This window comes from Budorcas taxicolor, chromosome 8, assembly GCF_023091745.1.
Source record: "Budorcas taxicolor isolate Tak-1 chromosome 8, Takin1.1, whole genome shotgun sequence".
Taxonomy (NCBI): Eukaryota; Metazoa; Chordata; class Mammalia; order Artiodactyla; family Bovidae; genus Budorcas; species Budorcas taxicolor.
The window spans coordinates 66603349-66675246 of NC_068917.1; the positions used below are offsets into that span (position 1 = coordinate 66603349).

At 45.5% G+C, this 71898-nt stretch overlaps 1 protein-coding gene across 1 annotated transcript; it reads left to right on the plus strand.

The window, feature by feature from the left end:
• The first annotated feature begins 6521 nt into the window (after positions 1 to 6521).
• Positions 6522 to 38671, plus strand: GALNT12 (polypeptide N-acetylgalactosaminyltransferase 12). Its single transcript, XM_052644773.1, has 10 exons — positions 6522 to 6886; positions 17156 to 17325; positions 22627 to 22816; positions 25771 to 25956; positions 27133 to 27250; positions 28969 to 29145; positions 31195 to 31326; positions 34264 to 34377; positions 36139 to 36285; positions 38329 to 38671. Exons 1-10 carry the CDS (start codon positions 6522 to 6524, stop codon positions 38467 to 38469), a joined length of 1740 nt encoding a protein of 579 aa, XP_052500733.1. The 3' UTR covers positions 38470 to 38671.
• Positions 38672 to 71898: the final 33227 nt, after the last annotated feature.

Here is a 71898-nt window from a genome sequence, read left to right on the forward strand (position 1 = left end):
TGACTTTGATGACTGCCAGCCAACAGACATGTCTGGGCTAATCATTTACACTGACCAATCCTTTGTAATTTTTTACTTCTTCGACTTTACTTGAAACTCCCAGCCTCTTGATGAAAGTGAAAGAGGAGAGCGAAAAAGTTGGCTTAAAGCTCAACATTCATAAAACGAAGATCATGGCATCTGGTCCCATCACTTCATGGGAAATAGATGGATAAACAGTTGAAACAGTGTCAGACTTTATTTTTGGGGGCTCCAAAATCACTGCAGATGGTGACTGCAGCCATGAAATTAAAAGACGCTTACTCCTTGGAAGAAAAGTTATGACCAACCTAGATAATATATTCAAAAGCAGAGACATTACTTTGCCGACTAAGGTCCGTCTAGTCAAGGCTATGGTTTTTCCAGTGGTCATGCATGGATGTGAGAGTTGGACTGTGAAGAAGGCTGAGCGCCGAAGAATTGATGCTTTTGAACTGTGGTGTTGGAGAAGACTCTTGAGAGTCCCTTGGACTGCAAGGAGATCCAACCAGTCCATTCTGAAGGAGATCAGCCCTGGGATTTCTTTGGAAGGAATGATGCTAAAGCTGAAGCTCCAGTACTTTGGCCACCTCATGTGAAGAGTTGACTCATTGGAAAAGACTGTTGCTGGGAGGGATTGAGGGCAGGAGGAGAAGGGGACGACCGAGGGTGAGATGGCTTGTTGGCATCACGGACTCGATGGATGTGAGTCTGAGTGAATTCCGGGAGTTGGTGATGGACAGGGAAGCCTGGCGTGCTGCAATTCATGGGGTCGCGAAGAGTCAGACACGACTGAGCGACTGAACCGAACTGAACTGAACCTCTGTGCAAATCAAAGTTGAATGAGTTCATACTGGACCCTCTTTCCTAGTGCAATAGTGTGTTACTGATTCAAATCTGTTCTTCCCACTTTAACTAGTGTCCAGCTTTGTTTATCATTGACATGTGCTCATTATAGGGTGCCTATACCCTGGCATGGTACCTGGCATATCACAGATGCTCAATAATATTTCCTGTTGAAATACGTTGATTAAAATCACCCATTTGTTCCAGTTATCTATCGTTGTATTACAAGCCATCCCAAAACTTCATGGTGTAAGACAATATTATGTTCATGGATTCTGTGGGTCAGGGGTTTGAAGACAGCACTTCTCTGGTCTGATGTCTGGGGACACAGCTGAGATGATGTGAAATGACTGAGGAGGATCCACTTCCAAGATGGCTTCTTCACTCACCTGTCTGATGCCTGGGCTGGCTGGGGTGGCTGAAGGTTGGGTTCAGCTGACACTGTTGAATGGGTGTCTGCCTATGGCCTCTCTAGCATGATGGCATCAGGATAGTCATACTTCTTTCCTGGCACCTCAAGACTCCAAGAACAGTGGGCCCATGAAGTTTCCCAAGGTGGAAACTTCATGGCCTTTTATCCCTAACCTAAGAAGTTAAACCTAACTTCTTTGCTAACTTCTTTTCTAGTATAAACCTAACCTCTTGCTCCCATATTCTATTGGTTGAAGCACTTATAAGTCTGCCTTGATTCAAGGGGAGGGAGTTTCAAAGAATTTGCAGCCTTGGTTTGTTTATTTTTATTTATTTATTGGCTGTACTGGGTCTTGTTTCTGCGTGTGGACGTTCTCTAGGTGTGGTGACCGGGGGCTAGTCTTGTGGTGCACGGTCTTCTTATTGTGGTGGCTTCTCTTGTTGTAGAGCGTGGGACTTGGCCCAGAGCATGCTCTGGGCTCTAGAGCATGTGGACTTCTTTTGCTATGGCTTGAGGCCTCGAGAGTGCAGGTTCAGTGGTTTGTGGCGCATAGGCTCAGTTGCCCTGCGGCATGCGGAATCCTCCCAGACTAGGTATCAAACCCATGTCTCCTGCATTGACAGGCAGATTCTCTACCACTGGAGCACCAGGGAAGTTCTGCAACCTGGTTTTAAAATCATCATAGTATCAGAGTCAGATTTGGGAAGAATTCTCTTGCAACTAATCCTCTGTATCAGTGAGGATTAGACTTGACTGCCTAGGACAGAAAATCCATAGAAACAGTGGCTTCAGTACTATAGAAGTTTCTTTCTCTCTCACATAAACAAAGCCTGGAAGGAGGCCATCTCGACTGGTTCAGTGTCCACAATGTTAAGGAACTGGACTCCTGCCATGGTGTTTCACCATTTTCACTGGATGACCCAAGGAGGTTGGTTGAGCTCCAGTCTTCATAGGCACAATCCAACCAGCAAGAAGAAAAGGTAAGGAAGTTTCCTTTGAGGACATGACTCAGAAGCCCCATCTGACACCACCATTTATGGCCCATCAGTGGCACACTTAAGTCACTTGGCCATGCCTAGCTGCAAGGAAGGCTGGGAAATCTAGTCTTTATTTTGGAAGATCATAGGTCCAGAAAAATAAGCAATTAAAAAAAAAAAGGATTCTACTGTTAAGGAAAATGAGAAGATTGGATGTTGGCAGATATTTAGCAGTCTCTGCCACACCTTTTTATCCTGTTCTATTTCCTGTTCTGCTACTGATCAGCAGTGGGCCTGAACAAGATGCTTCCTCTGGCCTGGTTACCAAGTTCTCCGGTAATTAAGAAGGAGGATGCTGCAATCTAATAAAGAAGTTGAAAAGATTAAACAAATAAAGTGTCAAGGCTCTCATCTCAGGGAGAAGAACTGGAGCACCACCCAATCAGCCTCCTTTCTACTTTTCTGTGTGGTTTTCCCCTGGGATTTCTGGGAGCAGATTTTGAAAACTCCCAAACAGATTTGCTAAGTTCTTTCCAGCAAGAAGACCTAAAGAATTCATGTCTGTTACATTTTGGGAGTAACTTCTCTCTACACTTAACCAGGCTGAGCCCTCCATCAAGTATTAATACTTTCCCACTAAATTCAAATAGGTGCCTGCAGAAGTGAGTGTGAGACACAAAGTCAGCCATGAATTGAGCACTTCTTATGTGTCTGACACTGAACCAAGTTCTGGGATCATAAAGTTACCTCAGCCTTAATGAAAGGTGAAAGTGAAGTCGCTCAGTCGTATCTGACTCTTTGGGACCCCATGGACTATAGCCTACCATGCTCCTCCCTCCATGGGATTTTCCAGGCAAGAGTACTGGAGTGGTTGCCATTCCCTTCTCCAGAGGATCTTCCTGACCCAGTGATCGAACCTGGGTCTCCTGCATTGTAGGCAGACACTTTACCATCTGAGCCACCAGGGAAGTCTCAGCCTTAGTCCTTTACATTCTTTTTGTTACAAGGTCAGGTTGTGAATTAAGTACAGTCCATTCCCAGGTGGCACTAGTGGTAAAGAGCGTACCTGCCAAGGCAGGAGACATAAGAAATGTGAGTTCCATCCCCTGGAGAAGGGCATGGCAACCCATTCCAGTATTCAGGCTACAGTCTGTAGGGTCGTAAAGATCCATAGGGTCGTAAAAAGTCAGACACAACTGAAGTGACTTAGCGCACAGTGTAGCAAGAGCATTGAATTGTGTCCCTCCCCACTAAAGATCTTTACAGATGTAATCAAGTTAAGATCACGCTACAATCAAGATAGAGGATCAGGGCTGGGATTAGGGTGAGATGAATGAGGTGAACTGTGTAAGCACAAGGTCAGATTCTGCCTTTATTACAGTGGCCCACATCCAATGACCAGTGCCCTTAGAAGATAAGTAGAAGGGACAAAGAGGCAAGACCAGAAGAGTGCCATATGAGTATGGAGGCAGAGACTGGAGCAAGGCAGTCAAGGAATGCCAAGGATGGCTGACAAGGGTGGGAGAGGTTCTCCCCTGGAGTCTTCAGGGAGACTGTGGCCCTGCTAATAAGACTGATAACAGACCTCTAGCCTCCAGAACTGAGGGAATTAACCTGCGTTGTTTTTAACCACCTAGTTTGTGGTACTTTGATATGGCAGTTCTTGGAAACTAATAGACATGGCCGGTTTGACATGTCACCTTGGCTAGGCTTTAATCCTCAGTTATTCAATCAAACAATAATCTAGATGTTGTCTTGAAGGCATTTTGTAGATACGATTAACATTTATGATCAGTTGACTTTAAGGAAGGAGGTTGTTTAGGTGAGCATGGTTTCATCAGTTAAAGCCCTGATGAGCAGAACTGAGATTGCCCTGGAAAATAAATTCTGCTTATGGACTGTCACAGAGTTTCAACCTGTCCTTCCTGATGGCCTGCCCTACAGATTTTGAACTTGCTTGACCAGTCTCCACAACTGCATAAGCCAGTTTCTTGCAATAAATGTCAATATATCTCTTACTGCTTTGTTTCTTGTGTGGAACTCTGACTTATATACAAAAGGATGATGTGAACTTCAAATACGTTTACTTAAAAAGCTATGGAATTGCTGAAGGTTTAATGGAGGAGGTGGCTTTTGGCAGGGCCTTGAAGGATGGGTAGGAGTTTGTTAGGTGGGAAAAAGCTTTTCCAACAGAGAAAACAGCCTGTGCAAAGGCCTGGAAACCATGCCTCCTCTACCCTCAGTGATAGGCTTACAGAATTTGGAGTCACATTCTGGTGGCCTCTCCTGTCAAGCTGAGGACTTCAGCACTTGTCCTGGAGGCTAGGGAGTCTCCTTTATTTTTTGTTCATGTATCTCTTTATTTTTTCTTTTTAAACACCAAGATATAATTTTCATAGGTCTAGTGCACAGGTTTTAAAGAAGAACTTGGTGAATTTTTACATATGTATATATCCATGTAATCCCCACAATAATCAAGATATAGAATCTGGGCTGGGATTAGGATGAGGTGAGTGAGGTGAGCCGTGTAAGCACAGGGTCAGATTTTGCTTCTAAGATTTTGATATTTTGTTCATCATGGACTTTTGGCATTCATTTTGATTTTGAAAACTATTGTTTATTTTGATTACTTAGGTTTATTTGGCCCACACTTGAATTTTCCACCTTGGAGAGAGCCTCATGCCTCACTATAGTTTCAGTTCAGTCGCTCAGTCGGGTCTGACTCTTTGAGCCCCCTGAATCGCAGCACACCAGGCTGTCCATCACCAACTCCCGGAGTTCCCTCAGACTCACGTCCATCGAGTCAGTGATGCCATCCAGCCATCTCATCCTCTGTCGTCCCCTTCTCCTCCTGCCCCCAATCCCTCCCAGCATCAGAGTCTTTTCCAATGAGTCAACTCTTTGCATGAGGTGGCCAAGACCCTATTAAATATTTCCAGCAAGCCTCCCTAGGGAAAACCTGGAGCCAAGGCCCAGGGTACTTAACATGAAGGCCTGGGGATATGTGCAATCATGTTATGGGTGCCTATGCATGTTTTTCTAAGGGATAGTTCATTCCTTTGATCAATTTCTTGGAGGCATCTGTAAAGTGAGGAATAAGAAACAGAGTAGGCATTGAGTAACAGGGAGCCAGTGGAGGGTTTGTTATGCAAGGTATGGAAGCAATATGTCCTAGGTCGGTATACCTGCAGGCCTCAATGAAATAGCCTGGAGTCAATTAGCCTCACTGTGCCTGGGTCTCCTCATCTGTAAAACGGAGTAGTCCAATCCTCTCTTATTGGACCTATGTTCAATCTCGGTTGGGAAGATCCCCTGGAGGAGGGCGTGGCAACCCATTCCAGTATTGTTACCTGGAGAATCCCCATGGATGGAGGAGCCTGGTGGGCTACAGTCCATGGGCTCGCAAAGAGTCGGACACGATGGGCGACTAAGCACAGAACAGCACAAAGGTCAGAGGAGATAATGGCAGTGAAATTTGTAGCGCCCTGCACAGCGCATCGGAGAAGGCAATGACAACCCACTCCAGTACTCTGGCCTGGAATATCGCATGGACGGAGGAGCCTGGTAGGCTGCAGTCCATGGGGTCGCTAAGAGTTGGACACGACTGAGCAGCTTCACTTTCACTTTTCACTTTAATGCATTGAAGGAAATGGCAACCCATTCCAGTATTCTTGCCTGGAAAATCCCAGGGACAGAGGAGCCTAGTGGGCTGCCATCTATGGGGTCGCACAGAGAGGACACTACTGAAGCGACTTAGCAGCAGCAGCAGCACTGCGCATTCGGCCAACACTTACGGAGTACTTGCGACGTGCCAGGAGCTGAACTGAGTCTATACCTTTTTAATAAAGCCCACAGTTCGGTGAGGAAGGTCCGTGTCTCAGCTAGCCGGCGTGCTGCGGCTGCTGCTAAGTCGCGTCAGTCTTGTCCAACTCTGTGCGACCCCACCAGGCTCCTCCGTGCCTGGGATTCTCCAGGCAAGAATACTGGCGTGGGTTGCCATTTCCTTCTCCAATGCATGAAAGTGAAAAGTGCAAGTGAAGTCACTCAGTCGTGTCCGACTCTTCGCGACCCCGTGGACTGTAGCCCACCAGGCTCCTCGGTCCGTACCCTGCAAATATTCGCCCCCTCTGCAGGCGGGCAGGGCGGGAAGGGGGCGGGGCGCAGGTGGGGCGGGGAGGGGGCGGGGCGGCGCGGCGGTTCCGGAATCCGGGTCTCGGGCTGCGCCGCCGCCGGGGGCGCGCCAGGCGCTGGCAGGAGCTGGGGGGCGTATGTTGGGGCGTGCAGCGCGGAGACGCTGCCCGCGAGGGCTGCGGCGCGGCCGGGAGGCGCTGCTGGCACTGTTGGTGTTGCTAGCACTCGCCGGGCTGGGCTCGGTGCTGCGGGCGCGGCGCGGGGCCCGGGCGGCCGAGCCTGGACTCCGACGCACCCAGCGCTCCGGGCGGCGCGACCCGGTCCTGGCGCGGCCGCCGGTGCCCGAGGACGCTCTGGGCGCCCACGGCGAGGCAGTGCGGCTGCAGTTGCAGGGCGAGGAACTGCGGCTGCAGGAGGAGAGCGTGCGGCTACACCAGATCAACATCTACCTCAGCGACCGCATCTCGTTGCACCGCCGCCTGCCTGAGCGCTGGAACCCTCTGTGAGTCCGCAGGTGGCGGGAGGAGCATCGCCCTCTGAGTCTCCGCGTCTCAGTTTCCGCGGCGGGGAAGTGGCGGGGTGGGACCCGGCTCTCCAAAGACCTGGGGAGCTCGTGTCTTGTTGAGTCACTCGCAAGTGGGCAGTGAAAGTTCATAGGGGTGTGGGAGAGAAGAAAGTTTTGAAAGTATTAGTCGTTCAGCGTACCCGACTCTTCGACCCCATGGACCGCAGCCCACCAGGCTCCTCTGTCTATGGGATTTTCCAGGCAAGGATACTGGAGTGGTTTGCCATTTCCTTTTCCAGGGGATCTTCCCGACCCAGGGATCGAACCCGGGTCTTCTGCACTGCAGACAGATTCTATACCGAGTGAGTACCAGGAAAGTTTTAAAAAGTGACCCCTCCCCCCCCCCCCCCCAAAAATCTCGGAAACCGACAAATCTGCAGACAGGTTTAATATGAGACCCTTAGGGCGCCCTTCTTGGGTTGTAAGGGACCCCCAACCCCCAGTCTAATTCCCCCTGAAACCTTCTGCTCTGGCTAAGCTAAGGACCCGTGGGCTTCAGACAGGCTTCACTCACTTACCTGTGTGCACCTGTGTGCGCCGGGGCCCATAAATGAACCAGGAGTGAAGGGAACCACGGGCAGGTGAGGTGAAAGGTCAGGGCAGCAAGAAGGGCAGGTCAGAAGCAGCAAGCCTCCTTCCCCCTCTCTGGGAGCTGGATTCCTCAGCTTTACCATAGGAAGACAGGGAGGAGCAGCTGGTGGGAAGGGCTCCTTCTGGCACTGGTTCAGCCTAGCTTGCTCCTGTGGGTGACACAGCTGTGGGACCTATGTGGTCAGAGGCCTCATTCCTGTTGGAGCTGTTGGCTGGAGGGGTTGTGCCCAGTGCAAAGGGAACAGGCTGGCAGGTGGAGCCTGGCCTATCGCCTTTCCTCTTTTGGCAGGGGTCTTTCAGGTCCCTGCTGGAGTCCCCTCCTGAAAGACTTGGTGGAAAAGAGGGGTCAGAGAGGAGATTCTGGGAGTGGGACAGCTTCCAGTGTGCACCAGGCACCACCCTTCCCTGCTCCTTGTCCTTCCTGCTTACAGGTGTGGAAATAGGCTTAGGTCAGATGACTCACTCAAGGGCCCAGAGCTGGAAAGTGACTAACTGGGCTTGAGGGACGTGGCCCTCCTGGCCCCTTGGGCTCTGTGCTGATTTCAGGATTTTTAGGGAACTGCCATGTGGATTCTTGGCCAGAGAGAGCATGGATGTCTGCAGGGAGAGACCCAGCTCTGCAGCCATCGGCAAAGTGTGGATGGTTGGCACCTCACTCTCTCTGCTGCTTTTCACGATCTACTTGTGTCTGCTGCTGCTGCTAAGTCGCTTCAGTTGTGTCCGACTCTGTGCGACCCCATAGACGGCAGCCCATCAGGCTCCCCTGTCCCTGGGATTCTCCAGGCGAGAACCCTGGAATGGGCTGCCATTTCCTTTTCCAATGCATGAAAGTGAAAAGTGAAAGTGAAGTCACTCAGTCGTGTCCGACTCTTAGCGACCCATGGACTGCAGCCCACCATGCTCCTCTGTCCATGGGATTTTCCAGGCAAGAGTACTGGAGTGGGGTGCCATAGCCTATGCTTTTACCTTAGGCATCTTCAGTGTTTATGTTTTTGAGTAGAGCTTTGTTTGTTAGGGTTGGTAGCAGTTCCTCCCCTTCAACCAAATGGTTAAACACATGTTTATCTCCTTGAAACTCCAAGGGTGCTCACTGAGGCAAGGTCTAGGGGAAGCTTTCAGGTCAGACTCAGGGTTCAGACCCAGTTCCTATGAGATAAAACCGTGGCTCTTTCGCTCATCAGCTCTGTGATGTTGAGCAAGTTATCTGGCCTCTCTTGAGCCTCAGCTTCCCAGTCTACAAAATAAGGGATGAGTAGGAATAACACAAGCTAGGAGTTGATGAAACACCTGATACCTGGATCACACTATGTACTCAGTTCTTGTTTTTACTGCCAACAGTACCCTCAGGAGGTTGCTTTTAAGAGTCATCCAGGGATTGGTCATAAAGTTTTTCTTTTCCAGGTTCTGACTTCCTTTATCATTCGAGGTTGTGAAATCCCTTTGAAACATTGTGGGGTTTATGGTATCCCGTCTCCATGGTGACACAGCTGCCCTGTGTCCTGTCAGGATTTGCTTATAGATCCTGCTGTTGCTTTGACCCTGGGAAGTTAATCCAAACCCAGCGTGATAAGGTATGTGAAGGCCTCTGGCCTTTTAATTCCTGCAACAAGGCCTGTTGGGTCATTCTTGCCTAGCTGGAGAGAAAGGTGAGCTCCGTCTGTGTTAGTCTCAGCCCAGCCAGGCCTTCTGATATAACTGAGGTGTAGCCAGTAGTGTCAGGGCCTTTCATGAAGATTCACTTGTTTATTCCATACAGGCGTGGAGGACCTGATAAGGTCTTGAGATTTTAGCCTGAGAAACTGGAGTAGCAGCTTAGAAGTTCAGTCAGGGTCATGGTAGGGAGAGGGTTGGAACTATAATTAGTAACAAGCAGAGGTGTGGTTAGGATCCTTGAATGTCATAGCAGAAATGGCCCTGAGGGAGCATCCAGTCTTACTAGAGAGGATAATCTGTGCCCCCAAAGTAACACAGATCTGGAGCAGAGTCAGAATCTTTTATTCCTTCCTCCCTTTCAAGATGGAGGCAGTTATTTATCTATTAATTTTAATTACCCAAACAGTACATGTTCACTCTAGAAAATTTTTCATATACAGGGAAGCAAAAATAAAAAATCATCCATTAACGTACCACCCTGAGGAGAACCACTGTTAACATTTTGCTGTGTATCCTTGTAGACTTTCAGGTATACAAAATAGATTTTGAAAAAGACATATATGGGTGTGTGAGTGAGAACATACTCAGACATGAGTATATACAAGGCCCACACACATTTTTAACCAACAGGGGATAAACCTCTTATCATAGGCAAAGAGTTAGGAGCTACTATAGGACTGTTTGGCTTGGTTCTTCTGGTGTCTGCAAGCCTTGATAGCTGCTAGAGAAACTTTGAAGTATTAACTCTAAGTCCTCGAGATTTGACGTAGACCCCCGCCCTTCTGCAAGGCTCATTATTCGCACGCCAGTGGATTAGCTCACACTTTTATTTATTTATTTATTTTTAGTTATGGCACTGAATCAAGGAGGAGGAGGAGGAGGACAGGACGTCCTTGCATGGTAGTTTAGAAAGTATAGGGTTTAAAAAACTCTTTCACAAATACTGTTTTATTTGAGCCTGGCAAAGAGAGGGAATTTTCACTCTGAGATGGTGACAGGCCAAAGTGGGGAATCAGGTAGCTAGGTCTGTGGGCTTGGGAAACTTTGAACAGTTATGTAAGGGACCGTCCCCAGAAAAATTAGGAAGAGTTTTGAGTTGGGCCGAGGCTGGGGCTGATGTGTAACTAGGGTTGAAAGCTTAGAGCCTGTGAATTTCTCGTTCTGAAGAGGAAGGATGGGTGTTTTTGACGGTGTGGGAGAATACCAGAATTAGATAAAATGGGGACTGATAACAAGTTAAATGCAGTTGAAACTAGTGGTGAAATCACATCCAGTTTACAAAGTAGATGGTGGCCAATAATGTACCAATACTTGGAGAAAGTTTTCGTTTTCATTGATCAGTTCTTGAGATAATCATCTTCTGTCATTCTCATTTGCATTCTGACCTGTTATCTTAGCAGGATAGAAAGTTGGAGTGACTGCACCCTTGGGGCTGTGCATTTCCACCACACATGTATGGAGATGCCACGCATGTGAATATCAGCTGTTTTCTGCCATCGCTAATGAGTTGTGAACCACTGGTTAGAAAAGTGTGTAAATAATACACACAGGTTTTTGCATTTCTCAAATGTTTTGCCCTGGTTTTAGCCTCATTAATGCTATAGTTGCAGGTGTGTGTCTGAGTTTAAGGACTAGGACTTGGGTGCTAGGATGGTGAAGAGTTTCAGCATAGCTCCAAGCAGATAATTCAGCAAAAGTAAAGTTTGTGTCTTGCAGGGAGTCAGTTGGGATTTCTCTTTTTGCGAGAGATAGCCTGCTTGTCTGTTCTCTTAACAACAATACCTTTGGAAAAACACATCACACATGGGGTGGAGCTTATTAGACTTTGTTTCTCTGCTTCCCCAGTAAAGTTATAAACTGAGGCTGTTTTACTGGGTCTTATTAGACCCATCTTGTGGTTGTCAGTATGGTTCCATTCTTTGAATCAGTACTTTAAGCCTATAGAACAGGTTCTTTTTAGTTAGAAGTTTCATGATGCCTTCTCCTATCCTTTCACTTCTGTGACCTTAGATTTTAGGCATGTCTCTAATCAACATGTTGCTGGATTTTGTGTTGTCACTGAAAAAAAAAATCCAGACTGACAATCTTTAACTAAATATTTATGTCCATTTATACTTACTGTGCTTACTGAAACTTTAGTGTTTGATTATGCCATCTTATTTATGCTTTCTGCTTATTATGCTTTTTCTATGTTTTTTTCCTTTTTTATACTGCTTTTTTTAATTGATAGAGGTTTTCCTCCCCTTCTGCTTCCATTTTTCTCACTCTACTGATTTGAAAATTATCTATTTCCAATCTTTAGTGGTAAATTTGAAAGTTCAACATCCATTAATAATAAAAACCCTCCAGAAAGCAGGTGTAGAAGGAACATACCTCAACATAATAAAAGCCATATATGATAAACCCGCAGCAAACATTATCCTCAATGGTGAAAAATTGAAAGCATTTCCCCTAAAGTCAGGACCAAGACAAGGATGCCCACTCTCACCACTACTATTCAACATAGTTTTGAAAGTTTTGGCCATAGCAATCAGAGCAGAAAAAGAAAAAAGGAATCCAGATTGGAAAAGAAGTAGTAAAACTCTCACTGTTTGCATATAACATGATTCTCTACATAGAAAACCCTAAATATGCCACCAGAAAATTACTAGAGCTAATTAATGAATACAATAAAGTTTCAGGATATAAAATTAACACACAGAAATCTCTTGCATTCCTATACACTAACAATGAGAAGACAGAGAAATTAAGGAAACAATTCCATTCACCACTGCAACGAAAAGAATAAAATACTTAGGAATAAATCTACCTAAAGAAACAAAAGACCTATATATATAAAACTATAAAACACTGATGAAGGAAATCAAAGATGACACAAATAGATGGAAAAATATACCATGTTTATGGATTGGAAAAATCAGTATAGTGAAAATGAGTATACTACCCAAAACAATCTATAAATTCAATGCAATCCCTATGAAGCTACCAACAGTATTTTTCAGAGAATTAGAACAAATAATTTCACAATTTGTATGGAATTACAAAAAACCTCAAATAGTCTAAGCAACCTTGAGAAAGAATAATGGAACTGGAGGAATCAAGCTGCCTGACTTCAGGCTCTACTACAAAGCCACAGTCATCAAGACAGTATGGTACTGGCACAAAGACAGAAACATAGATCAATGGAACAAAATAGAAAGCCCAGAGATAAATCCACACACCTATGGACACCTTATCTTTGACAAAGGAGGCAAGAATATACAATGGGGAAAAGACAATCTCTTTAAACAAGTGGTGCTGGGAAAACTGGTCAACCACTTGTAAAAGAAGGAAACTAGAACACTTTCTAATACCATACACAAAAATAAACTCAAAATGGATTAAAGGTCTAAACGTAAGACCAGAAACTATACAACTCCTAGAGGAGAACATAAGCAAAACACTCTTCAGCATACATCACAGCAGGATCCTCTATGACCCACCTCCCAGAATATTGGAAATAAAAGCAAAAATAAACAAATGGGACCTAATTAAACTTAAAAGCTTTTGCACAATGAAGGAAACTATAAGCAAGGTGAAAAGAGAGCCGTCAGAATGGGAGAAAATAATAGCAAATGAAACAACTGACAATTAATCTCAAAAATATACAAGTAACTCCTGCAGCTCAATTCCAGAAAAATAAGCGACCCAATCAAAAAATGGGCCAAAGAACTAAACAGACATTTCTCCAAAGAAGACATACAGATGGCTAACAAACACATAAAAAGATGCTCAACATCACTTATTATCAGAGAAATGCAAATCAAAACCACGTGAGGTACCATCTCATGCCATCAGAATGGCTGCTATCAAAAAGTCTACAAACAATAAATGCTGGAGAGAGTGCAGAGAAAAAGGAACCCTTTTACACTGTTGGTGGGAATGCAAACTAGTACAGCCACTATGGAGAACAGGGTGGAGATTCCTTAAAAAGCTGGAAATAGAACTGCCGTATGACCCAGCAGTCCCACTGCTGGGCATACACATCAAGGAAACCAGAATTGAAAGAGACGTGTGTACCCGAGTGTTCATCGCAGCACTGTTTACAAAAGCCAGGACACAGAAGCAACCTAGATGTCCATCGGCAGACAAATGGATAAGAAAGCTGTGGTACATATACACGATGGAGTATTACTCAGCTATTAAAAAGAATGCATTTGAATCAGTTCTCATGAGGTGGATGAAACTGGAGCCTATTATACAGAGTGAAGTAAGTCAGAAAGAAAAACACCAATACAATATATTAATGCATATATATGGAATTGGGAAAGATGGTAACGATGACTATATGCAAGACAGTAAAAGAGATACAGATATAAAGAACAGACTGTTGGACTCTGTGGGAGAAGGTGAGGGTGGGGTGATTTGAGAGAATAGTATTGAAACATGTATATTACCATATGTGAAATAGATCACCATTCCAGGTTCGATGCATGAGGCAGGGTGTTCAGGGCTGGTGCACTGGGATGACCCTGAGAGATGGGATGGAGAAGGAGGTGGGAGGGAGGGTCAGGATGGGGAATACATGTACAACCATGGCTGATTCATGTGAATGTATGGCAAAACCGCCACAATATTGTAAAGTAATTAGCCTCCAATTAAAATTTTAAAAAATTAAAAAACAACAAAAAGAAAGTATATAATTATATATTCAACTCAAAAGATCTAAATTAATCAGTGGATCTTGGAATGCTTTAACATTGATCACTTTCTTTCCCAGTTTGTATGTCATTTTATTCCAGTATTTTAATTCTGTCTTGCTTTTTAAATCAACACATTAAACATTTTTTTAATGCAATATTTGTTTACATTTATCCACAAGTTTATTTTTTCTTCCCATCATTCTTTCCTGAATGGTGGTCTTTGTATCTTGGAGACCTTTCTGGAATTCTTTTCTTCTTCCAGAAATATATCATGTATTTCTTGCTATAGACAAAGTTATTGTTATCTGAAAATGTTTTCTTGTTTTGTTCTTGTAAAATAGTTAGGTTGGGTATTTAATTCCAGGTTGACAGTTTGGCATTTGAAGATAGTATTCCACTGTCCCCTGGCTTGCTCCATCACTGTGAGATGTCTATACTGAGTTAAATTTTCCTGTCATTTTTGTTTCTTTGTCCTTCGTTTGAGGTTCTCTTATTTATTTAATCATAAGAAGCATACTTATTCATGTTCTGTGTCTGCTACTTCTAATATCCAGGTATATATATTTTCTTGTTGTTCCTGGACTCTGAGGACTTCTTTTGTTTTCTGTAAGCTGATCCATACATTTAAAAGTTTTTTTACAGTATTAAGAATTTTTTAAGTGTCCTTTACTACGTGTGAAAGTGTTAGTCACTCAGTTGTGTCTGACTGTTTTTCGACCCCATGGACTGTATCCCACCAGGCTCCTCTGTTCATGGAACTCTCCAGGCGGGAATACTGGAGTGGGTAGCCATTTCCTTCTCCAGGGGATTTTCTTGCCCCAGCGATCAAATCCGGGCAGAGGCACCATCTGAGCCACCAGGAAAGCCTAATCTTCCATACTGCCATGAGTGGAAGTCCTAAAGAAAGTGAAAGAATCAAAGTGAAGTCACTCAGTCATGTCTGACTCTTTGCAACCCTATGGACTGTAGCCTGCCAGGCTCCTCTGTCTATGAGGATTCTCCAGGCAAGAAACTGGAGTGGGTTGCCATTCCCTTCTCCAGGAGAATCTTCTCAACCCAGGATTCAAACCCACATCTCACATGTTGCAGGCAGATTCTTTACCATCTGAGCTACCAGGGAAGCTCATGGAAGTCCTATATTCACTTAAAAAAAAAAAAATTCTCTTTTAGATAGGGTTCTTTTGATTAAACTAATTTAAGTCAGTTCAGACTGACTTACATATAGAAAATATATTGACTTCTATGACAGAAAGGTCTAGGATTTGAACTGGATTCAGATTATTCTGGGCTCTGGATATAGGGACTCAACTTATGTCATCAGGAAAATGTTGATTGGCCGGGCCTGGGACATGTAACCTTCCCAAAGGGATGTGTATATTTGTGTATGTATCCATATGTGTGTATATGTGCAGCCCTGCACAAAACATACAGCTTGAGAGTCCAGGAGGCATGGTTCCTGAAAGGGAAATCAAAGTACAGTAAGGTGAAGAAAGGAGAAAGCATTCTGGGCCAATAAAACACACCTGTGCCCACTGGGACCTTCTTGGCCTGTTCTCCAAAGGATGCAAATTTTCATTGTTTTAAAGATGTTTATGTGATAACCTAAATATAAACATAAAAGATCAGGAGGTATTTGCCACACCCATTTATTCATAACCATAAAATACATAGACATATACTGTACTGGTGGAGATTATGGTATCCTCATCCAGAAGGGTTTTGATGAAGACTTTTAAAGAAGATTTTAAGGAATAATGCTTGTGGAACGTTTAGCACACTGCCTATCATATAGTAAACACTCAATAAATGTTACTATTATTACTAGATACAGTGCAAAGCATGCAGAAAATACACAGTAAAGCGCAACTCTACCCCTGCCTTCACAGAGCATATGGATTATACCAGAAAGTTAAGGAAAAGATGGCTTACTATGATTTAGTAGTAAATTTGCTTCTGAGCTCTCTTTGTCTTTCCAGAAGTGAAACCCTGAGTAATACATGTCTGCCTTTGTCTAATTGAAGAATACACAGCTTTTTATTGCCCAGAAAAAGAGGGAAATGTTTTTCCTGGATGCAAATTTAGAGATATTCAGGAGGATATATTGAAATTCATGAAGGAGAATGCACTTAAAGGATGTTTTATCTTTTTTTTTTAATTGAAGCATAGTTGATTTACAGTGTTGTATTAATTTCTGGTGTACATCAAAATGATTTCGTTATTCTTCTCCATTTTGGTTTATTACAGGATATTGGATACAGTTCCCTGTGCTATATACTAGGACCTTGTTGTTTATCTACTTTATTTATAGTAGTTTGTATCTGCTAATCCCAAACTCCTAATTCATTCCTCCCTCTCCCGCTTTCCCCTTTGGCAGCCATAAGTTTGTTTTCTATGTCTGTGAGTCTGTCTGTGTTTTGTAAATAAGTTCATTTGTGTCATATTTTAGATTCCACATATAAGTGATATTTGTGTTTCTCTGGTGATAGTACCTGCCTCCTGAGACTGTGGAGGCCATTAAATGATTTAATACACAGCGAGTGCTTAATTGTGTCTGGATTTAGCATACCTCTGAGTACTAGACAGGTTGCATAGAAAAGCTGCCATAGCCCACTAGAAGCATCAGAGAGAACTAATTGCTTGTACTACATGAAAAAAAATGTATTTTTCTGAAACCTAAAGTTAAAGACTTTTTTTAATCTTTAAAACAAAGAAAAGCTAACATTTAGTTCCACAAGTGCACCGATCCAAAGAGAAATGGTGGAAATAATGACAGTGAGGTTTTCAAAATGAAATTTATTCAATTTAAAGAAAGGGTGAACATATTCAGCGAAGACTTTAGAAATGGTCCGCATCAAACAAAGTCTTTAAAAAACAGAAAGAAAGGATGCGGTCTGAGCAGAGGCCCAGCAGTGGGGCTGGAAGGGTGTGGACAGATGGGAGAGGTAGGCGTGAGGCGGGGAGAGCTGACACTACCCCCTCCTTTCTCAGTCTGCTGAGTTTGAATGTTGCAGAAATCTGAAAATCGCTTTAAAGTTTAGAAACAGCATCCTGCAGGTCAAGCTCAGTAGGTATCATTTTAGAATCTTTTAAAGAATCTGCTGGGATTCCTACTGGATCATGGGTGACTCTGGAAGATCCCAGCAGGTTATTTACCATTTCCCAGAGGGAGGCCCTGAGACCATGACCTGAGTTCCATTCACTCCAAACCCAGCACCAGCCTGGGCCTGGTATACAAGTCACCAGTAGGGTCTTAATTCCTGAAATTGTGTTGTATTTGCAGGTGCAAAGAGAAGAAATACAATTATGATCAATTGCCCACGACGTCGGTCGTCATAGCGTTTTATAATGAAGCCTGGTCAACTCTCCTTCGGACAGTTTACAGTGTCCTTGAGACATCCCCAGACACCCTGCTAGAAGAAGTTATCCTTGTAGATGACTACAGTGATCGAGGTGAGCCCCTGACTTGGGCTCTTGGAGGAGCCTGCCCTTTGGTGACTGTGCCTGCGAGGCAGGTGTGACATGGGTGCATAGAACAGGCCGGGAAGGATGGGCTTCCTGCGTCTCCCTGGCCTGGCCCCTGCCCTCAGGGAGCTCGGAGCTGGGTAGGGGGATGCAGATGTGATGGCAGAGTGCTCTACCGCTCGGTGCTATAGGAGGCAGAGAGGGGACCCTCACCCACCTGGGCGCTCAGGAGCAGGTGGTTGACCATAGTCTTGAAGGCTGGGTAGTTTGTGGACTGCAAATGAGGAGGGAGGGTGTTTCAAGTGGAGGACACAGGGTATGGAAAGGAGTTGCAGTGCTGTGTGGACTGTGTAGGATCTGCAAGTAGTTCAGGAAGAATGGAGAGCTGGCTGCTGCAGGGAGGAGCAGGAAGAGGGCGCAGGACTTAGACGCAAGGCTGAGGAGTTGGGGCTTTGTCCTGAGGGAGAAACCAAGGCAGAATTTCAAGCAAGAGCCATCTGTTCTTTGGGGAAACCCTCTGGACTGGAGTGTGGAGAATGGGGTACTGGGAAGCTCTACAGGGAGATGAGGGGGCTGTGGAGGTGACCCAGGTTGGAGGGGCGGGGAGGGCAGGCAGGTGGGAGGAGGGTGTTTAGGAGGCAGCGTCTACAGGCCTGGAGACTGGCTAAGCTGCGAGGAGGACACTCGGGCTTCCGGCCTGGGTCTCCGGGTAAGTGGTGGTGCCCTCCTTGAACTGGAAAAACCGCAGGGCTTTGGCCTAAGATACTGACTTTGAGATGAAATAGAAAAGGGGCAGTCCAGACAGAAGAAGAACTGAAGCCACGGCGAGACATTCCATTGAAAGGATGGTCAGTGTTCCTACAGACCTGACCAATGACCTGGGATCCAGCAATTCACCTCCAGGCCGAGGCTGGCCCTTTATTATTCAGGAGGCTTTTTTTGAGCATGTGCTGGGTGCTGGGGATTCCATGGGAAACAAGATAAATCCCTGCCCTTGTAAAACTCACATTCTAGAGCTGTGGGTTGAGATGGTCAATAAACACGCGGAGAACATAACACATGCATCACATAATACAACGCTATATATACATACATCACGTAATACAATATACAGCTTACATAATAGAACCTGATACTGTACTACAGCATGAGTAGAAAGTGCCCTGAAAGAATAATGGAAACAGGAGAACGCCTAGAGCTTGGGGACCAGGACTACTCTAGCTGATGGAGATCAGGGAGGCCTCTTTAAAGCCAAAAGCTGTAAACTCCAGGGACAGTGAAGGACAGGGAAGCCTGGTGTGCTGCAGTTCATGGGGTTGCAAAGAGTCGAACACGACTGGATAACAACAACAGTATGAAGAAGAAGGCAGCCCAGTGAAGGTCTGGGCAGGGGGCCCGGGCTGGGAGCAGCAGGTGCAGAAGCTGAAACAAGCAGCCATTCTCAGGGTCAGACCACCAGCCAGTGGAGGGTGACCTGGGGATGGGATTTCGGGGTGGATGAGGCCAGATCAGGTGGGGCCTTGGTGGACAATAGAAGGAATTTAGCTTAAGTAGGAGCCTATAGGGAGCTGCCTGATGGCTGTTGGGAGAGCTGTAAGGTTGCTAGGTCTTGGGGACTCTCTGTGCTGCCCTGTTGAGACAGGCTGACTGATGCTGGGGGTTGGGGAGTGGGGATGGGGGGTGAGGATGGAAGGAGGATGTGTGAGGGGCTGCTGTGGCCTTGCCTGGCTGGGGTTAGTAGTGTCAGTGAAGCAGTAGTCAGATAAGCTTAAGTGAGGGGAAATGTCAGGGCCTTACCACAGGGAAAGCTGTGGGTGTGGTGCTGAGCCTGTTTCCGACCCAGTCACCAACCTCTGGGCACCCCCTTCGGGGTAGAGCCGCTGCTTATCTGCCGCTTCAGGCCCTGAGGCTGGTCTGTCTGACCTCAGAGCCTGTGTATCTGTCCTGACTGGTAGGTGTGCTGTTCTCACAGAAACACAAAATAACAGTGATTTACATGAGATAAAAGTTGATTTCTCTCTCCTGTTGCAAATCTGGGATAATAGACTAGGGCAAGTGTGGCAGCTCCATGGTGTTAGGGCCCGGCTCCTCCTGCCCTGAGTTTCCCCTTTCTCAAGGATGGCATAGCCCAGGCTGGCTCTTCACCTCCTGTTTACTCCTGTCAGTGGAAGGGTTTCCAGGGGACTGGGAGTCCACTTGGAAGTCACCCTCACATCCCATTGAGTAGAACAGGGCCACTTGGCGACAGCTACTTGTGAGGGAGACTGGGAACATCATCTCTATGGTGGGTGGCCATGTGCTCAGCTGAAAAGCATGGGGAGAGTGAGTCGGGACAGCTGGCATTCCCCCTGGCAGCTCGCAAGCGGGGCTGGAGGCCGAGGCCTACTGTAGTCTACAAGGCACTGAGGTACGGGGTCTGCGGCTGTAGGTGAGCTTTACCATAACCTGTCACGGCACCTCAGGCAAGTCACTTGTCTTCTGATTTTTGGTTTCTCATCTGTAAATGGGTTTATCTGCACTTAAATCAGGGCTTCCTGGATGGCACTAGTGGTAAAGAACCTGCCTGCCAGTACAGGAGACATAAGAGGCTTAGGTTCAATTCCTGGGTCCAGAAGATTCCCTGGAGTAGGGTATAGCAACCCACTCCAGTACTCTTGCCTGGAGAATCCCATTGACAGAGGAGCCTGGTAGGCTACAGTCCACAGAGTCGCAAAGAGTTGGACACAACTCGGAGAAGGCAGTGGCACCCCACTCCAGTACTCTTGCCTGGAAAATCCCATGGACGGAGGAGCCTGGTGGGCTGCAGTCCACAGGGTCACGAAGAATCGGACATGACTGAGTGACTTCATTTTCACTTTTCACTTTCATGCATTGGAAAAGGAAATGGCAACCCACTCCAGTGTTCTTGCCTGGAGAATCCCAGGGACAGGGGAGCCTGGTGGGCTGCTGTCTGTGGGGTCGCACAGAGTTGGATACGACTGAAGTGACTTAGCAGCAACAGTGACTTAGCACAGCACATTTAAATCTGACATTTGTGGTGAGGAATGAATGAGATCACGTGTAGCACAGAATCTCACGTATCAGCCAGCATATTAGTAGGATGTGTCTCCATTTTCTTTCCTCCCAGGGTTGTTTTAAATATGTCTATGTAGACACTGGTTCTGAGTCACACTGCATAGCCTAGAATCCCAGCTCCAACATTTTGCAGCCGTATAGCCTTGAGTACGGAGCTTAACCAGTTTCAACCTTGGCTTCCAGTCCTGTAAAAGGGTATAATAGTAGTTCTTACCTTCCAGGGTCATTGTGAGTATTAAATGAGGTGGCAGCTTGTTAGGACCTGGCACATTGCTGGCACTTGTTCAATGATAACTTCTGTTTTTAGGAAATATTTTAAAAACTGTAAAGTGCCTGAAACTTTCAGAAATGTATTCATTCAGAAGTAGACATCAGATTATTTCTTTTTATGGGACGAAGCCACTGCTCAGCAGGCAGGAATATGGTATGAACCCCTTCAGCACAATTCAGTTCTCCTATAAATACAAGGTTCTGTGGGGCCAAGGTTCTCCGTCCCCATGGTGATGATGTATAAACCAGGATTCTCCCCTCAGCCTGTACTGGAGGAAGAAGTCCTGCCCTGTGCTCTCCTCCCACCCTTCCTGCACCCTCCTCACACCCTTCCTGCAGTGTCAGCCTGAGCCAATGAGAGTTGTCAGCACCTTCCAGGATGGGATAAGACAGTTCAGGCAGACAGAAGATTGATGCCGACCAAACCCATAATGAGTAGTGGAGAGCTGCACCAGCATTTTCCTGTATGTTCACTGGGCCCTGCTACTAATTAGCTTTGCTTGGGAAGTCTCCTCCCTTATTCCTGCTATCTACTTGTACGCAATTATATTTAGGGTTGAAAAATCAATCAATGAATGTTTATTTTTGTTTTTTGTTTGAGTATCAAGAATATTTAGAGAAACATTTCACCAACAACAAAGCAACTTAGGACATTTTACAAGGTTTTCCCCTTCACTGATGACTGAGGATGACTTTGAGACAAAGCCCATGTATTAATCAATGTGGGGAGATGCTGTCCTTTTTATTTTGCTGAGTGGTTCTCACCTGACCCACTGAGGGGTGTGAATTGGCGCCTTTAGTTCCAGGGCCTATGTGTGGAGTCAGGAGTCCAGGGGCCAGTTCTAGCTGTGTGCCTGTCCTTTCAGCTCATAAGGACTCATTTCCTCTTCTGCAAAATGGGGTAAGCATGTCCTCCTGACAAATTTTGGATTTGTTTAATAAGGATGAGAAACTGTAGGAGAAAGCTCTGGAGGCAGTGTTAAGGCTGTGGACTCGAGCCTGAGTCCTTGGGTTCAAATCACAGCCCCTCCACTCTCTTGTCTGGGACCCCAGCTCATCACTTAGCCTCTCTAGCCTCAGTGTTCTCATCCATAAAATGGGTACAGTAGTAGTACTGTAGTAGTAGGGGCTTCCCAGGTGGCTCAGTGGTAAAGAATTCACCTGCAGTGCAGGAGACACAGGAGACTCAGGTCTGATCCCTGGGTCAGGAAGATCCCCTGGAGGAGGAAATGGCCACCCACTCCAGCATTCTTGCCTGGAAAATCCCATGGACAGAGGAGCCTGGCAGGCTATAGTCCTTAGGGTCGCAAAGTGTGGGATGTGACTGAGTGACTGAACACACACACAGTAGTACTTACTTCATATGGTGAGTTATGTGGATCACTTGGACAGTAGTAATTAGCACACTAAGCCTTCTAATGTTGGTCACCATTATTATTATTATTGTGTCAACTGAATTGTGCTTCTGAGAAAATTTGGATTAATGTAATTATAAATAAAATCTATGTTAACATAGTTCCATGTAAATTAAAATTTTATGATGTATTACATATTAACATAACATTTATGTAAGATTTTTTGGAAAAATTGTGAATGGATGGCTCTTGTGCTTTTATTTCAATGTTCACAAGTCAAGGTCGTTTTGGTGGGGGGATAGCTTTATTGAGATAGATCCACATGCCACATTCACCCCTTACAAGAGCGCATATCTACCTACCTGTGTTTTGAGCAGGAGCCCTTCTTCAGTGGTTCTAGAATCCTCCATCCCTGCCTCCCAGCCTTCCGGGGGCTTCCAGGCTTGATTCCTGGTGCTGTGAGGATATCCCTGGTGCAGAACAAAGGAGGCTCGTGTCTATTTAGTCTTCTTTTCAGGACAGGGAGGTCCTGGGAGGACACGGCTGGGGATGTGTGGTGTGACCCTCGTTGTCCTGCTTGCCTCTGCAGAACACCTGAAGGAGCGCCTGGCCACCGAGCTGGCGGGGTTGCCCAAGGTCCGTCTGATCCGCGCCAACAAGAGGGAGGGCCTGGTGCGAGCACGGCTGCTAGGGGCCTCCGTGGCCAAGGGTGACGTGTTGACCTTTCTGGACTGCCACTGCGAGTGCCATGAGGGGTGGCTGGAGCCGCTGCTGCAGAGGTGCGTCTGTGGGTGGTGGGGTCCCCGACAAACTGGCATGGGAGGTAGGGGTGCTGGGCTCAGATGCTCCTTGGCCAAAGCCTCTGTACCCTGGCGTGGAGGGGATGTGTCCTCCCATGTGGAGGGGATGTCCTGGGGCTGTAGAGGCTGTTAAGTTAGTTAATATATAGCCAGCACTTAGAACATACCAGTAGATAAGAGGCCCCAGATGAGTGTTTGCTTTTATTACTGCTTATTTTACACATTTATCATAGAAAACTTAGTATGATCAACCAAGAAAAAAAGTCACATAGAATTGTATTCCTAGATAATATGTTTTGATGTATTTCCTTCAAGCCAGCTGTCTTATCCATTACACCCAGTACCAACAATGCTTAGGGCCCACCTGTGAAACTTTATGGGACCCCCCCCCAAAAAATTGTGTTAATTTCTTTTAAAATCAGAATGGAAAGTGAATATCACAATAATGAATATAGCCTGGGTTGTCTTTATACCTGAAATATAGTCATAAAATATGGGCTTCCCTTGTAGCTCAGTTGGTAAAGAATCTACCTGCAATGCAATGCAGGAGACCTGGGTTTGATTGCTGGGTTGGGAAGATCCCCTGGAGAAGGAAATGGCAACCCACTCCAGTATTCTTGCCTGGAGAATCCCATGGACAGAGGAGCTTGTCCATGGGGTCGCAAGAGTCGAACACGACTTAGCGACTAAACCACCACCACCACCATAGTCATAAAATATTATTTTTAATATCTATTTTTATGGAGTCATGAAAGCATAAATACAACCACAGCTTCAACGCCATTTCTCCTGCTGTCCCACAGCCTCTTACGGCTCACCCTCGGCTGACTTTTCTCTTCTCTTCCCTGTTTCCCTCTCTATCCTACTGATTCTGCATCAGGAGCTGAGCTGGCAAGCCCTGAGCTCGTCCAGGTACAAGAGGAATGTCTAGGGAGGGGCAGGTTCTCTGCTTGGTCCCCACTGTGGGGAGTGGGTGGAGGGCTGGAAGATCAGAGTTTGTGCATTTGGAAAAGTACTTTCCCCTGGCCCCCAGTGCTTGGTTGCCAAGATCTATCTGGAAGAGCTGGGGAGCCCCTCACCTTCCTTCCTGCATGAGACTAGGCTCTGCTGTGACACTTCTGCCATCCTGGACCTTCGATGCTTCATTCTCCTCGCTCAGCTCTAGTGGGCTTCAACAGCAGCAAGGACTCAGGGTTCCTCAGGCTAGTGCTAGAATCTTGAGATCACTTAAAACATAGTGACAGCTGGGTGCTCCCTCTGGAATCTGGCCTAATGGGTTCACCCTTCCCTCCTGCCTGCACTTTGCCTACAGAGGGCCACCTCTAGTCCTACCTAAAATCATAGGCGGGGTGTACGCTTTTCCCCTTCAGCTGATGCATAAATGCCATCTGGAATTCCATTCCACTCCAGTCCACCCTTTGGAGAGAGTGAGGTGGCATTCCACATAATCACATCCTTGTTCCATACCTGGAGTCAGGGGGATTCTCCCCTGGTTACCCATTAGAAATAGCTGGGGAACTTTAAAAAGTCCTGGTCCTGTAGCAGACTATTTGGATCCGAATTTCTGGGGTGGTTCCTGGCCTTCTGGATGTTTCAAAAGCTCCCCAGGGAATTGGGTATGCCTCAGAGTTGAGACCCTGGACTGTAGACTGTCCCTCAGGTGTGGTCTCAGCCAGGCACAGTAATCCCTTCCCTTTAGGGGCTTTTGAAAGTGGAAGATGTTCTTGGTTGTCACATTAATGAGGTTGTGCTCCTGGCATCTTATGAGCTGCTGTTGATATCTGGGGCAGAAGCATTCTTTGCTGTGTAGGACTGGATTGTGGGATGTTTGGTATCCCTGGTCCTTGGCTCCCAAGATGCCAGGAAGCAGTTACCCAGTAACCGCTACAACTGGGCCAGCACATTCTCTAACCGTGATTTAGAATCCTTTATTCCAGTACTGGCTCCCCCTAGTTTTCCCTTTCTTGTAGAAATTAGACTACCCCTGGTTCCAGCCCGCTGGGTGCAAGTCACAGGTTTATGGTTTACAGGTGTCAGATTCTAGAGAACTGCCCCCAAAATATGATCCAGAGAAATCTAATGTTCACATGTGGTCCAGTTCATGCTTCCTGGTGTGCTGTCAGATGCAAAGAAACACAGTCTGGAAGCATGCTGAAAGATGGCTGGGCTTGTAAGAGTGATTGTGGAGAGACTCACTGACACCTATGCACAGGCTGATGGCTGCAACAAGAAATAGCACATTTTCCACTATAGGTAACATTTAGTCACAAAGAAGACTAAAAGAAAAGCATAGCTGTAGTTCCAGGTTCTCTGCCAGCCTGTTACAGACGTTCTGTTAGGGAGTCCACGTTAACCCTCCAAGTGTGTATTATTGTTCCAGAGGCAACAGGCTCTGAGTGGTTAGATGACAACACTAATGTCACACAGCAAATAAGGGGCAGGATTGAAATTTATTTGCTAGTTCCAAAGCAGACCCTTTGGTCTGGGTGTGTGTCTGTTCATAAGGAAATAATTATTTCTTGACTTTAAGATGTTTCATTGTGATTACAGGAAGAAATCGCTTATAGTCTTGAGAAACTGAAAGTCTGCTTTCTGTTTTAAAAGTTAGCTTGGATTTTGACATTGTGACTTTCATAGAAGGATTCAAGTTTAACCAGAATATCTTTAGACGGAATCAGACTGTTAAAGCTATAGCACTTTACATATCAGGGCTAGAATCCTTGTGCCTGCCCCGCATCTGCCCAGCACCCCCATGATGTTCACCTGCCGGGGCTGAGCTGGCTATAGACACCTGGAATAAGAGAAGTGGGCCTTTCTCACACAGGTGTTCCTCCTTTCGGTGGAAGGCTAAGGAGACTCAATTCTCAGGCTTCCTGGTGGTCCTCCTGCTGCCCGTACATGGTAGAATGTCAGGGTGTTCTGGTTGTTTCCAGGATCCATGAAAAGGAGTCGGCAGTGGTGTGCCCTGTGATTGATGTCATTGACTGGAACACCTTCGAGTACCTGGGGAATGCTGGGGAGCCCCAGATCGGCGGTTTTGACTGGCGGCTGGTGTTCACGTGGCACGTGGTTCCGGAAAAGGAGAGGATCCGCATGCGGTCCCCCATCGATGTCATCAGGTCGGGGGCTACTTCTCTGAGTGCCTCACTGCATCTGGCCAACTTGTCAGTGAAGGCCCTCGGGAGGGATGGTTAGCTGTTGCCTCTCTTTTCACTTTCCAGAGTATTTGTTTATTTTTGATAAAAATCTTTGCTATACATGTGGATTTATATTGTTATATTTTAATAATTTTGGTAAGTATGTATAACATAAAATTTACCCTTTTAACCATTTTTAAATGCACAATTCACTAGTGTCACACACATTCACAGTATTGTACAACCATCACCTCTATATATTTCCAGAACTTTTCCATCACCCAATATTGTTGTTGTTTAGTTGCTAAGTCATGTCTGATGCTTTGTGACCCGTAGACTGTAGCCTGCCAGGCTCCTTTGTCCATGGGATTTCCCAGGAAAGAATACTGGAGTGGATTACCATTTCCTTCTCTGGGGGAATCTTCCCAACCCAGGGATTGAACCTGGGTCTCCTGCTTGGCAGGTGGGTTCTTTACCACTGCCCCACCTGGGAAGTCCTGTTTAGAAACTCTGTACCCATGAAGCAATACCTCACTTTCCTCCCCTCCTCCAACCCCTGTTAACTCACCATCTCTGGATTTCCCTATTTTATGCACCTCGTATGAGTAGAATCACACAATATTCATCCTTTGGTGTCCTGTTTCTTTTCCTTAAGGAGTTTTGTGGGCAGTGCCACCCAGCCTGGCTCCTGCCGTCCTCTCAGACCTTGGTCTCTCACTGCTCATCTCTCTCTGTTGTCTGTGCTCCTAGAAGTTCAAGGGTTTCTCTCACCCTTAGGCCTGTGGTCATGCTCCTGTCTTGTCGGAGAATCCATCATTCCTCTTCTGGGCTAACTCCCCTTTGTTCTGCAGACTGTGCCTCCTCCGAGAAACTCAGCCCTGCCTGCCTCCCTCCCCATCTCATGGCTTCTGTATTTCCACAGGGTCCTGGGTTGACCTTAGTCACCCACAGAGTTCTGTGTTGCCTAGTGAGATATCCATGAGCTTCCCCAGGGCAGGGGCTGTGGGGGACATCCAGCTGCTGGCCCATCTTAGCTCCAGGCAGAGAGCGTGAACTCGGGGTGTGCCTATGTGAGTGAATGAACTTAAGGTTTGTGGTAAAAACCAGCTGTGATGATTTCCTGCTGCTTACCTCGAATTATGGTTCACATGCTTCTAGATCTCCAACGATGGCTGGTGGGCTGTTTGCTGTGAGTAAGAAATACTTTGAATACCTGGGGTCTTATGATATAGGAATGGAAGTTTGGGGTGGAGAAAACCTCGAATTCTCCTTTAGGGTAAGTACTCCAGTCTTCTGTTCCTACTTGTTCTTAACCTGTTTTTTTTTGTCCCTCTCTGGGAATGATGGCTTTGGTAGGAGAGCCTGGTAGACTTTTCCTCTATATTGGCAGTTTATAGAATAATCCTGGAAGAATACAATGGCACACTCATCCTGTAAATACTCTTAAAACACACACTTGATAGATTTGGGGCTGCTAAAGTTCTTGGAAGTCACCTAGTTCTTTTACTCTACTGAGGGGTGGGATGGCAGGTGGAGGGGGAAGTGACTGGCCCAAGATCACTCAAAGAGCGCGTGACAGACACTGCACTTAAACACAGGCGCCTGCCTCCTGAGCCCATGTTTTGGAGCCTTGATTTGCTTGGCTGCTTGATAAAGTAGCCTCTTTATTTGGCACATGCTTGCTAAATCACTTCAGTTGTATCCGACTCTTTGCGACCCCATGAACTGTAGCCCACCAGGCTCCTCTGTCCATGGGATTCTCCCAGCAAGAATACTGGAGTGGGTTGCCATTTTCTTCTCCATTTATTGGGCACAGTGACTTTCAAACTTTGACATCTATAAGATTTGTTAGGGAAACTTGTTAAAAAGGCAGATTCATAGGCACGGTCTCTGGAAAGTCAGATTTGATAGACTTACGGTAGGGACTGGATGTCTGCATTTTGTAACAAGCCCATACATTGATTCTGCTGTGTGTGATACACAGATGCCCCTTTGGGAAAGCTTTAGCATTCTGGTAGATTTCCTAGTTAACTTAATCTTGCATTTTAAGTATCAAAACCTTCTGTCGATGTTTGTGCTTTTAAACGGAAAATTTTCAAATTGAAGAATATCTTATATGGTCTGCTGCTTTAAAAGAATTAATAAATAACACTTCGGCCCTCCACTGAAGACTCACACCTGCCCCCCATTATAAGCACCAGATGGCAACCCACTCCAGTACTCTTGCCTGGAAAATCCCATGGACAGAGGAGCCTGATAGGCTACAGTCCATGGGGTCGCGAAGAGTCGGACACGACTGAGTGACTTCACTTGCATTTTTCACTTTCATGCATTGGAGAAGGAAATGGCAACCCACTGCAGTGTTCTTGCCTGAAGAATCCCAGGGACAGAGGAACCTGGTGGGCTGCCATCTATGGGGTTGCACAGAGTCGGACACAACTGATATGGCTTAGCAGCAGCAGCAGCTATCTTTGGTCATATGACCATGAAAGGGCTCCAGAGGGCTGTGTGCTGAGTTTGGGGATGTGCTTTTAACAGTCTTTCTGCCTCTTCCCTAGGTGTCAGGCTGCTCTGCCTGCCTCTAGAAGCCCTTTCTTTCCCCCTTCCAAACCTCTCTTCTTACTTGCTGCTTTCCTATCTTCTGTGGCTAGGAGACCAGGTAATCAGCGTGTGCTTTACCTAATAAATAAGTGAGTTCCCAGTGAGGCCCACTATGGGTGCTCCTAGGCGTCAAGTGCATGAGCCTTCGTGCATGGATTCTGGGGTCTGGGTTCCGATGGCTTATTTGTCTTTGGGGCTCCTTTCTTGCTCTTTGACTGCATCCTGGGTCCTGACTGTTCTGGGGAAGTGGCCACCCGCCTCATGGAGGGTGAGGTCTTGGCAGCGTTCACCATGACCTCTAGGTGCCCAGCCTCCTTACTGTAGGCATTGTGGACCAGCAGCTCACTCCCTGCTCAGCCCCATCACCCCACCTCCTCCCCACTCTGTGCACAGATCTGGCAGTGCGGGGGGACCCTGGAGATACACCCGTGTTCGCACGTTGGCCACGTTTTCCCCAGGCAAGCTCCCTACTCCCGCAACAAGGCCCTGGCCAACAGTGTCCGTGCAGCTGAAGTGTGGATGGATGAATTTAAAGAGCTCTACTACCATCGCAATCCCCAGGCCCGCCTGGTGAGTCCCCCCTGTACACCCACACTCCTTCTGGCCGCATCCAAACAAAAGCAGCTGATTCTGGCCTCCTACTGTGGTAGATCTGGTTCCAGAAATAGAGACGAAATTGGGTGGTCACAACCCAAGAGGAAAACTGTATTCCTTCACTTATAAGAAACAACAGACAGTTAATCCTCACTCCTTACCATAATTAACGCTCCATACAGTCACTGAACCACAATCACTGAATTTGGGACTCACTACTTAACCATTGATCATGGGGGAAATACAGGATTAGGTTACTGTAGACCTCTTGCAGGTACACATCAACTGATCAACACATAACTTGGTTTTATGTGTGCTTCTGTTTAAATAATCTATTTAATGTATACTGTTGATTGGTTGCATTGAGCTCACACCCAGGTGAATCTCATCCGACACACCTCTTTTCTCCCTCCGACACATCACAGCCTTCTTGTACTAGGAACACTGGATAGCACTAACTACTCTTGGGGGCCATTTTAAACAGTGAAATCAGCAACACAGTAAGGAACAGGCTGAAAACCATGGTGCTAAGTAGTAAACAGGACACTTGCTTTCAGGACGAGAGCTGAGATGTAACCTCAACTGGGAATGTGCACGCTGGGGGACCCTCATGTCTGAGAATGACCATGAAAGTGTGAAGACACCACAAGTATTGATTTTAGTGTTAAAAATAGCATTTTATCAGAGAGCCCCACTGCCAGTAACAGGCCACCCTCTGCACATGCCAGGACGGGGCTCCCCCTGACCTGTCTTCATGTAACTAAGGGGCCACGTGGCAAGACAAAAAAGTTGGCTCCAAGGCCTCTTTCCTGGCCACTTGATGTAAATTGCTTCTTGTGCATCTTTACAGCAGTCCTTCCAAGTAACTTGGAGATTTTCATTTTGTAGATGAGAAAACAGAAGTTCAGAGAGAGAGTGATTTAAGGAACTTGCCCAAGGGCTTGTAGCAGATATGGGAAGAACTGGGTCCACCCCAGTGGCACTCTCTCTGCTCTGCGGAGCCCTGTGGACACTGACTTTGACCTCCACTGTGCCCTTTCTCTGCCTCTGGGCTACAGGGTCACTGCTTCCTCTGTCTTGCCCAAGGCTGCAGGGTAGAAATATCTGCTCTTCCCTGTCACCCGTTCTAAAACCCACAGATCAATCCCTCTTTCTGAGGGTTCCCAAAGAATAATATGTTAGAAAGAGGGGCACTCAGGCACCTTTTGTCTGAATGCCCAGTGGCAGAGTTGAAATGGAGATTTGATTGAAGATGAGGTCACAATGACTCTCATTGAAAAATGAACTTCTAGAAAACAAGGAGAAACCTGAAATTTTATTCAGACTTCTTCCTTATTGTTATCATTTTGTTAAATATTTTAACTTGTCAAATTTTAATCATTTAACAGCGTAACACAGGGACAGTCCTATCTCTGCACTTAGCATTGCTCTCATGGTTGTACATTTGCTGTGCTAAATAGGTGCTTGCTTTATTTGATTATTCAAAAATTCGTAATCATTGGTTTCGTCCATAAAACAAGTATTTATCATTGTAGCATTATCATTGTAGCATGCTCTTACTATTGGAAGAATATATTTAGACTTGAATAGATTGGGCACATAAGAAAGTTTTCATTCATAATTACCTCTAGAATACTTAGCTTTGTTTAGAAGTGAGTGTCCAGGTATTGGTGGTAAAACTATCAGAACACCATGACATACGTGTGCTACTGACATGCCACTGGTCTGTGACCACAGGGGTCCAGGGATGCCGGTGCAGCCCCTGGATTCAGCTCCTGACCCATCACCAGGGGCTTTGTGTCCCTCCTTCCTGCACCTGGCCACAGCTCCCTGCAGCAAGAGCACCCGGGGATGTCATTGTTTGAGCAACAGTATCTCCTGCTGGGGTGCTGCCACTATGTCTGTTTCTTATCCTCTCTGTCCTGTGCAGGCTCTGCACACAATAGGTGCTCAATAAAGGCTTACTGGGTGAATGAAAAGCTTTAATGTGGCTTGCAGGGGCTCACTGTTTTGTCCTTTCCTCAGGAGCCCTTTGGGGACGTGACAGAGAGGAGACAGCTCCGTGCAAGACTTGGGTGTAAGGACTTCAAGTGGTTCTTGAATACCGTGTATCCAGAGCTGCACGTGCCCGAGGACAGGCCTGGCTTCTTTGGGATGGTGAGCGAGGTGGGCCTGTGCTGGGAAATGTGCTTCTGGCCTCCAGGAGTGACCTGGTCTCCTGAGTGACCAACCCTGCAAAAGAAAGGCCCCGTTGTGGGGACCGCTGACTTCTCTCATATGCCTCCCCCTTCTCATCCAGTGTCCTTCTTTCTCCCCTTGAGTGTCTGGGCCTCAGGTCCAGAATGTCAGCACTGGAAGCATCTCACAGTTGGTGAGTACAGCCTTCTGTTTTACAGATGGAAACTGAGGATCAGTTGGTGTTTCCAAGTCTTTTTTTAAACTAACTCCTTATCACATGACTTCAAATCTCAATAACTGGACCAGTTACTAATTCCCAACTCAGGAATCCACAAAAGCCATAGTAAGGAAGAGGAGTCACTTCTGTTATTTCAAAAAACCTAGAAGAAATATTGGTGGGATGAGGTCAACTCAAGTGTCCAGCACCTTTGGCTTTTGCTTGGAACTCCACCAACTTAGGGAGCCCTCCTGTGCTCTGTGGTGTTCACCAGAAGAGCTAGTGTTCCATTCTGCAAGTTTTGATAACTGCAAAGCAGGGTATTTTCCATTTTCATTATAAAAATGTTTAAACAGGCAGAAATGCAGAGAGAAAGAGTGATATAATGAACTCTGTCCCTGAGATTCTGCATTTACTGAGAAGATGTTGCCTCTTCTGCTTTCCCTTTCCTCTGCTCCACCCTCCCACTGACAGTGTGACCCTGAATAAAGTTAAAGATTCCTTTGCAGCTCTATTTATTTATAGAATATATTTCACTAAGGAGGTGTAGTCAAACACACTATGCTCTAAAGTCATTCAAAATCATTCGTTAAGTCTATTACCAACTTGATAGAGTTAGCTTAATTAATCTAAGTTTTAATCTTTAGGGGTTTCTCCCTTTTCTTCTTTAGTTTTTTTCTTTCTTTCTTTCTTTCCAGACTCTTTTGAGTGTAGGGAACTCATCTGAGGTTGAGGTCCTTTGGAGGTCAAGAGTGCCAACTTGGCTTCATAACATTTGAGTTCTTGTAAACCTAAGATGCCCTGATTATTCACCTATCCTGTTCCCAGGTTTCTTCACAAAGTTAAGGGACCTCAAGAACACGGAGGTCTCTGTTTCATGAGCCAGTGGATTATGGATTCCTTCTTTCTATATGGCTGAGTCTTAGTCCCAGAACCAAGCTAGACAGAGGTGGACAAGGGCCAGGGCCAGAGTGGAGTTCGGAAGCCAGTGAAGGTTCTTTGAAAGTGAAAGTGTTAGTCAGTCAATCGTGTCCACTCTTTGCAACCTCATGGACTGTGTAGCCCACTAGGCTCCTCTGTCCATGGGATTCTACAGGCAAGAATACTGAAGTGGGTTGCCATTTCTCTCTCCAGGGGATCTTCCTGACCCAGTGATGGAACCTGGGTCTCCTGCATTGCAGGCAGATTCTTTACCAACTGAGCCACCAGGGAAGGTTCCTTAAACCCTGCAGAAAGGGATTTGGAAGGTACTTGATGCTAGGAACAATTTAAGGTGGAAGGAGAAGGGGACGACAGAGGACGAAAAGTTTGGATGGCATCACCGACTTAATGGACGTGAGTTTGAGTAAACTCCAGGAGCTGGTGATGGACAGGGAGGCCTGGCATGCTGCAGTCCATGGGGTCGCAAAGAGTCAGACACGACTGAGTGACTGAACTGAACTGAGTCTCTTTCTGGAGGCTCCTGGAAGGGAGGTTGGAGCATGGAACCTTCCAGGGCTTTTTGCTCTTAGAATAAATTAAAGGGATTTAGATCCAAAAGTGCCTTGGCGATGGCCTTAGGTTAGAGAATATTGAGTGGTAGTGCACTGGACTTGGAGCCTGAGGTCCTGGATTCAAGGCTCAGGTGTCTCCACTTATGTGTTGTATGACCTGTGTGCAAACCATTGGCTCTGTATTACACTGCCCTTGTACTCTACAGTGGTGGACTTCTGATCTGAGAAGTGCCAGCTCTCTTAACTGGGGTATCCTTTGAAGATAATGTAATATCAGGAACTCCTTGGTACACAGGGCTTCCCAGGTGGTCTTAGTGGTAAAGAACCCACCTGCCAGTGCAGGAGACCCAAGAAATGCAGTGCGAGCCCTGGGTCGGGAAGTAGGGAATGGCAACCCACTCCCGTGTTCTTGCCTATAAAATTCCATGGGCAGAGGAGACTGGCGGGCCTAGTCCTTAGGGTCGCAAGAGTCGGACAGGACTGAGCACACACTTGGTGCATATGTGAGGCGACAGCCCAGCTATGGTGGACTAGTAAAGCAATAAGGCTGCGCTAATGAGACATGAAGCAGTGTGAGCTCTCAGGCCATGAAGAGTTCATCTCTCTGCTCCTCAAATTTATCTTCCTAAAATGTGTATGAATCATATGGTATCACTTAGATATGGAATCTTAAAAAAATGATATAAATGAACCTATTTACAAAACAGAAATAGAGTCACGGATGTAAAAAACAAACTTGTGGTTACAAGTAGGGAGAGCAGGGTAAAGGATAAATTGGGAGATTGGCATTGACATATACATACTATTATATATATATATAAATAGATACTAATAAGAACCTACTATATATAGCACAGGGAACTCTGCTCAGTACTCTGTAATGACCTATGAGGGAATAGAAACTAAGAAAGACTGAATATATGCATATGTGTAACTGATTCACTTTGCTGTGCAGCAGAAGCTAACACAACAGTGTAAATTAACTATACTCCAGGAAAAGTTAATTTTAAAACATGGGGGTTATGATTCCTGCCTATGGTATAGAACAGGAAAGACGTTTAAAACTAGAAATGGAAGGGGCTTTTAGCTCTGAGTCTGGTTCTTCAGGCAGCCACTGCTCTCACTCCATTTACCTGCCTTCACAGCCCTGGGTGGAATCTGTTGTGTATAAACCTGGACCAAATGCCACCTTTATGTTTTGCTTAGCTCCAGAACAAAGGACTGAAAGATTACTGCTTTGACTATAACCCTCCCAACGAGCACGAGATCACAGGACACCAGGTCATTCTGTACCGCTGTCATGGGATGGGTCAGAACCAGGTAGGGGCTGCTGCTTTAACAGCTTGACCTTCTCAGGCTGAAGGACAATGGACAGCGGGAGTGGGCCTTTAAAGAGGGAGATGAGGGGAAATCTGTGTGGTTTTAAAACATTTAATATGTGATTTCTTGTTATAAAGGTAATATGTACTCATCATAGAACATTTAGAAAATATAAAAAGGAGAAGCAAGTAGTAAATGACAAGACCCAGAATGACCACCATTATAATTAAGATATATTTGCTTCCCATCTTTTTTAATGCATGACCTTGGGATTATGTATTTTAAATAGTTGTTGTAATATCTACATGTTTTATAGTCTATCGTGTCCATTACTTAATCATACTTTTCATGTGTTGTTAAGACATCCTTTGAGAACATCATCCATAACAGCCTCTTGCTAGTCCTTTGTGTGACTGTGTTAATTACTATTGAGGTAATCAATTCCTTCCTCCCTGTTTTTGTAATTATAAATAACCCTGCTGCTAACATCTTTGGTCAGAAAGAAAAAACGAAGGAAAGCAGATCTGCATTTCAGATGACTTATTCAGAATTAAATCTTACATGGAATTATCGGATTTGATATGTAGTGCCACACTGCAAAACCGTTTTTAGGGCAGTTTCCTCAGTCAGGGCCCAGGTGGATATGTCTGGGTTAAGTGCTGAACTGCAGGCTGGGCAGGGGAGCAGGACCCTGGCCTGGCAGGCACACTGCCCGGGCGGAGCCAGGGCGGATGCAGAAGAGAGCAAAGCGTCGGCTCTAGACACTCAAAGCCTGCTGTCCCAAGTGAAGTGTGAGATACTGGAGACGAAGGGTGGGCATTCAGATTGTCCTCTAACCTGGAGTCACTCCGATTCCTTTTGAATATTAGGCCCCATTATGTTCAACAGTAAACTTTCATAATTCAGACCCCTACAGCCTTAAGTTTTTCAGGTTCTTCAACCCCTTTTAGAACAGCACTCTTCAAAGGTGGTACCATCAGCATCGCCTGAGAGCTTAGAAATGCAGATTCCCAGACCCACCCCATCTCTCCCCAGCCCACCTCTAGTCTTGACTGGTTTTCAAGGGAGATTCACTTGAGAAGCACTACTCCATGTGCCCTGGGAACCTGTCACCTGTGTCAGAATCTCCTGGAAGCAAGGGGGTGGAGCGGGGCAGATGGGCAGCCGCGTGTCTTGTTAGAAGTGTAAAAGTGCAGCTTCTTCGGCCCCATCTCAGACAGAGGGAACCCTCGTTTCCTCTTTGGGACCAGGACCCTGAGTCAGCATTTTCCCTAGGCACCTAGGGTAAGAAAACCATTGCTCTGAAGAGCAAGTCCTCCCATTAGCCGTCCTTCGTCTGCTGTGTACAGCACTTTGTGGTCTCCGAGGCATGGTTACATCCATTTTATTTCGGGGGAAGGAGGAGGAAAGGACTGAAGAAAAGGAGGGAAAGTGGCTGGTCAAGGGCACAGAGAGCCCTCAAGGGCTGGAGCCAGTCTATATTCTTTCCTGCCATTCTGCACCAGCCCGGGGTTAGGCACAGCAGGTGCGGGGTGACCCGGGCCATCCCCCACCTCATGCTCTTGCAAACGAGAAGGGCCCCTCCATTCACACTGGCTACATGCCTCTCCAGAGATGTACAGGGTGCTCCGGGGACACAGGCTGGTGTGAGGACCCCAGCACCCATGTCCCGGTAACCCCAGGTTCTCCTTCCTCTCGCTAAAGATTGCCCTCTTTGCACATCAGAGGCTAACTGGTGCATGTTGGCTATTCCATTTCTAGTTTTTCGAATACACATCCCAGAATGAAATACGCTACAACACCCACCAGCCAGAAGGCTGCGTGGCAGTGGTGGAAGGAACAGACGTCCTCATCATGCATCTGTGTGAGAACACCACCCCAGAGGACCAGAAGTTCATCCTTCAGGAGGTAGGCGACCCATCTCACGCCTTCCTTCTGTGGCTCGCCATCCCGTGGACTGCAGAGGGGGTTGTGGAGGTGCAGTGAGTCCCTAGTGCGTCTCAGGGATGCGGCCCCTACGGGAGACCAGGCACTTCACAGTGAACCCGAGGCGTCCCACGGCATCCAGCACCGGTACCACTTCCCTTCTTTCCTCCCTGTCCACTCCCTGCCAGTTTTCCTGTCCCCCTTTCACCTTGAGCTGTGGCTGATTGGAATAGGAAGAGGCACTGTCCCCAGTGCATTTGGAGATTACTTGGGGTTCAGATGAATGAAACAAACCACCAAGTGTAAGGACATGAGATTAGGCCCACGTTTAAGCCACTCCTGTTGTCTAAGGCTCATCTTTCCCAGCTCTAAGTGGGGATAATAATCGAAGCCTTATCCACCTCTGGTGAATAGATGTGCAGCCAGAAAGAGTCTTTGGAGGCTGTAAAGCTCTACATTGTTAACTTGTGGCGCAATAACCAAGGAAACCTCTCTGATGGAGTTGGTTCTCCATCAGAAGAGTCACTGCCGGTTTGGAACTGGGTGTTATTTCAGGTCTGAGAGGCACTACCTCTTACACATTTGTAAGAAGCTCACGGTGGGACTCATCCATCAGTCATATCTGGTGACTCACTAAAAAGCACTCGAGGACATAAATCCGAAGAAAATAATTCAAAAGAAAGAATTAGTTCACTTTTATCTCCATGAAGAGCTTTCATTCCCCGCCTGGCCCCAGGGATGGAAAGATCCATCTGTACTACTTATAAATGAATTAATTCTAAGTATAATTAGAAGTTAGAATATGTTTTGTTGTAGAAAGTGTTATGATCAGCAATGAAATTCTCAGGTTTCCTGGAAAAGCCAGGCATTACAGTGCTATATGATACAAAAAATAATAGGGAAAATATTTCTGTAAACCCCAAAAGTATTGCTGTTCCCTTCTTTCTTCCAACAGGAAGCCATTGCAAGACCTCAATAAAGAGTAATGCAAGGTAGAAATCACGAAATTGGTTTGAAATGTCATTAAAATTTTATCTTAAAAATCTTAAGTTTCAGTGAAAGTTTCTTTAGAGGGGTCTGAGGAAGGATGCCTTATTTGTTTACTTTCACATCATTCTGAAGGCAACTTGTGAACACTTTTAAGGGCTTTCCAGATTAATATTATTGAGCTTACAACAGAGAGAGATAGGGAAAGATAAACTCCAGAAACTGGGGAGAGACTTGGAAAGTTAGCTCAGCAACAGTTGGGGAAAAAAAGAGATGGAGAGGACTTAGAGAGGGTCATTGTCCTTTGGGGTTTGGAAATTGGCATAGTTTGCAGGCCCTACTTCCTCTCTGGCGACCTGTCTCCTCACCCAGCTGGTCTGTGGCTGAGCTGGGACTAAAGCCAAGTTCCCTCATTCTCCACTTAAATACAGGAGAAAGAGGCCTCCAGAGACCTAAGAGAAGCGGAAGAGATTAATAAAGGACCTTTGGACCTGATCACTCTGAAGGAAAAGAACATCAGTAGGGGTGAGATAGGGTCCTGATCCAGGTGGCGCAGTGATAAAGAATCCGCCTGTCAGTTCAGGAGATGCAAGAGGCACGGATTCAGTCTCTGGGTTGAGAAGATCCCCTGGAGTAGGAGATGGCAACCCACTCCAGTATTTTGGCCTGGGAAATCCCATCGACAGAGGAGCCTGATGGGCTACAGTCCACAGGGTTGCAAAGAATAAGAGGGAGGAGATATAGGGTCTGACTGATCCCAGAACAGCCAGCAGGTGGCACCATCGGCCCTGATGGTAGAGTCGAGGACCCCCTGAAGAGCTCCCGGGACAGGCAAGCGTGACACACGCCTCCACACGCCTCTTCTGTGTGCACAGACGGTCGTGGGCTGCCTTCATACCTGCAGACACTTACTGCTCAATAAGTGTTTCTGAAATGATAAAAATCACCCTGAGCACTTAACACATTTTAAGGAAAAGGTGCTTTCTCAGGAATTGCTTGTAATTCTCTTCAACGCACAATGTGCATTATCTTTTGTAGGATGGTTCTCTGTTTCATGTACAGTCCAAGAAATGCGTTCAGGCTGAGAGGAAGGACTTGAGTGACAGTTTTGTACCACTCTTACGAGACTGTACCAACTCGGATCGTCAGAAATGGTTCTTCAGGGAACAAATTGTGTGAAGTGTCACCGAACGATGGAGCCCATCAGAGTAGATGGGGAACCCTGGACTGTATTTAACAGACACTTAGCTGAGCACAGAGACAGACCCACCAAACACTTGGCTGCTCTTCTTTTTATAAGGAAATCATTTTGTGATTTGTGAAAGGAATGTTGGTTTTAGTAAAAATGTGAATAACAATTCATATTGATTTTGAAAACAAAATTGTTCCCAAATACCCTGTTTTCAAAGGGTGGTCACAAAATGTTAACTCTTGGTATTTAAAGAATTAAAAGCTTTAACTATTTTTCTATCAGGATGTATTTTCTACTGTCATGTCTTTTTATTCCCCATAGCAAAAAGGTAAATATTTTATTTTCATATTTGAAAGGATCCCCAGATCTGAATGTCTGCTTGGAGAATAGACTCATGTAATGTACTTTGCATAAACTGACAATACCTTTAACTTTGGGTTAGATTTTTCTCAGTATAAGTGTGTGGACACTGGGAACATATTGATTCCTTCAGGTCCTTGAGATAATCTACATTTATTTAAGAATGCACCTTGGTTATGTGTTGCTGCCGTAGTCAAAACTGCTGTTAAAGTTTATGTTAGCCAAAGAGAACTAACCAAAGCTGAAATTTCAAGGGAACAGTTTGACATAGTGGGCTAATATGAACTTCTACCACACAGAGTGGGCTTCTGGCAATGCCTAACCGCGGTATGGATGGCTACTTTTAGCAGCCACCAGGATGACTTTAAAACATGTTTATATCATTTTTAATTTTTATCACCCATTAGTGTCAGGGAGAAATTTAATGCTGTTTGTGAAATTCAGTTTTCAAATTTGTTCATTAATAATAATTGGTCATTGAAATCCATATTGGATTTTGTGCTGCAGCAACTGCTACAGTTTCTCTTCATAATTATGATTTGTGAGCAATTTCAGATCTCTTGATATTCTGAGATCTTATCATCCTGATGAAGTCAAGAGGAATGATTTTTTTTTTAAAAAGCAAGAGCATTGCTAATCTTTGTTTTTGCAATCAGGCAGATATGAGAGATGAAGACACATGTCTTCAACTGATGAAAAAGCATCAACTTTCAACTTTTGTCTCAGGCTCTTTCTCACATGTTTCCCTCTGAGAGATCCAGTTTACCAGTTAACCAGGAACAAATCCAGCTGACCTGGCTTGGATCAATCTGATGCATCTTAAAGCACTCTGAACTTCACTTCATCTGTGAAATGAGAGTAATGAAAGCAAGCTTGTGCAGTAGTTGCAAGGACTAAATAACATAGAACAGGTTAGGACTTAGCTTAGTCCCTGGCATACAGTACGAATTCATTAAATTTCCATTTTCACAAATGCACTTTATAAAATGTGAAGCACAATAAATATCAGTAGGAGTTTATTAAAAAATAAGTATTAAATAATTTAGTTATTTTATCTTTACAGGATTAAATAGCTCCTCAGCAGGCAGGAATACAGGATGAGCTCCTCCCAGCACAGCTCAGTTCTCCTGTAAATGTAATAATGCTGTGGAGCCAAAGCTTCCCTCCTCCACTGGGGTAACTTATAAAACAGGGGAGATGCCCTCTCAGCCTGTAATGGAGGTGAGAAGTCTTGCCCTGCACCCTCTCCCCCGCTTCCTGCAGTGTCAGTCCGAGCTCCACTGGAGAGGAGTCAACCCCTCCCAAGGTATAGGAAGACAGTTTAGGCAGACAGAAAATGAATGCCAGTCAAACTCATCATGAGTGCTGGGAGGCTACACAAGTGTTTGTGTGTGTGTTCACTGGGCACTGATGGTAATTAGCTTTGCTTGAAGTCATCCCTCTTACTCTTGCCAGCAGCTCCTACTTGGTAATTTTTAGGGTGGAAGACCTAATGAAAATATTCAGAGTGTCAAGAAAACTATTTTCACAGACTGGAAAACAGTTTTTAATATTTTTAGGATAGTTGCCTTGTCTAATGGATGAGGAGTCTCAGCCTGGGTAGGTCTCCGCCTGCCTCACTGGAAGGTGTGGATTGGCGTCTAGTCCTGGTGTGTGGAGTCAGGATTCTGGGGGCCAGCCCCAGTGGGGGTAGGTTGTTTCACCTGCTAGCACTCATTTTCTCATTTGCATAATAGGGAGAACAATGTCCTCTGTTAAGTTCTCAGTTATATTTTTAAGTTACATTTTTAGTGCTTGCCCTAAGGGATTACATTATGCTTCCTGGATTTATTGCAGTCTTCTTCACTCTTAATATTATGTTAATTCCCATAAAATTTAGCAAATTTGTAGCAGTATTGCTCCTATCTCCTCCCTTGTGCTATTATGGAGCTTATGCTATTATAAACTCATTAACAGAGTGGTTTGCCTATTGTTTTAGTAAGACCAAAAAAAGAAAAAATATATATGTACAAAATACACAGTCTTTAATGTTTACCCACATAATGTGCCATACTCCATGCTCTTCATTTCTTCCTATAAATCTGAGTAACCTTCTGGTACAATTTTCTTTCAGTATAAGGCCTCTCTTTGGTATTTCATCTAGGATAGATATGTTAGCAATAAATTCTCTGTTTTTGTTTATTTGGGAATGATTTTATTCTGATTTCAATTTTTGAAAGATAGTTTACCTGGATATAGAATGCTAGCCGACAGGTTTTTTTCTTTCAGCGCTATGAATTTGGGATGTCACCACTGTTTAGGATGAGAGATCATCCATTAATCATTTTGCTATCTGTATGTGATGAGTCATTTTCCTCTTGCTGCTTTTAAGATTTTCTCCTTGTCTTTCAGCAGTTTAAGATATGTCTAAATGTGGTTTGTATTTATTGTACTTAGAATTCATTGAGCTTGGAAAGTAATGTTTTAAAAAATAAATTTGGGAAGTTTTTAGCCATTATTTCTTTAAACATTTTTTCTGCCCGTCTGTTCTTCAAATTGGGTAATTTCTGTCTTTAAATTCATTGATTTCTTCTGCCAACTCAAAACTGCTCTTGAGCTTATGTAGTTATTTTTATTTCAATTATTTTTCAAATATGAATATCCATTTGGTTCTTTTTGGTAGTGTCTGTTACTGTGTTGAGATTTCCTAAATATTGACTTATTGTTAGCATGTTTTCCTTTAGTTCTTTGATTTTAGTTTTTTTAATTATTTGAATATACTTTTAATAGTTGCTTTGACACCTTTGTAACTTAGCAACTTAAAACATTAAATGTGTTACCGTACAGTTTTAGCAGTTCACATTGTCCCCAATAATTCACATCCTTTCTACATGAAAAATACATTCATTCCCTCCCAAGGTTTCCAGGAGTCTCATCTTATTACAGTATGACTTCAAAGTCCATATTTCTATCATCTAAATCTAAATCTCATCAGAAAAAAGTCTAAAGTCTAAATCAGGTTCAGGTCCTGGTGTGGCTCCTGGGTATCATTTCAGCGTATGCAGCTACTGGGACACAATTGCTCTCCATCTATGGACTTGATACACTGAAGAGGCCATTTATCCACCCCAACACTCCTGACATACAGTGATGGGAAGGAATAGGATATGTTTATAGATATTCTGACTCAAAAAAAGGAAATGAAAGTCAAAAGAAAACACAGGTCCATAATGGTTTTGAAATCAGGTATGTGTTTGACTTTTCTTGATTCAGTTTCAAGACCTGGGAATTATCCTTGGGGGCTCTTGGCTCTTTCTTCTTGGGATGTGGTTCCACCTTCTTGTCATCCTTCCTATTTTATGACAAGTAACACATCTGCAGTGGAGTAGTTTTCTGAGCCTGTTTCTTGCCAGTAGAATTTTGGGTGTCCGGCCGTCTCTTTCTCTTTTCTTTTCCTCTCTTCCGTTTGGTCCAAGCTGGCAGTATTTCTGCTGAGGTAATCCCCAAGAACTTGGTGAGTCTTGCATGGATTCACTGCTTTTCACTCCACTTGACAGAAGCCACATCCACAGATCGTTTCAAATAAATCCCCTTTTTCTCTTGGCCTCCTATTTAGCTGGCTGAGCGATAATGACGTTAAGCTTCCTGGATGCCCCCAGTTTAGTTGAGAAGATCCATGACGTGCACACACTCTTAATCTCTTAAAAAGGTCCTTTGTGTGACTGTGACCTTTGGATGTGTCTGAGGTCTTAACGAAAGATTATACAGTCACATACTCAGCCTTTTCTCTGTGCCACATTTTCAGCAGCCATTCTGACTTTTAGCATCTTTTGCCAACTGAAGAGGCTGAAAATTTTCCTAAATAATTCAGTCCTGCTTAATTTTTGTGTTATGACTTCCCGTCTCTCTCTCTCCTCTTGCACTTTACCATAAGCAGCAGGAAGAAACCAGGCAGCATCTTCAGCGCTTCTTGGAGATCTCCTTAGCTACAGAACTAGGTTCCCTTAGCTATCTAATCAGGTTCGTCTCAAAAATTCTTCATAACTGCCAGAGACAATCTGCTAAACTTTCTGCCACTATATAAGGCTCTTTCCCCACTTTCTAGTAACACGTTTCTCACTTCCTTCATAACCTTCAGCAGCAATGTCCTCAACATTTATATTTCTACCAACAGTCTCATCAAGGAAATTTAAGCTTTCTGTGGCTCAGAGGTTAAAGCGTCTGCCTGGAATACGGGAGGCCCGGGTTCGATCCCTGGGTCGGGAAGATCCACTGGAGAAGGAAATGGCAACCCACTCCAGTACTCTTGCCTGGAGAATCCCATGGAGGGAGACGCCTGGTAGGCTACAGTCCATGGGGTCGCAAAGAGTCGGACACGACTGAGCGACTTTACTTACTTATTACTTATCCTGTCCTGCAGAATTCCTCCAGCTTCCTCCTACTGCCCTGTTCTAAAGCTGATCCTACATTTTAAGTGTTTGTTATAGTACATCTCACTTCCAGGTACCAAAATCTGTGTTAGTTTTCTATTGCTATGTAATGGATTGCCACAGGCAGAGTGGCTTAAAACAGCATAATTTATTGTCTCCCTGTTCCTGTAGGTTATAGTCTGGGCATGGCTTAGCTGAGTTCTCTGCTCTGGGTCTCACTGGATGAAATCAAAAGTGTTGACCAGGGCTGCTGTCTCAGCCAGGACTGGGACTCTTCTTCCAAACACAGTTTGTTGGCAGAATTCAAGTCCTTGAGGTTGTAGGACTGAGAACCTCAGCTTCTAGAGGTCACCTGCTGAGAGATTGTCCTGCTGGCTTTGAAGAAATCAGCTGTCATGTCATGATGGGCCATGTGGTTAGGACCTGAGATGGCCTCTGGGAGCTCAGAATGGTTGAGTTTTGAATTTTGAATTTCTGGAAGCAGAGATTCATCAGTATGATTATTCCATTAATAACAATGTAGACAGTGCAAGTGCATTTGAAACTCTGGTTCAGGGATGCCCATATCAGGTGCCTACTTACCATTCCAGGAGGTTTGTTTTTGAAAACTTGTAAAAATTCCCAAGAACCTACACCTTCATTGCATGATAGTCTTCTTAAGTGTCAGTTGGGAAGGATTTGTTTTATTTATATGGGTCAATTCTGAATGTATATTAAAGTTAAATTTCCTGTCCTGACTAGCTTCCCTTTTCTCCTCCTATTAAAGCAGTGCTTTTCAAAATTTCATGTTTCTGGGAATCCCTTGGCATCTTGTCAAAAGGTAGATTCAGATTCAGTAGGTCTGGGATGGACTTTGAGATTCTGCATTTCTCGCAAGCACCCAGATGATGCCAGTGGTGTTGGTCTGTGGATCAAATTTTAAGTAGCAAGTTATTCAAGAGAGAATAAGAAGGTCCTGGTTGGCTGGTCACTGGTGTCTGTTCTCACGCGCACACTAGGTGGGGGTGTCAGCTCAGGAAATACAATGCCTTAGTTGTGGATATGTCTGTTGGTCTAAAAAAAATCCTCCTATCTTGGGTCCATGGGATGCAGACCTGGATGGCACCCAGAGATCATTCTGTGCCCAGTGTACCTGATGGAGTAGGGAACGAGGCCCATGAGGGAAGGGCTTTGCATGAGATCACATAGCAAGTTAGGGACAGCATTTTCTTTGTCAGTACTTTTCATTCTATATAGTAATCAGTGTTCTAAATTTGGCCTGGGTGTGTTTTTCTTAAAGTGTAAAATTGGTACTCTTAAACCTTGTATCTTCAAATACTGACTTTGCTAAATTAAATTTTAAAGGAAAGTTAGTTTCCTATCTTGATAAAAACTTCTACAGACTTTGCTGCATGGTTTCTTGTATCATAGCCACAATGTTTATTTAGCAAGTAGAGTTGGAAATACTAGCCTTTTACAGTCTCCTAATATTTGTGAGAGTCAATGGACCACACATCAAATTTCTCACTTACATTTTCGTTTTCAAGAGCTTTATTTTGTTCATTCCTGTAAAGTCAACCGAATGAGGATTGCTGTCTCCTTTTCATCAGCAGTAGCTGCTGCTGAAAATGGTACCACCATGAGTTGGGCACTCTTCTAAGCACTTCATGAAATGAGCTAATTTAATGCTGAAAACACCCAGGGAGGTAGGTATTGGTCCTCCCCTTCACTCTTCCCAGCACCCCACCACCCTCAATTTAAAAGTGAGGACACAGGCTCAGGGAGTGTGGGAAACTTGTCTACGGTCACACAGCTAATCAGTGGCAGCGCTAGAATTGACCCAGGAGAAGGAAATGGCAACCCACTCCAGTGTTCTTGCCTGGAGAATCCCAGGGATGGGGGAGCCTGGTGGGCTGCCGGCTATGGGGTTGCACAGAGTCGGACACGACTGAAGTGACTTAGCAGCAGCAGCAGCAGCAGCAGCAGTCTTACTCCAAAAGCTCAGTTGTAACTGCTGTGACCCAGTGCCTCCTGAAAGGGAGGGGAGGTGACTTGCCCAAGCCAGGCAGCTCGTACGCCCTGGCCATAGCCCTCCCCTCACTCTTAGTCCAGTTACACCACACTGCCAGTCATGGCACGAAAATGAATGAAAGTCTGTGCTGCTTGGAAAGTACAGAGGTCACAGAAGAGCCGTGTCTCTGGGTAAGTGCCAAGTTGGGGACAGAACCAGGGACAGAGCCCCAGGCCCAGACTGGTTCCTCCAGGGGCCACTGTCCAGGGGGAGCTCCGTTTTGCCCACACTCACACTCTGCCCTGTTTCTCTTTAAAACAAGACAAAAATGGGAAGGCGGGACTTGAGGTGCAGGGGGGGCGGGAGGCAGGGAGCATTTCTTCAAGTTTCCCCTTTGAAATTCTTGCTGCAGAGCCAGGAGGCCCAAAGTACATGGCCAGATCCACAAGTTGCCCCATCCAGCACTTTGCTGTCTTTGGAGGATTTAAAGCCCATGGGACTGAGAGTTGTGTCCCGTCTGCCATGTCATGATTGCTCTGTGAATCATCTCGAACCTTCTTTTACAAGGCAAAAGTCAGTGGAGCTGATTGCTCATCAGACTGTTAAGATGGTTATTTCAGTGTCCTAAAAAGAAATTGCAGATGGGTGTGACTATTGGGCAGCTCCGGTTATTAACTCAAGAGTGATTGCAGAGCGCCACTGGATTCTGATTGCAAGCTGTTACAGAAGGAAGCAAGTTACTGGGTTATAGAATTTGCAGGGACTTTATAAGTCATGTATTCAACTCCCTCCTAGGCAGGATTTCCTTTTCTTCTCCAGCCAGCCCTAGCTTGTCCACTGCTAGTGAGGGGATGTGCCCCCCTTCACAGGCCATCCGTTGTGTTCTTGAATGACTCCTTATGAAGCTGAAATCTGTCTCTCTGTAGCTTCCTTATTACTCTGGACCCCCCTTGGAGGCCACCCAGTGTGTGTGCTCTCCCTGTCCCTCAGAGTCTCCAGGAGAGAGGTTATGTGTCTAAGTCTTCTCTGCTCCAGGCTGTCTGCTCTCCCTTCCTCAAACCATCGTTATGGGATGTGGTTTATACTGGAGTTCTGGGAGGGAGTAAAGATAGACGTTTGCCTTAAACCTGCTGCATTTAACTGAAGGTCAAGGCTCCATTTCCTGGACTTCCCTGGTGGTCCAGTGGTTAAGAATCTGCCTAGCAGTGCAGGGGTAGGTGCCATCCCTGGTCGTGTAACTAAGATCCCACATGGTACAGAGAAACTAAGGCCATGCACAACTAGAGGGTCCGGGCACTGCAATGAGAGGTCCCACGTGACACAGTGAAGACCCGATATGGGTCTAAGACCTGGTATGGCCAAATAAATTAATAAAAATTTTAAAATATAAAGCACTCCATCCCCCATCCCTTCAGAGAGGTCTAGTCTAGCTCAGGCTCCCCCACATCCTCTGAGGACAGTAAAATGAAATTAGTGGGACAGCAAGGGGGAGAGAAATGGTATAAGAGAAGCTCCATTTTCCATAATAGGAAGTCAGTAATAATGGTCTGAAAAATCATGAGAAAACAGAGCTAACGTGTTATTTGAAATTCAGAGGCAAATACTGGAAGAAATTGCTGGAAATGTTGAGAGGAGGGGCTGTCTTGAGAACCAGATCTGTGTGGGGTTGGGGAGGAGCAAAATTGGGGACTACTGATTTGATTATAAACCTTGAGTACAATTAGGCTTTTTAAGCTAAGTACATGTACTTTAGCTAAGTATTTTTATTGAAAATAATCTTTAAAAATTCTCCCAAATGGAGTCTGAGCCCAAAGTCTTTGTTAGTAGGAAAACAATTGGGGACCTAGGTTTGTCTTTATTTAGCAGCATCTGTGTGTGTGTGTGTCCACAAAAGAGGTCAGGATATGTAGAAACATAGACCTGAATATAAATTCAGTCTGGTGAACTTGCCAGCTTTGTGACAAGTTACTTAACCTCTCTGAACCACAGTTCCTCATCTGTAAATAGAAGCAGTGCTAGGACCTAACTCTAGGGGGGCATGAGGATTAAATGAGATGAGGCAGGCATAGGGCACTCTGAAGAATAGGGGCTCAGGGACCATTTCCTGACCAAAGGGTTTTTGTTGCTCAAGCCCAGGGATATCCCTAGGACCAGAGAAGCTGTCAGAAAAAGCACGTATCTCAGCTCCCACCGGCAGAATGTTTGTTCTTCATGAAAGTCCTGGATTCAGGGCCTTGTGGCAGAACAAACAGGAGCCCTTGGTGGTCCCCAGACCTCCTTCCCTCTCCATCCTCAAGGATTTTAACTTTTTAACTCTTCTGTTGTAACAAGTTTATCTCCAGGAAAACTTTGAATCCAAAGCAGCAAGGGGTTGGGGATCACTTTAGTCCGATCTTTTTGCCATGGGGTGGGGGCAGTGGTCCTCAAGAGGGGCCAGAAAGGGGCCCCCAGGCCAGTTCCTCCTCTGTGCCTGCGAGTAGGGGACAGAAGCATGAGCCTTGGCTGCTCTGCAAAACCCTAGCAGGCCATGGGCTTCAGAAGGCTCGAGAGCTTGTCCCGAGATGGACTGGGCTCAGCTCACTCCTTTTGGAACCAGAAACTGAAGCGAAATAAAACTGCCTTTTTCTGGGTAGGATTCTGGAGAGTTCTGGGAACTGGTCTGCAGAACAAATTGATTTATGGGGATCCAGCTGTGAGGAGCTGTACAAAACAGGGATCAGAGGAGATACACTCCAGATGTGGCTTCATTAAGGGCAAGGGTGGAACAGTGGGGTTGAAAGACTTCTGAGGTCCACTGGGCCATGGAGACTTCAAGAAAGTATGGCCAAGGGCCCGTGGCTTCCAGCTGCTGATTTCAAGCTGAAAAACAGCCTACAACTCGTTCTGTCCAACCTCTCGAAACTACAAATGGGGACCCCGGGGCCCAGAGAGGGAAGGGGCTCGCCCAGCATCACACAGTGAGGAGAGACAAGGCTGGGACCAGATCCCACATCTGCTGCTGCCTGTTCCAACATCTGTCTCATCACCAGCCCCTTCCTTTTAGAATCCAGCCCAAGGTTGCTTTCTTAGTCAGAAGTTGAGGGAAGGCTTAATTCTGCCACACTCTGATGGTGAGTTGCCCAGAGAGGAGACCAGGCTGACACCAATGCTGGTGGGGAGGAAGCTCCCTCCCCACTTCACTGGCTGCTGAGACCCTGGGCAACACCTTCCGTCAAAGCAGTTGGTCCCTGGGCTCCTGGAGCTGGCCTCGGTGGTACGTTGTCAGGGGCCTCTTCCTCTGTCAGGTGTCAGGTTCCTTGAGGGTGAGGACGGGATCCCTTCCTGCTGCTTTGTCGAGGAATGGATTTCAGTTTTTTTGAAACTTGGAAATGAGATTCACATTTTCAGAGTCTCAGATCAGCCTGATCTCTTGTCCTACGGCATTCCTGACGTATCTCTTCTTTTTTTATGAAACACTTCATTTTTTCCAGATTCAGTTCAGTTCAGTCGCTCAGTCGTGTCCAACTCTTTGTGACCTCATGAACTGCAGCACGCCAGGCCTCCCTGTCCATCACCAACTCCCGGAGTTCACCCAAACCCATGTCCATTGAGTCGGTGATGCCATCCAACCATCTCATCCTCTGTCGTCCCCTTCTCCTCCTGCCCCCAATCCCTCCCAGCATCAGAGTCTTTTCCAGTGAGTCAACTCTTCACATCAGGTGGCCAAAGTATTGGAGTTTCAGCTTCAACATCAGTCCCTCCAATGAACACCCAGGACTGATCTCCTTGTAGTCCAAGGGACTCTCAAGAGTCTTCTCCAACACCACAGTTCAAAAGCATCAATTCTTCATCGCTCAGCCCCACAGTTCAAAAGCATCAATTCTTCATCGCTCAGCCTTCTTCACAGTCCAACTCTCACATCCATAGTTGACTACTGGAAAAACCATAGCCTTGACTAGATGGACCTTTTTTGGCAAAGTAATGTCTCTGCTTTTTAATATGCTGTCTAGGTTGGTCATAACTTTCCTACCAAGGTGTAAGCGTCTTTTAACTTCATGGCTGCAATCACCATCTGCAGTGATTTTGGAGCCCAGAAAAATGAAGTCAGCCACTGCTTCCATTGTTTCCCTATCTATTTGCCATGAAGTGATGGGATCAGATGCCATGATCTTAGTTTTCCAAATATTGAGCTTTAAGCCAACTTTTTCACTCTCTTTCACTTTCATCAAGAGGCTCTTTAGTTCCTCTTCATTTTCTGTCATAAGGGTGGTGTCATCTGCATATCTAAGGTTATTGATATTTCTCCTAGCAATCTTGATTCCAGCTTGTGCTTCATCCAGCCCAGTGTTTCTCATGATGTACTCTGCATATAAGTTAAATAAGTAGGATGACAATATACAAGCTTGACGTACTCCTTTTCCTATTTATCAAAATATATATGCTCAGCAGAAAATTTGGAAACTGCACAGAATATAAAGTCATCTAAGTTCTCACAACCTGAAAACAGCACCATTTGGAAGTGTTTCCTCCTAGCCTTTTTTCATTATTGCAATTCCTTTGATTTGGCTGAAACTGGCTCAGTATCAGCTTTTGCCAAATGAATGCAGTTCTGTCCTTTGGGAAAATACAGAATTAGTCTCCTTCCTCTGCCTATAACAGGAGGGCAGATAGGTGATGACAATACACATCCCTAGATTCTTCCCTCCTCTAGGAGAAAACCACTCCATTTTAAATACCAAGGTTTTTAACAGTATGATCCTTGCCATTTATTAAGAGCGTACTACTTAAAAGGCACTACAGTGACTGATTTTCATACATTGTTTAATCTTCACAACATTACAAAAGGTATTTTCTAGCTCCAATTTACGGGGGAAGAAACTGAAGTTCAGAGAGAATGGGTCCCCTCTGAACTAAGGGGAATCAAGTTCAGAGAGATTATTACCTCCCTTAATCTGGTCTTTTTATCTTTATTAATATGATCTTACTAAAACTGCCCATCTTGAATGCCAGACATGCAAAGCAAGCCTTTACACTTGTTTCTGATAAATTTAGCTCCTTCATTCTGGCCCACAAAGATTTTTTTCTTCCCCTCGTGACAGTTTCTCTGACACAACATGACTCATGTAAAATTCCTAGCAATAATTTAAAAAAGAAATGAAAACCCTCCTAGCACAGTGCCTAGCACAGAGCATTCACCCAGTAAGTACCTGGTTGCTATTATTATTATATAGGGTGGGTAACACTGTTTGTTTGGTTCCCTGGGTTTCCCTCTGTTGCCCACAAAACATAGAACAATGTGCTAAAAGTAGCATCGTGCTAAGGAGGGGCCCATCCACCGTGGTTGGTCTCTGAGGTGGCTTCCAGAAGCATCCTTCCTTTCCAGCTGTTGGCAGAAACAAGAAGCCAAGAAGATGCTCCCTTGAATGTGGGCCCCTCCACCCCACACCTGACCCCACCCTTCCCACCCGTTGGTGCGGTAGGTCTATCCTTGGTGAGAAGATCTCCCTGCCACCAGCCCCCCAGTCCAGACATGGCAGCCTGCCTTGCTGCTACTCCTCCTGCTGGTCCCTCGGAAGAGACATTCCTTTCAGCGGGGTGGAGCTGTCAAAATGGATTTTAAAATATGGGTTGTATTTTAATTTTCGGTTGTTTTCTAAATTTGGTCACAATCATGTCGTCTTGCTCTAAAAAGAGAGAAAGGAAGCAGCTGCCCTCTGGAAATGCTCCAGAGAGAAGGGAAGAAAGTCCTCATGCTGCCTGCTGATTGTTCAGCTTCCTTCCTGAGCTCTTGAAAGCCCACTCTGGGGGAGTAGAAGGGACAGGAGTGGTCTCTCTGACCTGAGAAATTCATGGAGGGCAGACCGTCTGTCACCTGCCCCTGACGACACTAAGGCAAGTGGCCCCCTTCATGTGCCAGACTGCACAGACCCTGCTCCCACCTGGACCCAGGCAATATGATTCAAGGTAGACACAGAGAGATGGGAGGAGCCTGGGGATAGAGTGGCCTGGTCTTTCTCGGAGAGCACTGGCAGCTGGGCCATCTTGAAAGGCTGAGCCGGCAGGGGGCTAGGCAGGGGGATGACGGTCCAAGGGCAAGGCAGCCCGGCCAGGAACAGTGGGTAGTGGTGTTGCCTGGATGTGAAGAGCATCCATCCCGAGAGCTGCAGATTCTATCACCCTCTGTGGTTTGGCTTCTCCCCACAGCCCTGCATGAACCTACCCTGCCAAGGTCCCGGACCTCTCACTTGCTAAATCCATTGATGAGTTTTCTTCCTTATGTTCCTGCATCTCACTGCTGCATTGGCCTGGTCCACGCCTGTCTCCTGGCCTTCTCTCCTCTGGTACCACCACATCTTCAGTTCTCCACTCACCCCAGACTTCTGTGGGCTTCCTCTACAACATCCTTGAGCCACATTCCCCAGGATTCCAAGGGACCCTTTATGTTCTCTCTCTGCCCACGATCTCTAACACAAGTGTGGCTTCAATGCCAATGATTACCATCAGTTAGAAACTATAATCAGCTGCAAGTAGCAGAAACCTGAAAAGCAGTGGCAACATCAACTTCAAGGGGATTCCCGAGTGACTCAGTGATAAAGTATCTGCCTACCAATTCAGGAGATGCGTGTTTGATCCCTGGGCCGGAAAGAGCCCCTGGAGACGGAAATGGCAACCCATTCCAGTATTCTTGCCTGGAGACTTCCACGGACAGAGGAGCCTGGCAGGCTACAGTCCATGGGGTTGCAAAGAGTCAGACACGACTTAGCAACTCAGCAACAGCAACAATCAGCTTCGAGGCTTCCTTTTTCTTACATGAGAGGATGTCCAGAGTTGGACATTTCAGGGCTGATTTGGTGGCTTACGGTGCTACTAGAGATGGTGCTCATTCTATCTTCCCATTCAGCCATGCTTAGCTTGTGTCTATCCCCCTGTGATTATAACAAGTCTGCCCCTGATCCCACTCTCACCAAACATCTAGTTTGTCTTCATTCAAGGAGAAGGGTAAAGAGCAAAAGGCCTGCTAACTAAGTCTGTCACCCATTAAAGAGTTTTCCCAGAAGACTTTTCCCATTTCTATACTAGTCAGTTATGGCCACAGTACTGCTCTGTAACAACCATTCTCAAACTCAGTGTAACAAGTTGATTCTGGCCAGGCTCAGCTGGGGAGCACTCCAGACTTGCAGCAGCTGGTCTTGATCTAGGTTAGCTCCTTGATCCTAGGCTAAACAAGCAGAGATGACCCAGGGCAAACTCTTCTCATGGAGAGTAACCAGAACAAAAAGCAAGCCAAACTGTGCAAGCAGATTTAAGATCTCTGCTTATTCCTTCTGCTAATGTTTCAAAGGAAGTCATGGAACTAACGCCATCAACAGCCGGTGAGTACTCAATCTCCGTACACAGGGCAGAGGAGAACACATGTTTGTGGAATAATATCCACCTGCACACAGTCTCCATCCAGTCTTGTGTCCTGTCATCCCTTCTCCAAACAGGAGGCTGATAAGTGTGGTGTTTCTGGCTGGTGTTTTGCCATTCTAAACAAACTCAAGGTTTCGATGACGAGGAAGTAGGGAAGAGCAGAAATCCAGCAGGCACACTTGGGCAGGACTTTTTTCAATAGTTATAATCCAGGCACTTCCAGGGAAAGGTAATGAAGTTAGAGGCCACGCTGACCTGCAGTGACACTGGTGGCTAGACTTCACGTGCTGTTCCTGAGCCAGGGAGCCCAGCATGGCTTCCAAAGCCCAAGGCATCACTTGCCCTCCTAAGCTTCTCTCTCACCACATACACAGCGGTGACTCCCAGATCTGCCCCCAGCCTGGGTCTCTCCCAACCTGTTGCCTGCTTTCTCTGGTTGTCCCATCCACCCTGCAAACACAACACATTCCAACCTGGACTCATCATCATTTCTTTCCTTAACCTGCTATTCCTCTGCCCTTGCTGTTCACAGAGCTGGAAAGATGTGGTTTATCTCCCTGACCTCCACTTCCCTCTACTCTGGCAGAAGCCCCAGTGTTTCTTCAGGATCCACCCTTTCCCCTCTTAGTTCTCTGTGGTCTGTATGACTCCAGCAAAACTCATGGATCAGGTCTAAGTCAAGGTGAGCATGTGACCTAAGCTTATGAATCTCAGAACATTCATGCAAATGCTAGGACACAAGCTCTTTGTTTCTGTTGGAATTAAACTTGGAGGATATAGCTCTGAGTGAGGCAGATGAAGCTAGAGCCTGTTACACAGAGTGAAGTCAGAAAGAGAAAAACAAATATTGTATGTTAATGCATATATGTGGAATATAGAAAAATGGTATTGACAAACCTATCTGCAGGGCAGGAATAGAGAGGCAGACATAGAGAACAGACTTGTTGACACCGCGGGGGAAGGAGAGAGTAGGATGAAACATATACATTAGCATATGTAAAACAGACAGCTAGTGGGAAGTTGCTATATAACGGTGCTCTGTGACAACCTGGAGGGGTGGGATGGGGGTGGGTGATGAGGGAGGGGACATATGTACACTTATGGCTGATTCATGTTGCTGTATGGCAGAAACCAACACAACATTGTAAAGCAATTATCCTCCAGAAATTTTTTTGAAAATCACCTTGGAAAAATCAGAGTATGTTAGTTTCTAGGGCTGCTATATAAAGTATCACAGACGGAGTGGCTTAAACAGCAGAAAATTTCTCACAGGTCTGGAGGCTGAAAGTCTGAGATCAATCTGTAGTAGGGTTCATTTCTTCTGATGCTTCCTTCTCTCCTTGTCTTGTAAGTGGCGGTCTTCTATTTCATATGGTCTTCTCTCTGTGCTTCTCAGCCTCATCTCTCTTTCCCCCCCAGTTTTATGGAGAGGTATTTTACATATAAGCTGATGAGGATGTGGAAAACAAGAATCCTATACACTATGGGAACGTCCATTGGTGCAGCTATTATGAAAAACAATATGGAAGTTCCTCAGAAATTTAATGACAAAATTATCATATGTTCCCAGAATTCTACTTCTGGGTATTTATCCAAAGGGAATTAATTCACTATGTTGGAGAGAGAATTCTACCATCATGTTCATTGCATCATTATTTACAACAGCCAAGACATAGAAACAAGGTTAAGTGTCCATGGACAGCTGAATGGATAAAGGAAGCGTGGCATATATATAGGATAGAATGTTGTCCTCATCTCTTTTTATAAAGACACCAGTTATACTGGATTAGGACCCACCCCAAAAAGCTCAGTTAACATTAATTATCTGCTGAAGACCTTATCTCCAAATACAGTCACGTTCCAAGGTACTGGGGCTTAGAACTTCCACATATAAATTCCCCATAATTGGAGCCCATAAGACAGGGTGTACACAGGAGGGACAGGGAGCAGGAGCCATCAGCACCTTCTCTATGCCAGACTTGGAGCAAAGTACTCTGGGCCTGTTTTCTCACCAAATCCCCAAGTAGCCCTGAGAGGTACAACAATCACTGTCGAGATCCTTCCTCGCAGTAACCTTGGGCCAGGCATGTTTTTAAGCAATCCCACTGAGTCCCTACAGACACTCCTTCTCACCGTCACAGATGTGGAAACTGAGACCCAGAGAGGAGAGGGGACATGCTCAAGGTCATTCAGGGCACTGGGGCTGGAGCTGGGTTCAAGACTCGAGACTGTTCTCCCTGCTCTCTCCTTCCTCTCCACATCCCTGCACTGCTCCTCAGGACGCCACATTAGAAGTCCCTTTACACTGACATATAAGTGCTGGGAGGGTCTATCACTGTGAAGGACAAAAGACAGTGATACACAGGGACTTTCCAGGTGGCCCAGCAGTTGAGACTCTGCACTCTCAATGTAGGGAGCCCAGGTTCGATCCCTGATTAGGGAAACGGATCCTCCCCGCCGCAGCTAAGACACAGTATGGCCAAATAAATTAATTAATTAAAAATATTTATGGTATTAATGTTCTGCCTTGTGCCTAAACTGATTCAGTACAGCTTAAAATAAAACAAAATAGCAGCTAGTATGACTTACAGAGCTACATTGATTTAAAAGGTATATTCTATAGCCATAAAGAGCTGGACTGGATGCAGGAATAGAATATGAACTCCAGGAGTGTGCCCAAATAACTACAATAATTTCATACATAAAAAATGTAAAATTAAGAGCCTGCATGCTGCAACTAAAGATCCCACATGCCACAACTATAATCCAGGGCAGCCAGAAAAAAGAAAAGGTAATAGTAATGTTTTTAAAAAAGAAGAAGAAATGACCCATAAAAAGAAACCTGCTGGCAATATCCCAAGTGCTGGGTCTGGTGTGTGACAAATGTGGGATGCCAGGACCCTTTGAGGTGAGGGCTGGGTTAGTCCAGCCTCAGGAAGGAGGCACCGACTCTGCCAAGTGGGAGGTTTGTGTAGCTGGGCTTTGCAGCATACCCTGGCTGGGGGCACTCACGGTGACTTCCTCAGTCCTGAGAGCCCCTGTTTCCTTCTGCCACTGGATTCTCCTTCTGTATCCCTCATCCCTGGGGATGTTTGTGCATCTACACTGGGGCAGTGGGACCTTAGAGTGGGCAGAGGTGCCCTGGAGGTGCCAGTGACCAGCCCACTGAATCTTGCGTGGATCACAGACACCTTTAAGAATCTCAAGGAAGCTATGGGCCCCATCTCTAGGAGAACACGTATGGGTGTGTGTGTGGCCGCCTGGAACACAATCACCGCTGACTGCACACACCCGCAGGAGCCTCCAGGGAAAAACTTCTGCCTTAGAAGAATCCTTCTTTCAGCATCTCCAGCCTTGTTGAGAGCCCTCCAGACTCTCACCACCTGCCGCACCTGCATTCCACTTTGTTGCTGCCTTTTCTTGGAACTGGTTATGCTTCCCAGTGACTTCTTCCCACTGGTCCTTGTCTTGCTCCTCAAGGTCACCTAGATGAGGTCACTTAGTCCTCCCATGACAGAGATGAGAAGATAAGGAATTACATCTCCCAGAATCTGCCCTTCTCCATGACGTTTGGCTGCTGCTCTTTCCTCACCGGATGGGACATCCAGACCCTTCTCTCCCCATCTTGGCCCCAGTCACCCTCTGTTTCTCAGTGTTCCCATTAAAGGCTGGTCCCAGAACACAGCATTCTAGGTGCAGCCTGCCCATTCTGGGGAAAGCTGACCACTCACCCATTTGTTCTGAACAGTAGCTCTGGGGACAGACAGACAACAGCAGATACACTGAGCTAGAGTTTAACTCAGACCCCTGTAGATTTTCTCCCGTAAACAGCTGTTTGGTCCCAACTTATTTTTGTTGTAGGATAAAATGGGGCACAAGAGGAGGGTCATGTCCCAGGTCTCGAGTGAGTCCCTGGGGTGGGCTGCCAAGTGAGGGTCCTTGGCTTCCAGCAGAAAGAATTCAAGAGCAAGTGATAGCATTGTGAAAGCAGGTTTATTCGGGGAAATATACACTCCACTGATGGAGTGCACCGTCTCAGAAGGTGAGAGCTGCACTGGGAGATACACATTCCATGGACAGAGTGCCATCTGTCTCAAAAAGTGAGAGTAGAACTGAGGTGTGTGGGTGGTTAGTTTTTATGGGCTGGGTACTTTCATTGGCTAAGGAGTGGGAGGAATATTCTAACTATCTTGGAGAAGGTTCAGGGATTTCCAGAAGTTGGGCATCACCAACTTTCAGACCTCTTATGGCCAGCAATCTGCCTGCCTGTGCAAGAGATGCAGGAGACACGGATTCGATCCTTGTGTTGTAGCCACGCGTTCCGGGAAACAAACTCACTCAGAAGGACAATGCAGATAGTGGAGTGCAGTGTATTATACCAGCGGGCCCAAGGCAGAGTCTCCTCTTAGCCAAGGACCCCAACAAGTTTTTGTGAAAACCTTACATACCCTGAGCGTACATGCCCAAACCCACCTCCCCAAATTCCCTGAAACTAGTCTGAACAAAGGAAAAGAAAGATACAATCAAAGTTAACCTGTAATTCATATGCCTTAAACCTAGGTAGATCTTGTGGTCATACCCCAATAAGCGCAACAGAATGTATGATTCTATTTGGTTACACAGATAATTAGGGTATTCTTTTAGGTGATGGAGAGCCCTGGGGCTCTTCCTTCTGGGGGCCTGATTTTCCAGTTGGTATGTCATTTTCATAGATACTGGGCATATAGCTCGAAGTCCACAGTCCGGCCCAAGATGGAGTCCTGCTTTCAAGATGGAGCCTGTTCTGTTTCCTCCTTCACTTGGGCTAGGAAGATCCCCTGGAGGGGGAACTGGCAAACCACTCCAGCATTCTTGTTTGGAGAATTCCAGGGACAGAGGAGTCCAACGGGCTACAGTCCATGGGGTTGTGAAAAGTCAGAGAGGCCTGAGCATGCACACACGTATACAAAGGAGGTGTCAAGGTGCCTGTGGGCATGCCACTTAGCATATGCTGCTGTATTACAATGAGCACAGAATGAGGCTCAAGGTCTGCTGGGAGCTGAAGTTTCTGCCATCGTGGGACTAGTAGGTTCTAACTGGTTTCTGTGGTATTCTATTCTTCCTGATGGTTGTGTCATTCTTTTAACAGGTGTTCCCTGCCCTCTTCTTTCCTGCCTCATTTTCCCTTTTTCTAGGATTTGGGAGATTCTAAACTGAAATCTCATGTTAGACCACACATTCAGGTTTCTGTCCCGTTTGCTAACTTTCCCTAGTGTCCTCACCCAAAGACATTTCCATCCCTTCCCCACCCAGCCTCCATTTCCTCACAGGTTTCTGGGCTGGTCAAATATATAATGAAAATACTGGGACTTTGAAATATGTTTAAAATTTTTTCTGTTACTTGTTACTTTGGAAAAGATTTCTGGTCAATTTTGTTGACTGAAAAAAACCACAAACAACATTAAAGCTGAGTTAGGTTTTATTCAGTGGGAACGTTAGGACTTGAGTCTGGGAGACAGTATCTCAGGTGACCAGGAGAGAATTGACTCCAAGGAGGCAGGGGAGGAGCCAGGTTATATACAAGTTTGCAGCAAGGAGCAGGTAATCTGAATATTAAAAGATTACTGTTAATTAAGAGAAAACTAAATCTCTCACATGAAAAGATTTAGTGATCTTCTATGTTTGGGAAGATGCAAGCATCTGGGCTTGCTGAAATAATTTCTTTCATATGCATCTAGCTATTTGGGGCCAATCCTGCTTTCGGATGGCAGCCTCTCACATCCTTGCAGCTCCTCAGAGTTTACCAGAGAGGAAGTAGCTGATGGTTTCCAAATAACTGGCTTTGTTTCACCTGAGCTCAGAACTTTGCATTTGGAAAGGCTTGTTTACTGGTGGAGTGTAGAGCACAAAATGCTTCATTTCACATTTCCAAAATCCATTTCCCCTCCTTTTCATAAGAATAGAAATTTAGCACACAGATGCTCAGCTTAAAATCATAAATCCTAGCCTGCCTTGTGTTAAGTGTGGCCCTGGAAAGTGAGAGGAGTGAAGTGAAAGTTGCTCAGTTGTGTCTGACTCTTTGCGACCCCATGGATATACAGTGGACCGGGTGGTGTGCCATTTTGAACCGCAAGTACAAGTACAACACCCCTGGAATGACAGAGCAACAGGACAAGGAGCAAGGAAGGTTTCTGTGTCTGTGATGACGTCAAAGACCAGCCTCCTCATACTCGGGACAACTTTTATGTGAGAAAGAACTCCTATCTCCTTTAAGCCACTATTATTAGTGATGCTCTGTGTGTGTGCTCCGCTCAGTTGCTATGGTTATGTCCAACTCCTTGCGATTCCATGGACTGTAGCCCACCAGGCTTCTCTATCCTTGGGATTTTCCAGGCAAGAATACTGGAGTGGGTTGCCATTTCCTTCTCCAGGGGCTCTTCCTGACCCAGGGATGGAACCTGCGTCTCCTTCGTCTCCTGCATTGGCAGGCAGGTTCCTTACCGCTAGTGCCACCCTACTGTTAGGGGAAGCACACTGATTGAAACCACCACCCTGGCCAGGCACCATAGTAACTATTTGCATGAGCTGTTTTACGACAGGAGGTCCTGGTAAGGAGCAGGGAACTAATAAGCCTCCACCAACCAGAAGAGTTCGGGAAAGGTCGAAAGGAGACACCACCTGTCCGACCACCTCCCAGAATCCTTCTCTCTGGCATCCATCTTGGCTGAACAAGGCATGCACCACCAGGAAGGACTGTGAGTCAGAATGATTGGCTAAGGACAACCAGGAAACTAATCCTATCACCATAAAACCTGAGACTGCGAGCCACGTGGCAGAGCAGTTCTGCTTAGTTCCCTTACCCTACTGCTCTCCACCCGGGTGCGCTTTCCCAATAAAATCTCTTGCTTTGTCAGCGGATGTGTCTCCTCAGACAATTCATTTCCAAGTGTTAGACAAGAGCCCAGTTTTAGCCCCTGGAAGGGGTCCCTTTTCCTGCAACACTGTCTCCTTTAAGCCATTATTACTTGTGCTGCTCAGCTCAGTTTTATCCCAGCCTGATGATTGGATTTTCTTGAGGCATGTTAATTTTAAAAGGGAAGTGTTGGTTTAAATTAATAGGGAAGAGTTACTGCTACTGCTAAGTCACTTCAGTCGTATCCGACTCTCTGCGACCCCATAGATAGCAGCCCACCAGGCTCCCCTGTCCCTGGGATTCTCCAGGCAAGAACACTGGAGCGGGTTGCCATTTCCTTCTCCAATGCATGAAAGTGAAAAGTGAAAGTGAAGTCGCTCAGTCGTGTCCGACTCTCACTGACCTCAGGGACTGCAGCCCACCAGGCACCTCCATCCATGGGATTTTCCAGACAAGAGTACTGAGTGAGTTGCCATTGCCTTCTCCGAGGGAAGAGTTAGGGACCTGCAAATACCCTGAAGAAACCTGTTTCCCTCTTTCTTTCTTCCATTTCTCTCTCCTCCATCCAGTTCACCAGAATTTATTGGGTTCTTCTTCTGTATCAGGCCCTCTTCTTGGCACTGTGGATGTGAGATGATTAAGGCACAGTGCCTGCCAAAGGCTAGCAGAGGAGACAGATATAATGACTGACTGTCTTCAAGTCACAAGATCACTGTGGAGGTGTGTACAGGATGATGGGTGAACCCAGCCACGACTTTGGCTTGGGCAGGTGGGAAGCAGGGACCTGAGTTGGTCCATTAGAGTTGAGTCAATGCTCTCTAGAAGAAGGACTTGCTTGGCTGTGATTGCTTTGTGAGAGATCAACTTCTTTCTGACAGGCCCTGAGCAAGGAAGAGACAACTGCTTTGCAAACAAACACCTCATGTATTATTTCCTCCATTCTCCTCACGTATCTCATCTCCTCCCCTGAATAATATGCCTCCCTGTGTCACTTAATTTCCACAGGAAGCTGGAAAGAGCAACATCTGTCTAAATTTCCCCTAACTCACTCCAGATTTCCAGGGTCAGAATGTGGACCCTGGGAGATGGAGACACAGTCTCCGTGGGATCAGAGGTGACAGCCCAGGACTGGTGGGCTCCCACAGAGCCCTTGTGGCAGCTGGGCCACCCTGGCGCCAGTTCTCTGCTCAATACAGATGTTCTGCTCAACAAGACTTTCACTGGGAGCATAATCAGCGGCTGAGGCAGCCCCTGGAGAGGCGAGTGCAGGCCTCGTTCCCACGGGCTCCTGCCCAACGTAGTTCCTGAGTCTGCTGTTCCTAGGAGAGGGGGCGGCCAGCAAACGTTCCAGCTCCCACACCAGCTGCTCCAGGAAAGCAACTTCCTCATATGGCCTGGGGCCACTCCCAGCCCTGGGGACATTGTTTCATTCACAGCCCAGTGCTAATGGCATTTATTTAGGGGACACTTTCCCTTCTGCTACCCATAAGAAAGCAGCTTGGAGCAGAGTAAGGAGAGATCCGCCTTTAGGGATTGGGTTCTAGCCCTTGGAAAGCTGCCTTCTCTCCCTGAGTCTCAGTCTCCTCACCTATAAAAGAAAATGGGTTAGTCCAGGTGGCATCCGGGGGCAATGTGTGTGATTTTTAGAGACCAGCAGATGAGGTCTGAATCCCCCCTGTGCTGATTCATGGTCCTACCTCAGAGGCCCTGCACCTCACCAACCATGGTTTCCTCATCTGTGAATTGAGGGAGGTGGGACCCAGTCACCCACAAGGTCCCTGAGGGCTTTGTAATGATGGGAGCGTCTGCCTTCCATAAAGCAACTGAGGAAAAGCATTTTATTCTCTCCTCATGGTAAATCTTTCTAATTCTGTGCCTGACGAAAGAACTGGCCTCCACCAGTTACTTCTGCCTTCTGCCGCACACGGCTGAGTCTCTGTAGATCAAAACACCGTTTTTCTAAAGCAAAAATCTTATGACTCCTTAGGGCATCTTCCCAGGTCCTATAGGATTCAGCCCCTCCTGATACCCTTAACACTTCTCTGCTCTTTCACTTGCCCTGGCCCATTTCAGGCCCCTAAATGGTCTATGATAGACCCCTCAGTGACGGTGCCAAGGGGTGGCTGTGGGTGGGGGCGGTGGATTAGCTCTTCCATGTAGAAGTGGACCTGTGAAACTCAAACCCGCGTTACGCAGGGGCCAACTGTATTCCCATTGCCTAGTATGTATGTATGTGTTAGTCGCCCAGTCGTGGCCAGCTCTTTGCGACCCCATGGACTGCAGCCCGCCAGACTTCTCTGTCCATGAGATTTTTCAGACAAGGATACTGGAGTGGGTTGCCATTTCCTTCTCCAGGGGATCTTCCCTACCCAGGGATTGAATCCAGGTCTCCTGCACTGCAGGCAGATTCTTTACCAACTGAGCTACAAGGGAAACCTAATATAATATAGATGACTCTCAATAAACAATGAATGAGTGAATGAATGAACGACTCGCCCAGAGAATCTAGAATTTGGTGGCAGAATGATGACAATGGAAAGAGTCTTCATCTGCTCCTCCAAAGCCACTCCCAAATCCTTGATCCAAGTAAAAGCAGGGTGCTGTTGGTACAGGACAATGCAGAGTTCCCCAGATCGCCCTTTCAAAACGCTGCCCACCCCCCACCCCACCCCTACCCCACCCCCCCCACCCCCCACCCCCACCCCCCACCCTCACCCCCGGCGGCCTCCCCGAACCAGGCCCCACAATGGCATTTCCTCTGCCTGGATCGCTCCTCCCCCACTTTCAGATCTTCCTGCCACCATCCTTCTTCCAAATGGCATTTTCACACATCCTGCCAGTCCCCCTGTGCTCTCTTCTCTCGCAGCATCTGGTCCTTTTCTTCAGCGAACTCATCACATTTGTAATTACACCTGTATCTTGTACTTACTTCCTTAATGCCTGACTCCTGTCTTGCTATACAGTTGATCCTTGAACATGAGGTTGGGGGCAGTTAGGGGAGCCCATTCCCTCTGGGGTCGAACATCAGTGTATAACTTTACTGTCAGCTCTCAAGTTCCATATTCTCAGATTCAACTGACCGTTGATTGTGTAGTTGTGTAGTATTTATAGAAAAAAACTCACGTAAGAGTGGACCTGTAAAGCTCAAACCCATGTTATGCAGGGGCAAACTGTATTCCCACTGCCTAGTATAGTGCCAGTAAATAGCTGACTCTTGATAAATAACTGATGAAGGAGAGAATGAATGAATGACTTGCCCAGAGATTCTAGCGTTTAGTAGTAAAATGATGACAATGGGAAGGCAAATGCCTGCAGACAATGCTGTGGCACTAGGCTTCGGCACCAACACTGTGGGTACAAATCCTGCCCTTGAAACATGGGTCTCTGGGAGGGCAAAGTCATTTTTCCTCTGAGCCCCAGGAGAAGAGTATCTCAAGAAAGATAGGAAAGTCCCCTGTGTTGAAATGTTTCTGAGAGGTGCAGGGAGGAAGTAAAGGTCTGAGACGTGTCTGTTGATTCGGCCAGGGGAGGTCATGGTGACCTTAAGAACAGTTTCAAAGGGTTAAGGAGCTGGGAACTAGATTGCAGGGGAGTTAGTGGGAGGTGCGGAAATGGAGGCTGTGACTTAATGACTGTTTCTAGACACTAGAACAGGAATAGCGAAAGAGATGCTATTAGCTATTTCTTGCCATACAGGATCACATCAAAAAAAATTCTGAGTAACAAAAATGATTCATTTACTGGATGGCTAGCAAAATAGGATACCTCAACTCTTTTCTCTCAGAAAGAGTCGAAGGGATCTCAAAGGCCAGAGGTTCCAACACAACCCTCTCATTTGGTAGACGAAGTGTCTGAGACCTAGAGCGGGGCGGGCACTTGCTCAGAGTCACACAGCAGACGAGAAGCCCAGCCAGATTTCAAACCCAGGCTTCTGTAGGCCCAGCTTGAGGTTCTTTTTCATATTTCATGTCTTTCTTTCCTCTGTCCTTTCCAAACGAGCTTTATTGGCTCCCGGAAATAGGGAAGGTAGTTATTTTTAGTTTATTCAAAATGAATAAAATGGGTAATTTTTTTTTCCCATATATCAGATCCAAAGTATGTCTTATGTAAGAGCTAAATGGGATGAGAAATGGTTCCACAGCAAGAACAAAGATTCCTTTGAATATTAAAAGTTCCAGAGTGAACTCCAAATGGGCCCAAATGACTGGGACCAGCTTCCCTAGCCTAGCTAACTGCAGAAAGCTCTGTGTGTGTGTGTGTGTGGGTGGGTGGGTGGGTGAGGGGAGCAGGTAACAGGCTCCATCTGTGGGGTGTGATTGCTTGAGCACCAGGACAAGCACCACGAAACCTCCTCAATACTTCTTTATTATGATAATTATTTAAAAATATTTTTAGAGCAATTTTAGATTCATAGCATAGTTGAGAGGAAGGTGCAGATATTTGCCATATACTCCCGCCCCTACATACGCACAGTCTCTCTCACTGTCAGCACCTAGCACCAGAGTTGGCCCTTGAACAACATAGGTTTGAACTACATGGGTCCACTTATGTGTGGATATTTTTCAATAGTAAATACTATAGTACTATAGGATTGCCAGATGTAGAAGCACCGTAACAGAGGAATCTCGGATCTGGAGAGCTGACCATAAGTTATACTCTGATTTTCAACTGTGCAGAGATCAGTGCCCTTAGACCTGGTGTTGTTCAAGGGTCATCTGTATATTTGTTGTAATGGAAGAACCTTCCCTGACACATCACTATCACCCAGAGTCCATAGGTTACATCAGGGTTCATGGTATTGCACATTCTAAGGGTTTTGACGAATGTATAGTGATGTGACCCTGAACCTCCTCAATGCTTCTTTATTATTATTAGGGTAAAATACACATAAAATTTGCCATCCTGACTAACCATTTTTAAGCATTATTCACACTGTTGTACAAACATCACTACCATTCATCTCCAAAACTCTTTTCGTTTTGCAAAACTGAAACTCTGTACCCATCAAATGCTTGCCCTCCATCACCCCCAGCCCCTGGCAACCCCTTCTGCTTTCTGTCTCTGTGACTTCCACACTCAATCTCCGCCACGGAAGTGGAATCCTGCAGTATTTGGCCCTTTGTGACTGGCTTCTCTCACTTTCAGTCCCTCTCTGCGTGTGCCCCAATTCCACCACTAGGAAGCCCCACTTCTGGCAGAGGATTTGATTCTCTGCTGAGCAGGGGCACATGCCCTGAGAATAAAACACTTCAGGTATTACTGGCAAATTTTCTTTAATGCCCATCAGTGGATGAATTCTTGAGAGCAGAGTTTGAAGGGGGTGGGGTGACCCTGGTTGAAAGCACTGGGTGAGTAAGAGAGAGAGGGAGAGACATTAACGACAGGAAAAAAATTTTTGAAAAATCATGTTGTTGGAATGATAATAAGTGAAGTTGTGTAATTGGTTTTGTATTGTAGCCACCACCCCCAAATTTATGTCTCTGGGTCTATTGACCTTCTGTCCTTTTCTGACTTAATTCCTTGGGGCATCATGGCTGAGGCACCCCTAATGACTGCTAGTGATAATCACAATAATAGCTTTGTGTTTGCCTTGCAGTCTACAATTTAATTTAGTGCCTGTTTTTAAATTACAGTTGATTTACAATGCTGTATTTGTTTCAGGTGTACAGCAAAGTGATTCAGATATATATATATAAATATATTCTTTTTCAGATTCTTTTCCATTGTTAGTTATTACAAATATTGAATATATTTCCCTGTGCCCTACAGTGCATGCATATGTGCATGCTCAGTTGCTTCAGTCCTATCCGACTTTTTGCAACCCTCTGGACTAAAGCCTGCCAGGCCCCTTTGTCCATAGGATTCTCCAGGGAAGAATACTAGAGTGAGTTGCCATATCCTCCTCCAGGGGATCTTTCCAATCCAGGGAGCAAACCTGCATTTCCTGCGTCTCCTGCATTGCAGGTAGATTTCTTTACTACTGAGCCCCCTGGGAAGCCTGTGCTATACAGCAGGTCCTTGCTGTTTATCTATTTTTTAACTTCTATCCATTTAGTTGATCAGAATGAAAACAGTGTGAAGTATTTAGAATAGGACTTATTCTCTTTATTTTTCAGGGCTGTTTTGACCTTCTCTACTTGTTAGTAGAACTGGATCAAGAACCCAAGTCTTTAGTCCAGGGCTCTTCTCAGGGCTCCAAATTTCACTGGCATTTATTAACTTAAAATATCTAAGGATAACATTTATTTGCAAATGTATGATCCTTTCCTCACCCCTCATACTCAGCCTTCCGCTTGATCTCAGACCCAGTCCTTCTCTAAGAATGACGCATTACCATCCAGATGCTCAGATTAGAAATCCAGGAGTTGTCCTTGACATTTCCCTCCCCCTTGCTCTGTAATCAATCTTCAATTAAGTCCTGTGGTTTTCAGTTCCTAAATATATTTTCAGTATACCTATTTCTCTGACTGTGTCTAGGCCTCTGTCTCTCACTTGGGAGTTGACACTTTGTATGGTTAGGCTGTTCTTTCTACTCATCTGTTCCTCTGTGATTTCTTGAGAAATGTGGATTTGAACAATGTTAATCAGGTTTCTGTGTTACAGGATTTCTCTTTGGTGTGCTAATCACGGTCACAGCGACTCTTCAAGATGAGGGATCAAGTATTTTCGCAAGCCCCAAACCTAGTCATTCTGGACTCTTGCAGTCCATTCTCCAAACTAAAGCCAAAGTGATCTCTAACTGACAACCTGACCACATCTCCTGCCCTCCCCACACCTCTCCTGGCCTTTCTGCTTCTCTGCCATGGGTAGGACACAAAACAGTGCCCCACAATGACACCTTCTCCAGGCTCCTGCCTCCAGCTCCAGCAGCCCTTACTGCTGACAACCACAGCTGCCTCTTCTGGAAAGCCACCTACCAAGGAGGCCACATACCCCCACCCTCCACAAGCATCTTCTAGCCATGATCTGACTGGGTGAATGGGTCCACAAAAGGCCGCCCACTCTCACCTCAAGGAAAGAAGCTCTGCTGTGCAATTTATGGTCCCAAGCCAGCCATGGATCAAGAGCCAGTTAGACTTTACCCAACATTACCTCCTCACTCCTGTTATGCTTCCCTCACTCTCCTTAGGTTTTTCTTGACAATTACTCCCTGGATACTTCCTTTTGTTAGCCTCCATCCCTGAGAAGCTCTCTCTAAGACACCTGCCACCTCTCAGCTACCAGACAGGTCCTCGCACCATATACTTCACTCTCTTGCCTCATTCTCTCATAAAGCAGATCTGTCTCTCCCATGGTGCTGCCAGTTTCATCAGAGACCACGTGTGTTTCTGTCCACACCTCCATCCCTGATGCCTGGGGTGGTCTCAGGATTTGCTAGATGAAGTTAGAAAGTACCATAGATACCCAGAATGCAAATGAAAAATATTCATGAAATATGGCAGGCAGCAAAGTAACATCTAGAGCATATTAAAAGCTTTTGCCAACAAGAAGAGGCAAATGTCTTAATACAAAAAGGAACATGACCAAGCAATTCATGCACACAAATGGAGATGATTGTTACATCTATGGGAAAGTACCTTAATCAGAAAATAGCAAATTAAAACAATGATTGACAGAACAATTTTTTGACTATTGGGTTACCCAAGGTTGATTCTTAAAAGAGTATCATGCTGGAGGGGAGGAGAAGCCAGGCATTCTCATATATGCTGGTGGGAAGATAAGCTGGTACCATGTTAGAGCATAGCTTCCCAGGGCAGAAAGTTTGTCTTATTCTCTGTTGTATTTCCAGGGCCCAGAACCATGCTTGGCATTGGGCACCAAATTAATATTTGTTGAACAAACAGAGGCAATTTGGCAGTATCTATCAAGAATCTTAAGTTTTTCATACCCCTTGCTTCATTAATTTTACTTTAAAAAGAGACCTTTGAAGAGTAGGACAAAGATAGAGTAAGTCCCCTACATACAAACAAGTTCCATTCTGAGAGTGTGTTTGTAAGTCCAATTTGTTCAAAAGTTAACCTAGGTACTCGATGAACACAGTCAGTTATATGGTACTATACTGTACTCTAGTAGGTTTATAATACTTTTCACACAATACAAAACAAAAAACCAAACACAAAAAATAAAGAAAACATTTAAATCTTATCATACAGTACCTTGAGATACTGTGCAGTATCCCAGTACAACAACTGGGCATAGTTGCAACTTGGAAAATTTGCAGTTTGAACTCTCTTATGTAAGGGACTGGCTTCCCAGGTGGCACTCGTGGTAAGGAATCCGTCTGCCTCTGCAGGAGATGCCAGAGCTGTGGATTTGATCCCTGGATCAGGAAAATCTCCTGGAATAGGAAATGGCAACCCACTCCAGTATTCTTGCCTGGAAAATCCCATGGACAGAGGAGCCTGGTGGGCTATCGTCCATGGGGTTGCAAAGAGTCAGACATGACTGAGCTTGCACCCACAAGTAAAGGACTTACTGTATTTGTATCAGGACACTTTGCACACTCATTTATAGAATTAGAAGACTGGAAACAGCCTGATTGTCCACAGACAGATGACTAGTTAAATTAATTATGGCACATTCACACTGACCGATCTGGTACAAATGATAAAAATGACATATTTGAAGGATATTGTGTGTATAGGATCAAGCTACTGATAAATGCTAAGTGAAAAAACAAAATAAAATTCATACAGTGTAGCTTCAATTTTTGTAAGAAGAAAAACTGAGTTATTTATGGTGAGTTACAGTGATTTTTATTTCTTTGTTTTTCTCCTTATTTTCCAAAATTTTAACAATGAATATGTACAGCTTTTATAGTCAGGAAAAAAAAAAAGAAGAACTTTGAAAAAGAAAGTGTGGTTAATAACAAAATTCTGGGCAGCCAGGAAAAGTAGGAGTCACTGGTAATCTTATTTTTTCCCATTAATACTTCATAATGATCATTTTATGGTGGGTTAGGGAACATAGTCCCTGATTGAATTAGTTTGGTTTTATTTAGACAACAATGAGAAGTAAATTATGTGCTGTTGGAGTCACTTGGTATTGTTTTCATGTTCTTAGTGTATATTTTTCCATGACCTAGAGAATCTTAAAATATTGGCTCTCCTTTTTAAAAGAATTTCACAACTCATTTGACTGGAATTGATTTCTCCTGTGGCTCCTGGGCTCTGTAAAAGGCATCAGGATGCGACATGTCATTGACCTTTATTCTTTGCCTTGGCCAGAGAATTTCCCTATGGCTGGCTCAAGGTTTTCAAGAGGAAGGCAATTAAATGACCTAGCACAATTGCCTGGATTCTCGACCCAGACCTTATCTTGATTAGGAGGAAGTGGATAGCTAGTTGTTCCAAATTTAGAGCACAGAAAAGAGCCAGATGTTTGAGACTATCACATGGAGGAAGAATTAACCCTTTGGGGCATTGTCCCACTCACCACTTCTCAGATTATCTGCTAGTGCCCATCTTGACACAAAGCAAAGGAGTTTTAACTTTCATTTTCCCTTTCCCAGGAAATCTTTCCTGGATTCTAAGTTCATGGCACAGCTTGTGGGATCTTAGTTTCTTGATCAGGGATTGAGCCTGGGCTTTCACAATGAAAGGGCTTTCCTAGTGGCTCAGAAAAATCTGCCTGCCAATGCAGGAGATGTGGGTTTGGTACCTGGGTCAAGAAGATCCCTTGGAGAAGGAATTGGCAACACACTCCAGTATTCTTGTCTGGGAAATTCCATGGAGAGAGTAGCCTCGTGGGCTACTGTCCATGGAGTCGCAGAGGCGAACACGACTTAGCAACTAAATAACATCAAAGCACAGAGTCTAAACACTGGGCTGCCAGGGAATTCCCCTGTTGGCTTATGTTAAATCTTCATCAAGTCCTGAATTCAGAGCCTGGTAGTCAAGGTTCTTTACTACCTGGCTCCTGCCTCCATCTCCTACCATTCATCCTCACTACAGTGAGAGCGCAGCATTTAAGAGAACAGACTTCAGGGACTAGACACAGATTTGGCCCCTAGGGTAGTAGGGAGACAGACATGAAGCAGAGAGTACATTCTTCTGACAGAGGATCTAGGTTTGAAGACCAGCTACACCTAATCTTACTAGCTGTGTGATCTTGGGCAAGTTATTTTACCCTTCTTTGCCTTAGTCATTTCCTCTGTTAAAGGGGAATAACAATAATAGTAGTAATAGTAATAATTATCATACTTCATGCCTTTGCTCACTTGTTCCTTTTGTCAATAAATCTTCCCGCCATTCTCTGCCATTTGAAGCCTTTCAAGATGCATCTTAAATGGCATCAACATTGTAAAGCCTTTCTGACCCCCAAATTATGACCTCACCATTGTCTCTAGTGCTCTGCACAAGCTCTCTGACTCTAGCCTTTCCACTTCCATCAGCGCTGATCAGACAGAAACGTCTCCCAGTGGACTGCAAGCCCCTTGAAGGCAAGTATATGCTTGACCCATTTCCATGTCTCTGTGACAGCACAGGGCCAGGTGCACTGTAGATGTTTAAGAAGTGTTTGTGGTTGAATGAGTGAATGAGTAAATGAATGAAAGGGCACCTGACATCATAGGAGAAACTGGTGCATTGACAGGGAGACGAAGAAGAAGGATGCTTCCTTCCTGTAACAGTATTTTATCTGCTCTGCAGATAGTTGGATCCCTCCTACTGATTCATTTATGGACAAGGATAAGCTTGTATAATCTTTGGGAACCTGGAGAAAGTGCATGTTCACAGCAGTATCTGCCTGAGAAGGCTCTCCTGAGTGTGGCTTTCAAGTTGCTAACATTATCAGGAGCATCCTGAAAGGGTTAAGACCCTTGTCCTGGTGCTGGTCTTGTGCTGTTCCATTCCCTTTTCACTTTGTGAGAGACTATTTAAATGGAAGTGGAGTTGCTCCAGCTGATATTGCAACAGAAATGATTGGGTATACAACCACATGTGCTTTGGGGACTGGGATACTTGATTCTAGTTTCCTCACTGATTTGTTGGGTGACCTAGGGATGACTTTTTCTCCTTTCTGGACCTAGTAGTGATTGTAGGAGGCAAGAGTTAGGGTGGTGAGACAGATTACTCTCTAAGGTTTCTTCCCCAGGGGAAGCCATATCTGTAACTTACATGATATCAAGTTGACCAAAAGCCCATGACACTGAGTTGCTGGAAAGTGATGGGGAGTTCTGGAGAGAATCCCAGTCCTTGTGAGCTCATGGCCATGGTTTAGGAACCAAAAAGCTCGGAAATGCTCTGAAAACCACAGATGGCCAAATCCACCCACTGGAAGCTAAGCACAGACTCACTCAAATATGTAAACTAAATGCAGAATTTCTTGAGTTGCTGGGAAGATGCTTGGCTAGATATAACCTGGTAGTGGATGTTTGGGTTGACTCATCATAATGAAGGAGAGCTTCTCTGGAGCCAGCATTGTAAAGTGAGGAAGCATATCCCTGGTGAATCCACCCTGGCCATCAGAATGTAAAAATCCCTTTAGGGAGTCTTATTCAGGCACCAGGTATTATGACACCCTAAAGTAGTTCTTTTTAAAAAAAAATTTTTTTTCAAGATATTTACTTTACAATATTGTGTTGGTTTCTGCCGTACAGCTTTAAAAAAGAATGCATTTGAGTCAGTCCTAGTGAGGTAGATGAACTTAGAGCCTGTTGTACAGAGTAAAGTTAAGTCAGAAATAGAAAGACAAATATTGTATATTAATGCATGTGTATGGAATCTAGAGGGCTTCCCAGGTGGCGCCAGTGGTAAAGAATCCACCTGGCAATGCAGGAAACAGAGAGAGACGTGGGTTTGATCCCTGGGTTGGGAAGATTCTCTGGAGAAAGGAATGGCAACCCATTCCAGTGTTCTTGCCTGGAGAAGCCTATGGACAGAGGAACCTGGCAGGTTACAGTCCATGAGATTGCAAAGAGCCGGACATGCCTGAAGTGACTTAGCATGAGCACGAGCACATGGAATCTAGAAAGATGGTACTAATAAACCTATCTGCAGGGCAGCAATGGAGATGCAGACCCAGAGAACAGACTTACAGTGTGGGAGGGAAGGTGAGACAAACTGAGAGAGTAGCTTGGAAACATACATTACCATATGCAAAATAGCCAGTGGGAACTTGCTATGTGACAAAGTTCTTTTAACTCAACAGGGTCAGCTGAGAACTGAGCCCACTCTCAGTAGTGAATTGCAATATTTACTTTTTAAGCACATGAGATATAGTTCACATACCATAAAATTTGCCCTTCAAAGTGTACAGTTCAATGGTTTTTAGTATATTCACAAAGTTATGCAACCATCAGCACTAATTCCAGAACATTTCATCACCCCAAAGAATACATTAGGAGTCACACCCCATTCATCTCTCTCCTTAG

Excerpts from the sequence above, each read along its gene's own strand:
- GALNT12 (XM_052644773.1), top strand. The coding sequence starts at position 6,522 with ATGTTGGGGCGTGCAGCGCGGAGACGCTGCCCGCGAGGGCTGCGGCGC. Across the intron at positions 6,887-17,155 it reads CCTGAGCGCTGGAACCCTCT|GTGCAAAGAGAAGAAATACA; the intron begins GTGAGTCCGCAG and ends TTGTATTTGCAG. Across the intron at positions 17,326-22,626 it reads AGATGACTACAGTGATCGAG|AACACCTGAAGGAGCGCCTG; the intron begins GTGAGCCCCTGA and ends TTGCCTCTGCAG.